General features: G+C 37.5%; 1 long non-coding RNA gene across 1 annotated transcript; it reads left to right on the top strand.

Moving 5' to 3' along the window:
- The first annotated feature begins 8,576 nt into the window (after nucleotides 1-8,576).
- LOC107312779 lies at nucleotides 8,577-17,297 on the top strand. Its single transcript, XR_001554623.2, has 3 exons — nucleotides 8,577-8,706; nucleotides 9,225-9,353; nucleotides 17,135-17,297. It is a non-coding gene; the product is annotated as an uncharacterized LOC107312779 (long non-coding RNA).
- The last annotated feature ends 43,651 nt before the right edge of the window (nucleotides 17,298-60,948 follow it).

The following is a 60,948-nucleotide window of genomic DNA, read 5'->3' as shown; positions in this document are numbered from 1 at the left end:
TCATTTCCAGGCAATGCCAAAATAGGATGCTAGGAGTAAGAGAGGATATCTCCTGCAAACTAAGATATATGCTTTCTGATTACTATACATGAATATATGCAAATTGTTATTTCTCTGAGCTTTGCTTTCTCCAGGAAATGGAGGGAAATTGTAGCCAGATGAAATATGCCATATCAATTATTTTTCTTTCTTATGAAAGATCCTTCCTCTTTATCCACACCCTGCAATATGTGCCATGCTTTGCATGCTGTTTCTGACCCTCTGACTTGCTGACCTGTTGTGGGAAAATAAATGTCTGATGTAACTTCCCACGAGTCCCATCTGATACCACCCTCCTGATCCCATCAAAACTGTTTTATGATGGAGGGGTTGCTGCAGAGCTCTCAAAGTTCAGTTTCTTGTCTGACCATCACAGACCCTGACTGTCTGGAAAATCAAAACTGTGTCTGGAGAGAGTCTTTTTGCCTGTCAGAAAGTAGCAGAGAATGACAGTTATATTTAAGCTTTAATATATGTCTTTTGTGCAGTACTGGGTGTTTATGGAGTATCTGTAATAGTACATGGTATTAAAGTAGAGGTTAACATTATTAATTCTGTTTTCAAGTAAGGAGGAAGATTCTGTTATTTTTAATGAAGTGCTTATGGTTTTGATGGTTTCAGGAGTGTCCAGCTCTCTCTGCTAAGAGCTGCTGCGAGACTGCAGAGCTCCCAAAGAGATGGGGTTCAGGATAAGTCTGTGCATTCAGTTCTGTCTGGCTGAGACAGATTACTGACTGCTGAAACCTTGCCTACAGATCTTGCATGATTTGAGTGGAAGGTGGCAGAAAGGATCCCCTTCACAAATGATTTTGTTGTTTTGGGATAAAATTTGTTCAGACTAAGGTCTCTGGGCTCAGATCTGCTTGTCTTCTGAAAAAATATGCGGATAAATTAAGAACAAAGAGCAGGGTACTTATTTTTGATACTTTAAATTCAGTCTGTTCATCCCATTGTCCTGAAGAAGTTCAGTTCTGAGGGTCAGGAAAGTTTCATTTGGGGAGTGACTGTTTAAAGTATTGAAAGAGCCCTAGAAACCAGAATTCTTTGTTCATAAGTCATACGTAGTGCAGAAAACAGCATGAATTGCAAACAAGCTTAACCCCAAATTGGAAAGTCCGTACTCTGGAGAGGTAAAAGGAAATTCAATATCTGAGCTAAGTGTGTTCTGACTTCCTTGGAAGAGAGACTACCAGCCGTACAAGGTTATGATGATGATGTGGTGAGGACCCACTGTCCACTGAGGCCTTCATGAGCCAATGGCATTCATGGAGGACTGCAAAATATGTGGTCCCACAGGGTGGGAGGTATGGAGGTAGGCAGTAGACCTTTGTTATACTTACCATGAAATACTTGGATGTCTTGGAGAGCTTCAAGGTAAAACTTTTGATGTCCCTTTTATGATGATCTGTTTCTTTATGTATTTTGAAATATCTAGTTCCAATGGTACTAAAAAATTGCTGGGACTGACTACTTTTCCAATGCAAAGTACTTGTTAAAATATAACATGTGTCCAGACCAGACTAGCCCAGACTTGAATAAAGATTGTATAATTCTCCAAATTATATTGAAAGTTTGGCAGTATTCTTGAGTTTACAAAGTAACTTTCCATTGAAGTACAATTATAGGCTTAAAAGCAGAAAGTCTTTCCTATTTAATAAAGAATAATAGTGACCTTTACCAAGTCTGTCCCTATTTTAAGTCTGATGTTCAGAGATGTGTTGCTACTCGGTGCTTTTTTCCTCCTTTTTTTTCATCAAGTCTAAAAGATAGTGTCATCTTTTCCAACCTATTTTCTGAGCAGTGTTGTTTCTGTTTGTCAGCCCAAGTTTCATCACAGTCTGATAAATGTTCGGACTGGATTATTTGTCACCTTTCTGTGTGCTGCATTTTTGTCTTCCTCTGTGTGTATCTTTTTCATTCTTACAGCATGATATTTGGCATCAGCTTATGTTTGTCTTGCCCAGCTGAAGGTGGATGCTGCATAATACTACTACTTTTGAATTTGATTTTTTCTGCATGAAGGAATTTTGCTGCAGTAATGAGCAGGTGGCATTTTTTGATCAAGTGAGGGTACTTCGTATTCCTTTGCTAATATAGTTTTCACAGCCAGGCATTTGGAGAGTGGAAAGTTGCTTTTCATTTGCCTGTTTTTAATAGTCCTAATACAGCTACTTGTGCTGTCAGTCTCTTTCATTCAGTGAAAGCTCTGAATCACAAGTGTTGTGTTTGAAATCACTTATGTCAACTATCCTGCACCTCAGTTTATCCATTATGCTAATGGTTGTAATGCTACCTGAATAATAGCAGCATCACTGGGGAGAAGAACATACATTTGCAATATATTCTTAGTGTCTGGAAGTTTTCTGTTGGAAGACCATAAGATTAAATTGAACTGTTGCAGGTGGGAATTGTTTGTGTTTCTGCTTTATTCATTTTTTTTTTCCACATATCATCCTGATTGTTTTTTACTCAGGAGCTGGCTGATTTAATTTTTCAAGGGATTATTTTCACTCTGTAGTTTGTGGAATACAGGTGTGATGCTGAAAAAGTGATGAATGCATTTCTTGAGCAGCTCTGTTTACTTCAACTTGTTGCAGGAGTGGGCCTATGGTTTTATGAGTGATAATGCAGATTCACTGCCTCCTGAGTCCCTCCTTGTAGGAGTTACTCTGGAAAAAACTTCCTTTTGATTCTGAAGATCTTGACGAAATACTTTTTGTTTAAATTTAGTTTATCATTGTAAGATTTATCCTGTATAATATTGCCAAATCAAGACAAGAGCTCAAAGCCTTTAGTACAAAGTATTTTCTACAAGTGTTTAATACACCTGGTAAATTCCATGAAAAATGTCTACTTAAGTTTTCCTGTAGCAAATACCAGACAGGTTTTTTTGTTTGTTGTTGTTTTTTTTCATGGACAACTTGTGTATGTGCTTCATTCTCACTTTTAATCATGATTTGTCTATTTCTGTCTTTAATACAGAAGGTCAGAAATTGTACTTTTATAGATACCTTAGAAAGATAGAATCATTTGAGATGGAAGGGACCTTTAAAGGTCATCTGGTCCAATTCCCTTGCAGTGAGCAGAGATACCTACAGCTCCAACAGGTTGTTCAGATTCTGGTCCATCCTGACCTTGAATATCTCCAGAGATGAGGCACCTACCTCCCCTCTGGGTAATCCATTCCTGTGCCTCACCACCCTTACTGTAAAAACAAACAAAAACCTTCTTTCTTGTATCCAGTCTAAGTCTCCTCTCTCAGTCTGAAACCATTTTGCCTTGTCCTATCACAACAGATCCTGATAATGACTCTGTCCCCTTCTTTCCTTACAGATTTCTCTTTTTGATCCACACGTTCTGAGCAGCTCTGAAAAACTGAAAACGAAATTCTTCATTGTATTTATAGGAACTTAATTATTAAAGGCTTTTTATTTTTTTTCCTTTCTCACATATTATATCTAGGCAGGTACTTTTTCACTTGGTAACCTTAGATTCAGGTCTGGAATCCGTTATTCTGGTAAATGAACTACTTTCTGGTAGGGCTGTAAGGTTTTTCCATCATTTTCAGGGGGGAAAAAAACAGGGGCAAAAAGGCAAGTGAGGATGATAGAAAAATAATACTGTAATATTTTCTTCTTTGGGAATTTGTAAATGCTGGTACAAGTATTACCAGACCTGAGGTATGTAAAACATTGGAGATGTTCCTTCTCTACCAAATTCCATTTGCTTTAATAGTCTAGATGAAATTCTCTATCCTAAATGTAGTCATGACTTGGAAAAACTCAAATCTTCGGAATCTCTGCTGAGCTACTTATTGCAAGATAAGTATACAGTTGGATTTTCAAAACAGAGGGTGTCAGATCAGTATTAGAATCATGAAACTGTGAGGTTTAGTCATAATCTCTCTTTTCTCATATCTTTTAATGCATGTGTGTTGCTTTATGAAAAAAAAAAAGAGCTAACACCAGAAAGTAGTGCCTTCCCTTTATTTATGAGCTGTTACCATGATTTATTGTTCATATTGCAGTGATGCTGAGAGTACAGGCATTCCACATGTTGGGCACTGTGCAGACAAAGAGTGAAGTTTGCTTCTCTAGTTGGGGGCTTACTGCTTTCCTCAGCTCTCACAGGAGGAGGTGGCCTTACTACTGAAGTTTCACAAAAGATTATTGTCACTGTTCTTAATGCTGTCTGGTCATATTCCTTACTTGCTAGTCACGTGTCAGGTAAACCTAACTAAATGGACTAAGCCATGGACATGCTGAGCGTGGCTGTTAGAGTACATGGGGGTGTTAGTGGCCATTAATCCTAAGATGGTGCTGAGAGAAATGGTGTTATAGAGTATGTTCAGTTGTGTCCTTCCACTGGTGGTACTCATGTCTGATTTTGATTTGAGCAGGTGAATGACTTGATAGCCCATTAGCAAGCATTTGACCTACTGTGTTCCCCATTTCCCTTTCCAGCTTTGACACTCCATGTAATTTATGTTGCAATTACACTTTAGCTGTAACTCAGTTCCTGGTTTTGTTCTTTTTACAGAAATTAGTACTGAAAGGCAATGCACTGATAGAGAACTTGGAATTACCACCAAGCTATTTGTCTGTTTAACATGCAGTTTTTCAAAGATAGTATTTTAATGACTGGGAGAACACAATAGGACTAACTGTGTTTCAGAAATTCAGCACTGGTTTTCAGACTCTTTGAATTCCGGGCTGTAACATCCATGCTGAGTGATACTAGTAAAGAACTGTGAAATGGAGAGCTGTTCTTTCCTCCATGTCCCCCCCTTTAAAATAAAAAGCAGGGGAGAAAAACAATGCTTCCCTGACTTATTTATCTTTATGTAGTTCCTCTGTCAGTAATGGGATGAAGTGAAAAACTCAGAACAAAGTAACTTTAAAAAAAAAAAAAATCAAAGGATTAAAACCCTATGTATGTGATCCTGATGAATTGGATGATTCAGAAGATATTAACCAGAGCAACAGCTGTAATGGAAGGAGAGCCTGTAACAAACAGGTTTTCTGATTTATCGAGGTAATCAAGCATAGAAGTGGGCAGGCACTGGGTGGTACAGAATACCAACTTTTTTTTTTGCTGCCTGGAAGATATATTCGAGCCTCTAGGGAAGACACCCCCTCCCCACTTTAATTCCACTGAAGTTTTTTTTTTTTCTTTTCCTGAAAATGAAGTGCACAAGCATTTCTTTGAGTCTCATTTTAAATCTCCCTAAGTTTAAAATGGTTTTTGCTTGTTTATTACTGTTAGTGATGTAGCTAGGCTGGCTTCTTGAGGATATCATTCCCTAACATAAGGGAGGTGATATGTGAGGTCAAACACAAATCAAGAGATGTTGGGCTGTGTAGAGAAATGCAGCAAATCCTCTGTGCGTTTTCACTATGGTTTGGTTCAGTAGTAACTGACCATCTTTGGGTTCAGTTCTTTTTCTAATAAGTCCCTATAACATCTTCTGAAACTGTTTGGTGTGCCGTTTTCCTTGCTTGCTAATGCAATGTCCCAACCTCTCTTTTTTATGTCTAAAATGAATGAGAACATGATGCAGCCTTTTTTTTTTGTCCCATGTAGGACAGATTACATTTTAACATGCCTTGTAAGTTTCACACAGGGAGCATTCCCTGCAGTGCAGGTTTTATAATGATACTCCCTGAAATCCTTCTAGCAATGAACTGCTGAAAAAATATCAAATTTTGGTATTTATCAGTCTGGGATTTTTAATTTTTTTTTCATAGAGAACCAATTTCTTCTTGAGGTCAAATTCCTGAAGAGGAGTCCTGTCTAATTCTTGGAAGAGCATTCCAGTGATTTTTGAGCTTATAGATGTATGGTTGCATCACTTATTTCTTCCTTTTTACTACTTCTGGGTTCTCCCAGCAGCATGAAGTCTTCATTTGTTTCCTGTGTACTGATAGCAGTTTCTCACAAAGATGTATAGCCTACTTCTGTGCACCAGCTATAAGTAATCAGCATATGTAATGCCTAGCTGCCTATGTCTGTAAGGAGGAAAGCACTGTATTGCCTCTCCTTAACTTTTGTTTTCACCTGTATCACAATCTTTTTTTTAGTTTTATGATTGCTCTCAGTAGCACTTTTGTCTATAGTATGTTTGTTAAGAAAATATATGTATTTTTTTGGCTTGCTGGATGAGGTTCAGTGCATGCATGAGATATTTGTTTGGTTTCCTGAAGCCAGAGTGCAAAAATGTTGATACAGCCTCTTGTGATGGTTATCATAGGGAAGTAGTCTCTTCTATTGTGTGTGCATACAGTTGGCCAGGTTTTACTTCATTATTACTCTGGGCACTTTAGAACAGGGTCTTGGTGACAGTATTATTTGTGTTTTGTTCTTTTGCTTTGTTTTTAAACAAGATGCATGATGTTGTTTTAAGTGATTTCTCTCCAAGTATTTCAGTGAAGTTGTTCCCAATTCATGAATTTGCTTGGTGAGTCGAATATTGTTTCTGCTCCTGGACTGGCTACAAGCTCAAAACCCTTGTCTGCTCCAACCTTTTGTCACTTGCTGTTTCTGCTACTGAGTTTGCTGCAGTTACTGGTGTGGGATTAATATTTCTGTGCTTGGGAAGCCCACAGGCTGAGAATCCATTTCATTAGGCAGAATTCAGTGTCTTCTAAATGAGAAACCTCTTAAAAATAATTTTGGAATAATATCACAGGGCATTCAAACAAGAAAAAGAAATTAAAAACGAATGAAGAAATCAGACTGCCTTTTGTGCCCTCAGGTGAAGCCAATCTGGGTTTTCATAAATATTTTCCCTGAGTTTGTGATTTCATAGCCGAGTGACTCCCAACAGAACCACCTCTGCCAGTTTTTTTTTTTCTAGCCCCAAGCTACTGCTTTCTCCCCTTGCCCTACCTAAAATTGTCCTGCTTCCAGCACCCCCAAGTAAAAGCCCCTGATACTGCTGTGATTGCTCACCTGCATGCAGCTGCTATGTCTTCTCATGCCTTCTGTGCTGATGGTAGCACCATTTTTTACCCCCTCCTTGGCTATTTTGGTCAATCGAGTCCACCTGTTTATTCACATTTCACTGCAGAAAGCAACTCCCCATCTTTTGGGGCATTGCTCTGGTAGCAATTTAAGAAAACCAGGGTGCCAGCTGGGACTTCCAAGGAAGAAAAATAAGATGTGTCTGAGAGAAAACAGGTGCACAACAGCTCTGCGTTGGGTGAGCTGTAAAAATATGTTCGATGAAGCAGAAAAAGTATTTTGGGTAACCTCAAGAAAAGCTGTCTCCTGCACTACATTATCATTACTAATGGCACATTCCTGGTTTCAGTAAGTATATCGAGGATGTTTATTTTAAGGAGAAAGGGCACAGTTTATTTTTGCACAGATTGTGTTTGGGAATGTTTGTCATGACGTGTCAGTGGCAATTCAAAAGACCTGGTGTTACTCTCTTTGTGAATCACTGTCTGACTCCCTTGGCTCCCATTACTTCACGTTCTTGGCATTGAAGACCTCTCCCCTAATGAAATGTTGATAATATTTTTAACAAAAGGAACTTTCATGTAATTGATATCTCCAATAAATTGAGATCCAAAAGCGTGTTTTAACCAGTATATTTTGTAAACACAACATGAAAAATTCACAGAGAATTTCTGTTACATCCCGAGGCACCTGTGAGTCTTTTCCAAAGTGAAGGCAAGGGAACTATATGGTGTATGAGGAGTAGGGAGTGAACAAAGAGGAACCCAGATGGGAATGTACAAGTAACTGAACTGGCAATTAGTAGGTCTTGTGTACTTGGCAAAAAGTATTTATTCTGCTGTGGCTACAAGACAGTGCCTGATGGAAGCACAGTATATGCTGTCACGGGGTTTTATACAGGTTGAGGGACTTCACCTTCCTAAACAGCACAAGTATGCTGACACTGACTCTGTTACTAGCACAGATTTATCAGTCCCCGAAGTCCCACCAATGTAGCAGAGTCAGCTACAGGATGTGCGTTTTCCATGACCTGAGCTGACCTTGGGTGTGCAAAACTTTGGCGGAGCTTTACAGCGTAGACATAGCCTAAGGCAGATAGAATTTGCCAAATGTAGTGTTTAATGAGACAGCCAAGTGAGCAAAATACACAGCAAGTTCAGTAAAACCCCTAAGGGCTGGGGTCCTTGGAATGTGCTGTGCTGTAGCAAAATAAGCTAGTGATCGTTTTCATCTACCTGGCTGATTAGGCAGAGCCTGTCTTCTCTGAGGACGCATCAGGGAGAGGCTCACAGCACAGGGAAGCTACATGACTTGTTTTCCTCTCTAGACTTTTAACTGTAATGATCCAGCATGGTCCTTATCTGAGTGTTTATGGTGCACACAGGACAGCCATATTTTTGGTCCACAATTATAGCAATTTTTGTTTTAAACACAGGTGTTCTGAAAGAAGTATTTACCTGCTTAAACAGGCTTCATCTCACGTACTCTATGTATAGGGCTGGAATAAGTTACATATTACTGTGTTCCCCTAAAATGTTATATCACTGTTGCAAATTTCTGTATTTCAGAATTAATCTCTGTTAACCTGCATGCCTGGGCACAAAGGAATATGTCATGTCATACAGGCTCACTGTTCAACCACACTTATTGCCTTGTAATTCTGAATATTTCTGTGATTTGAGAAGACTCTGATCAGTAAGAAGGGTAAGATATTTTTTTATGTTTTGCACCTGCTGGCACCTTTTAAACATTTCAGAAAACGAGAGTGGATGGAATTTTCTCTCATTTCTAAATGAAGTTCTCTCCCAGAGCTTTTTGCTTTTTAAAAATTGCTTAAATTCATTCAATTGTAGGCTTAAAACAACTAAAAATGCATTATTTGAGACACCTTCTGGACAGGCAGAGGACCACACCCAGTAGGTTTTTGTCTTTTGCTGGCAGAGGTTTAAATTGCAAGCAGATCCAAATGGGAATGCTAAGAGTTGCAGTTCTAAAAATGGACTTCTGTGAGGAAAATCTTGAGCTTAAGAGAAATTAGTTATACTTCATTGAGGGGATAAGAAAACAAACATTATTCTTGCTAGGCCCTGAAATGCTTTTAGTTGGCAAAGTGATCTCTGCCTAGAATGATATTTACACCTCACCTGCTTGACAGTAATTTGCTGTCTGGCACTTGTCTTTATATTGTAAGATGTAATAAGCTACTGCTGTTTGTTTTGTAGAATTTGGAAATGTGTTGACACATTTGTGTGATGGCACTCACAATGTTGAGATGACACTATGATACAAACATAAGTTCAAGCCAGACGGAAGCCCTGGAGGATGCTAATGCAGCACTGCAATATGCTAAGGTAAACACCGAGGGGGGAGGGAAGAAAAGACTGAAGTGCTGCTTGCTTGTCTCCCCCTTCTCCCATTTCTGCTCTGTGAGCACAACCTAAAACAGATCCCCTGCTGATATGGAGGTCACACAGTTTATTTCTGTCACACTCACGTGGTCTTGTCAGTAACAGGGGAGCATGAATCAGAAGCTTATTTTAAAACCAAAATATATGGTGTCACTTTGTATTATGGTAGCATCCAAAGACCTCTTAGGATCAGGGCTTCATCTATTACAAATTGAAACTGTTATGAGATGAATGTGTTTTGCTGATCCAATGAAAAAATATAAACCTAAGATGCAACAGAGGAGTATAGTGAGCTGTAAGAGAGGAAGGGAGGGGAAGGGAGCTGATGTGATGGGAGCTCTGTACAATGGGCAAAATAACTTTTTTGCTTCACTAACTACTAAAGACATATGAAAGATCTTGAGGTGATGTAGGGCTGGGGTGAGAGGAGGTAGGACTGGTAGGTGAGCAAGTTGATGGCATTGTTGCAGCTTGTCCATATAATATTTTGTTGGTTTTTTTTTTTTCCCCTTCAATTGCATTTATTTGGTAGAGCTCTGTTTATACAAGCTCGGTCTAGAAAAATAGAATCAATTCATTTGAAAAGGACCATGTTTGAGATATATATGATAATGTGTGCCTCCACTGTTTTTCGGGGCTGGTGACCTGTATGTGAAAGTCTGAAAGACAAGAAGGCAAGCACAAAAATAAATTGGAGGAGAAATGAAGAAACACCTCTTGCTGAGAAAGTGGTATCAAGAAGAGAGTAAATCAAACTAGATTATTTCATTGTGCTAAAGTACTCAACTTTGTCACACTAATTAATGGCAAGAGCAATAGAATTCTTTGCAGGAACTTAAATAAAAAAGTCAGAGTTAAAAGCCAGAAAGTCAATGAAGTTATCTGTGGATTGTTGCTACTGCCATTTCCTGAAGAAAAAATTGAATGCTCATAACTGGAATTACAAAATTGTAAGACTCTGGGTAGCTGTGCTCTTTTTTTGTCTGAGCGCTTCTACTGGTAGAGAAGAATGACATTCAGAATCTTTGTCTGCTGGAAAATGTAGAGGCAGAAGCAGTATTAGTTACGTAGTATTCAAGAACTGCACAGATGAGTTTCCAGGAAACATTCACAGCTTTTGCAATAAAAATAGCATTCATATAGGACTTTGTTTATGGTGGGGCCCTACGGTGAGTTGTTTGGGTTTTGTCTGTAAAATTTCTAGCCAGTTGCAAAGAACAAGTGTAAGTTGGAGCCCTGTAGTAACATTTACACCCTACAAGAAGGAAATATTATTTTAAGGGAAACCATATTTTCGGCCCAGCAAGTTTTGACATTGGCTACTGCTGCCAGAGTTCCAAATATTGAGTTCAACAGACTTTTCCATCAGATTCCAAAACGATCTGGAGCATTCCCTTTTAATGTGAAAAAAATAAAAATGCTTATAAGCTGCCAGGTGATTTAACAATGTTTGCCGAGATGTGAACAATGAAGGGTGCCTCAGGAGACTTTGCTTTGTTTTGCTACTGTAATTTCCAGTAAAGATTTGGTCAAGACTTGAAAGTGTCTCAAATGATGTATTTTGAAGCTTTAAGTTAAATTTCAGGCCTGCCAAAAGTTTCATGATTGCTAGTTTTTCTGGCTGAAACCACCTAATTTTTCCATTGTGGTTTGTACATCTAGTTATGGATGACCATTTTATCTCTCTGGCTTCAGAAAAGACAAACACTGTATCACTTAAGAAGTGTGAGGGGGGGAAAAAAGGAGCCACCTAGTAAAATAGTAGTATGCTTTTTCAAAGGATTACAAATTAATCAGATTTTGTACAAATAAACACCGAGAGTCTAGTCTGTAGCAAAAAGATATACATTCTAACAGAAACAAGCCATTGGTTACATTTAAAGGATAGAGTAGATGTGGAGAAATTAATGGTTTTAAGAAGGAAACTAAATTGGGAGGACATTTGGCAAGCAAAATGAAAGACTAAGCAAGTATAATGCGCAGCAAGAACTCAGTCACAAAATAAACATAAAACCCCAGAAAACTTCAGCAGGAAGAAACTGTAAGACTATAGAAAATTAAAGTGGAAATATAAACAAGAATGCCTGGAACCACTAAGGGTTGTAAGAAGTACTGATAGCTAGTAGAGTCATGTTGATAGCAGTTTATTGCAGTTGCAAGATACTGTTGCCAAATGAATAAGCGTTATTTTCAAATGGCAATGCACATGTAATGGCAATACAGCTCCTGTCAATCCGTTGATGAAAGGGGATGCATAGGTAGGACTGAGCATTTTTAACTATGCCTCTCTCACCATTCTGATTTATATGGTTCCCGAGAAATGGCAGTGGTTCAATGGACACAATCAACAGCTGTTCTTTTTTTTTTTAGTTGGTTGTGTACAGGGTCCACTGAGTACCTGAGATACACTGCAGTGGAACTAATTTGATTTCAGTGTTGATTATACCATGCATCCAAAATCACTTTGAAAAGCTTCTGATTAGAGGCATGTTCTACTTTTGTGAAATACATTTGAATAGGAAGCAGGGAGAAACCTCAGTCCTTGTAAATGTTGCAGGAGGGTGAACTGCAATAGTCTTTGTTTCACTGCCCCTGGGCCATGGTATGCCTGAGAAATATCTGTGTGTGAGTGTGCGTGTATATCTATGTTTACAGATTTGTAGTGGAACTCTCATGGAAATGACATAAATATGGTAACTAATGACTAGCATATTATACAGTCCTGTTCCAGGTAAGGAACAGTAATTTTTGCATCTTCATTGTGCACATGGTATATATTCCTTATATCTGTGTAATATATTACATAGAATGATTTTTATTTTTATTATGATGGTAGACGTTCCTTTCAAGTTCTTACATATTTTAGTACAGCGTAGTCACAAAACAGAGGGAATTTTGCTTTCTTGGAAGGGAACTTAGAATTTTTTTCCCTTCAATATGTGCTTATTTCTTTTTTTACATTATAAAAACCCGCACAAATAGTCTTGCAAAGTGTGAGCCGAAATGGCTCTGTAGGTTTCCATGAGAAAAAGAATATGAGCAAACAAAAAACTTTGCTCTGGTAGCATGTTTTTTATTAGATATGATTTTTAAAAATGTGGAAAATACACCAATATTCAGATTTTCAATAAGCAAGGTAGTCAAATTAATTAAATATGTAGTTGTTTCTACCTTTACATAGCTCAAACCAGTTAAATGTATTTAAGCATTATTTGCAGAAAATAAACGAATTTGGCATGAAAAGTCATCAGATGCATTTTAACATTGCTGCATTGTAAGCCTTGTAAATGCAGGTTTATGAAGTAAATGATGATTGACACTGGCAATTTCAAGTAGCTTTTCTTTCATGTATTGCCCTTCTGCTGGAGACAATATTATTTTTCATTCTTTTTCTAGTTATAGCATGGTTTTGTCTTTTAACCGTATGAGTTACATTGCCCTAACTGAACTGTGTGTACATTATGCAACACTGGCACAAGATATGCACATTTGCGTATCAGTTGTGCACTGTTAGGGATGATTCTTTGGAGTAATGTTAAGACAGTCAATCCAAGACTGCAAAGAAATGGTTTGTTTCACTGCAGCAGCAAACTGTGGAGAAAGGTGAGAAGGCAGCACAAAGTTTTATAGTCTTTCTTTTGGATATTTCCCACACAAAACTGCTAATAACTGCATGAAACTTCCTGGGTTGAAAGGCTGTAGATAGAAACAGTAAAAAGTACACTGTATTAGACTTACTATAACTGAACTCCTGACTACTTGGAGAACCTTAAGAGTGACATTGGAAAGTCCAAAGTTTGCTTGAAAAATAGTGGTGATGTGAATTAGGAAAGGTTAAACTGAAGTGCTTTAATGCCCAATAACCTCCCGGAACACTCATAGGCAGCATCCAAAGGGATGTGAAAATCAGATCAATGAAAGAATTATTTCAGAAGAATCCTCCATTGGAGAAACCAGTTTAGTTTTCCAAGTCAGCTTAGAATATTAAAGCTCTTGACAGACTTCATTACATAACTTGTGCAACTGACACTATAGTCATTTGGGCCTGAGCCTGCTTGGGGGTGAACTCTGTGGTAATCTTGCACTGGCAGGAGTAGGAGGAGATGCACTGATTGACCTAGTAGGCATTTCCCCTACTCATCAAAAAGCAGTAGGCATGGACAAGCCACTGGGAGCACTGTGCCACTGTGTCTCCTGTCTATTTAGTGTCTCACCTTCTATTTTTAAACACCTCATGGAAGTGCTGAGGGAAAGCAAGGGAAGACAGAAAGAATAGAAATGTTATGGCTTAGGGATATCAGCCCTTGTCCCAGTGCAAGTAACTGCCTTTCACTGAAAGCTTTGAGGTGCTTCCAATGAAAAGGATTTCATAGATGTGAAGATTCAGTTATGCACACAACTTCCTTGTCTAACTGCTCACTGGTGGCAGATAAACTAAAATAAGAAAGAACATCCCTTCTAATCAGTTCTTGGGACAGAATATTAGCCTGGGATAATGTGCATGATAATGTAATTTGGAAGAAATTCAGTTTTAAGCTTTATTTTAAAGGGTTTTTTTTCCTCTTTGTGAATGTAGCAATTTTACTGTGGCTTCATCTTTCTTGATTAAAGGACTTCTGACAGATTCCTTAGGATTGAAACGTGGGGCAGCCTTTGCTTTTTGTTCTGCTTTTTACAGAGTTTGTTGTGAGTGGAGGCATCTGTGGGATGGAAAATATATCCACCAGACCAGTGTAACCTGCATATTTGATTTAAACTTGAACTTGCTGTGTTCTGTGTCAGAGTTATCAAAAACAAATAACAAAAAAGTGGACTTAGTATGAACAGGAAGTGAAGCAGAAAACAAAGCAAGATCATGATTATAGAAAGTGATTGCATAAAATGGCTTATTCACAGTTTTTATTGTCAAGGATTTGCCTCTGAAAATCCACTGTTAGCTACAGTGGCATGTTATGTATCTATACATTAGGGAGCTCTGGTACTAGTGCATAGTAGCAAGGGGAAGGACTATGAAAAGAATTGGCATGAATACTTATTAACAGACGTGTGTTTTGTTTTTATATCTTAGCCAGGGCTTTGTCAGAGCGGAGGAGCTGAGATGGGTTAATGCTCAGACAGGCTGCTGAAATTCCAGTCTGGTTTTCTAATTCAGAGCTACTGGATTACAGGAATAGTAGGTATAATTGTAAACTCTATGTGAAAAGCAAACTGAATGCTTGCCATTCAGTTCCAATCAAGGAAATAATAATAAAAAAGCATTCTACACACAGTTGAAAACAAAGTAGGTTCTGTACTGCTTTCCTTAGATAATGCAGTATTTTAAATTCCTCTAACCATTCCTTCGTTTGGCATACAACTCTTCCTCTGTTTTCCCTTTCCCTAAAAATTTGGGGTATGTAAAAATTTCAGATTTGACAAGTTGCCTAGGTCCTATCCAATGGCCATGCTGTATGATCTGCTGGGTGTCTTCATCTGTCTCTGCTTGTTCTTTGGTATTCTTCAGGAACCCCTATGTACATTTGACACTGAAAACTTTAGCCTGTGATAGCTTGCACAGCTCCTCAAGCAGAACGGTATTGCCCTTTTGTTCCCCATGGTGCATGAGATGAATATTTTACTGGCAAGGACTACCATGTTCACTCATTTTAGCTTGTTTCTATCCTGAAAGACAGTTGAAAGGACAGATATTTGATCTACAGCAAAAGAATCTTTGGTCTTTCAGACTTCTCATCTCACAGAGGCCTTCTTGGGGAAAAAATGTGAAGATAACAACAGTGCAGGCTTGGAGAAAATATTAGCCCTAACGTGTTCCTCTCCTCTCCACTCTGCATCCTTTTTCCCCTCTGCAGTTCAAATAAAGAGGAACATGATAGACATAAAAGTAAATCTGTAGCAAGAATGCTCTACTTCCTCACCACTGACTCATAGAGGAGATTCTTTATCCTTATTCCTAAAAGTAAAGGTGATCATATGTAATCTTGTTTCTCAGCTAACATCTTGCAGAAGGCTATCTGTATTTGAAAAGAGATGAGTTCATTTGAAAAATATTAAATCTTGGAAAGGATTAAACTGGAAGAGGGGCTAACTGGGCTGGAAATGGATGGGTGCATGCTCCACAGACTCTTAAAGGACAGAAAGAGAAGAAGATAGGTACAAAAGGAAAAAGCTTTCCTACCTACTTAAATGCCACATACCTAGAACTGGTCCTACGTAAACTATCAGAGCTCTCAAGTACTGGCATTTATACTCTGTTTAAAGTGAGACCAAAGAATGGAAAACTGGTTGTCTGAGTTATTTTGGGGTTTTTATTATGTTCAGGGATTAATTTGGATGACAACAATGGTGTTTTTAGTGCAACAAATAGAATTCTAAAAAGCAATCTGGCAGAAGATCTAAGAAGCAGAAGGTGAAAATAAATAAAATGGAGCAGTGAAGAATGCAGAAAGAAACAGAAAGTGTTCAAAGGCTTGTAAATGTTAGGAAGGCTTGAGCCAAATTCATGTGCAAACATCTAAAGTAGAAATCCTCTTCCCTCCTTTTTCCTTTTCCCTTATGATATGCATATTACAGCCCCTGCTCCCTCCTGCATTTACTCTTATGATAGAACAGAAGAAAAAAAAGAGGCAGATGTGACTATGTGGGAAGTTACTTTGCCACTCACTTGTGGATGGGAACCACATCATCTTGTGTAGCTTGTGGGAGGGGGATTTATTCTCTCAGAGTTTTGAGTAAGACTTATGATTCCAGCTGGATTTATGTACAATGGCTTTCCTGTCTGTACTCTTTAACTTTCTATGAGAGCTCTCTGACTAAGTTATTTTCCTCCTGGGATGTATAAAGTATACTCTCACCTTCACTAGGATAAGATACTCTTGAATACAAAGGCCTCTGCTGAAGACCTTCTGCAAATATTGTCTGTTCTCATGAAATTTCACCTGGAGCTCATCTGTAGGGTCTTACTTAGGGTGGGTCATATGGTGGGCCATTATAAACTCAAAATGGCATTACCGTGTGCTGAGATCCTTGTTCTAGGAACTTTACACTGAAGATAGCAAACTACTTATGCTTGTGTTTAATTGAACTCTTTTTTAAGTCATCTCACTGAAGTCAGTGATACAATGCCTAAGCTTAAAGATGAAATCATGCTGAAGTGCTTTGTTGGCTTAATGCCCAAGCTGGCTTTCAGTGTATTATAGGCAGCCTTTCCTGTGATGATGGTGAATTAGAATTATTCTAAAGTGTTTCTAGCAAGATGAAAAATCACCTCCAATCTAAAGGCTTTATTGCTTTTTCCGCTTTCTATGAACCTAAAAATGAGGCCATTTGTATGAAAAATGGCACTTGAGAATATGAAATTTCCAGAAGAAATGGGGATTCTTTTCCTCACAGAAGTTTGAAAGTATGATGCATTATTTTTATTTTTTATTATTTTTATTTTTAAATGAAATTGATGCAACAAAAAACAACGTATGATACTGTCTCTGCAAATGGTGGTCCTATGGGAAGTTTTGGACATGCAAAATCATCTAAATGCTGTGAACAACTTCTAAATTAAATTTACCTTAGTGCTCTAATCCTGTGGTAATGGCTGTCCAGAACGACTGTGTTGGGGCTTCAGGGAAACCTGTGGGTCTCCATGTTTGTTGGCTGCTGATGGATGCATATGTACAAGGAGTTATGCTGTATGTATTGTTCTCACTGCCTGCTAATTGTTTTCTTCTCAGTTTCAGGAGAGCTGCTTAGTGAGTCCATTGAAAATCTCACTCCTGATGAAGAGAGGATTTGTGTTTACAGAACAGAAAGTAAGTCACGACCAGTAGTTAAAAAGTATCTGATAGTTTTGCCCTTCTTGATTACTGCAGACACATTTGCCCTACAATAGGCAGGGTACTCTTGAACAGGTGTATTCTTCTGTAGTTTTTCATTGCATGTTTAGTAATTTGAAACTATGTAATTTGTTTAGTGCCATTTCACCACTTAGCTTGCAGAATCTCTGTGGGAAATACTCTGGGTCCCTTGACCTTGCTTTTTCAATTTTTTATTTTTAAATAGCATGTCTGGAATGTGCTTCGTGTGTTATGTTTCCTCTGTGGATGCATCTTTGATGTCCAACATGTGAGCTCTCCTTATAACTAGTTATGATCTGTAGAGCTATTTCAAGTAGCTAGTAGGTAGGTTAGCTCATGTTTTCTCACTGGTAGTTGTGGAACACTTCCATCGCTGTTTCTGAATGTGAAGGGGTGGAATTCTGCCCCTGACTGACTTTTTTCTGAAATCAGAGGATGCTATTGCACAATCATCCACACACTGCAGGACAAGTCTGTGATCAAGTATTTAGCGAATTGCATTCAACACACGAATTTCTACAGATTCCTGGTTTTGTATATCAGTTAGTTAAATTTATGCCCCAACTGGATGAGGTTTTATTCTTTGATTTGATGAGAACTTTCTTTATAAACATCTGTAAATTTAGTAATACTTTTGCCAGTTGGATTTGATTGTTTCAAGTGGCGACCTTAGAGGGAAACAGGAAGGGTGCAGATTCATTGCAAATCTAATATTCATAATTTTTGTGTATTACTTGCTTGATTTTTAGAAGTAGATTTTTGAGGGGAGGGGGGAACATCATTAATTAGTAAAGGGGAAAAAATACAAAGCAGCAAGTGCAAGAACCCAGACTATTTTGGAAATGGTAAGATTTTTTCTTTGCCTTTGACTACATGTCTTGCCTGTACTTCATTGCTAACAATTGCGGAAGTCTTGCCTGTTTTCAGGGAGTGATATGAAGGCACTGGAGAAATGTTGACTGTTATTTATGATCATAATCATTGCATTAAATAATGCACCATACTGTCTACACTGGTATCTTATTACTTTTGTGCCATTGAGTCCAAGGCTGGAAACATCAGGAAGGGTAGAGAACATGGGCTGCATTTTGGAAATAGCTTTAGCCAGGCAACCTGCTACACATGGGTTTGGAGTCTCTTCCCTGTGCACCCCACAGCTCCTGGTGCTGCCCTCGTGCCGGGCACACCCTCTGTGTACATTCTGCACATTCCACAAGTGACTTTGCTTATATAACCCTCACTGCACTACCTTCCTCTCCCTGCATAGGTGAACTGCCAGCTGCCCTTGCTTAAACAGCACTTCTGTCCCTGCCCACCATCTAGGCTTACTACACAGAAGGCCATCTTTATTTCTGGTTCTATTTCTCCAAGTTTATCAGTCTTAGGGAACTGCTTTTCAGGGCAGAGCTAAGGCTGTTGTCTACCAGCTTCAGGTACAAATATACCTATATAAGTTTTAAGTAGTGCAATCAAAATAGATTCATCCAGGACATGAGTTCAGGTTTCAACTTTTCTTGCCAGGTTCTGGTGATTTCATAAGTATTTTCATACTTGGATTTTTTGTCAGGAATAATAATAATTTGTCAGGAATCATTGATAATAAATGATTGTAATAGCATCAGTAAATACAGTATCTGCCACAGAGAGGCAGGTTGTGTGTAGTAAAGAGTGTAGTAGTCTCAAAAGACTATGTTCTAAGAGAAACTTTTTGTTTTACTGGTTTAGGACTTTTAAAATGCAGTTTCCATTTACGTTAAGTCCCCTTTACCTTTCATCAGATTCACGTGTAGATATTTCTGCTTAAACGCTATAGGACAGTTTTTGTTTTCAGTACTGCAGAACATTTCTGGCTCTTGCTGCAGTCAGTTGAAATTGTGGGCATGCAGGAACTTTAGGAATGAATTGTTAGTTGTTGTTATTAATTTCTTTGGGAAACACAAACTATATGACTCACAGTTAACTCATGTATTGAAAAATGCTATGCTCTTTCTTCACAATAAGCAGAGTACTTCAAAGCACTACCTTCCAACATTAAGTATGATTTGAGCTGCAGAATTGTGAATGGGGACATACTTTACTAATCTGTAAAGCCCTGGAAAGCTGATACTGTGCATCAGAGACAAAAATACAATTTCAAAATTCTATGCTTTGTATCTTTGGTGAAACCACCAGAATATGTCTAAATGACATACGACATACATAAGTATGATGTCACCAGCTTAAAAGCATGTCTTTCTAATTTTTTTTGCATTGGTTCCTGGTCTGGAGTTTTAATTTGATGTCATATATTTGATCATTATATCCTGTTTCTTTTAAAATTCTTGGCTAATTTACTTTCTTTTGCTGTAATTTCCATTTTCAAATTCTTTGATAAGTGTCAGCCAGTGCTTTTTCAGACATTTCCTCTGTATATAACCCAGAGTGCTGTTTAATCATAAGTCATATGTGCAGCAATATGGTTTTATTATTATTCATGTCTTTTTAAAAGTGAAAGCCAAATCTTAATTTGGGAGCACAATAGCTGAGTCTTTGAAAAAAGAGAGTACAGTAAGTCACTGTGGACCCAAAGATTTCCTTAGCAACCTTTCACAACAAAGGGCTTTGTAAAATAATTTGCACTCTCAGATTGTCACCTTTGTCTTTGCACCTGCCCTTTTGCTCTTCTGAGTCTTTGCTGAGGGGATCTCTGTCTTAGAATTGCAGGGCTGTTTTAAAGAAGGCTACGCTGTGTAGAAAATCTCTTTCCCAATTCTTCTGTGCTGGATTTCTTATTTGAAAGAGTAGTCTTCCTCTGGGAGGGACTCACATGCGACTGAGTCCTTAGTTTACAGTGTCTTCTTTGGAGGTGGCAACATTCCCAGTATCTATCATCACTGAGTGTCATGAGCACTGAACTTCACATCTATCTCCTTAGCAAGGAATATAAATAGAAATCAAAACCAGTTGTGCAAATGCGTTCTGTAAGTAAGCTGAAAAGAAATGCCTCCTGCCTATATACTTCCATTGATACATTCTATTTGCTCGTTGTAAATCTAAATTGCTATGTCTGAATACATTTGCAACTAGATCATCTAGGATAAAGCTACTGAGAGAGAAAGAGAGAGATCATGTAGCACAGGAAATATTTTCTTGGAATGGAGAAAAAATGGAGAAATGAACTGAAAATGCATTACGTTTTGCACCGTTAAGCATTCTAAAAATAAGCTGGGAACATAAAAGTATCTGATACATACTACTTTTTTTTTCTTCTTTTCTTTTCCTCTCTTCTTCTCAGACATGTGTACTCATAAAATTTAATGGAGTGGAGTTGCCTGAAAGAACTGGACCATTTTTAATATACCTTTCTGTAGCTCCTTGGTACATATGTGAACAATTTTAATTAAAAAAAAAAAATAGAAAGATTCGTAGTGATTCTCAGACGTCTTGCGGTTGATCATCTGCATTGGACAGATGGATTCGGTCACTGTAAGCCAAATAAATAAATTAGCGCTATCTTTGAAATGTATAGCCACACTTGGCATCTGGAGTTACCATACACCCTCCCCTCAGTTCAGATGCCTTCACCTATACTGCTGAACTGGCCTAACTTTATATTCTGTTTGGCCTTGAGTTAGAACAGAGGACCACCTGCATGAAAGAGATGTGAAATGTTATGCGTGCCTTTGTAATGGGATAGAGTACCAGAGTACCCAGTCTGCAAATATTTTACTGAGCAGGTCATGTATTAAGTAAAGCACTGAAAGGTAAAATGATAAATGATGAAGTCATCATTTTAGAACTGGTGTCCAGGTGGTGAAAAGCCAGAGGGCTAAGATTCAGAAAAAAGCAACTTCCTTTAAGCTTCACTGACTTGGTGCATTGCCTCCATTGTGCAGGATGAAGCTGTAGCGTCTGGGTTAGCTTTTTGTCTGTTTGTCTTGACTGTTAAATGAGAAGCTTGTGAAGGAAGGATATGGATGTGCATTTGACTGTCATGATTTATCTTTTCATGTGTTTCATAGGCTGCAAAAATGCCTACTGCCTAATGCTGGGATTTTACTTAATCTAAGGTAAATATTTGCTAAATGCTTTAATTAATTCTGCCTTACAGGAACCACAGCCACTGCATTTAGGCATTCACCTTCTTCTCATCCTTTTCTGTTTTTTAACCCATGAGCAGCAGGTAGTGTTTGCTTTTGCCCAACTAATTCAAGGTTCCAAACTCACTGGAAAGAAACTCAGGGGAAAACTTTCTGTCCTGTCCTGCTTTTTCTGGGTTAGCTTTTTACCAGATCACTGTTTGCGAAAGAATCTACTCACTGCAGAGATAGAGTGAAGGATACCTGGTAGTATCAGGGCATTTCATGCAACTTTGCTGTCACTTTCATTGTACAGTGTTGTTAGTGCAACTCAGAAGGAAATTTGGTTTGATTTGAAATTGCATCTCTCATTTGCAACTGTTCCTTTAGTTCAGTGTGTGATCTAGGTGCCCGGGTATGAACGCGTGCATTTGGACTGATGTGGGTAGCACAAAGGTATGGGGTGGAGGGCCTATCAGTCATTTTTCAAAGCACTCCAGCTTTGTGAACTATGCAGCAAACTACTTTATTCTCTTTCTTCTGCCTACGGCAGTGGAACATCAGTCAAGTATTTTCAGAGAGAAAGTCAGTTGTTTCCTGGTGGTCTACAGGGCTGTATGTGCTCAATAAAGGGATAGCTCAAAACCAGAACTGGTAGAAAGGGAGAAGTCAGATGAAGAGGGCAGACTAGAGGGGGAAAGCTGATCTTTTGTGGCAGCAGGTCATAAGCAGTTAGAGAAGACAGTCTTGCAAACTGGCATCATTTAAAGAGACAGCTTCAAGGAAAGAATTCAAGTTTGGCTAATATGCATATGTAATTGCCACCCTTAGGCTCTAATCTTAGAAAACAGATTGCACCGATCATCAAGTGCAGTAGCTTCCTTATTTCTCAGGGACTGCATCTAACAGAGAATTCATCTCTTTATATTGTCTGTCAATACACTTATGGGATTCCCATTTCAGCAATGTAAGAGCCTCCTTTTGCAAAATGAAAGCTCATCACAAATTAAGAGGCACAAGTAGTGGCCTACTGCCATTTTATCGGCTGTATTACCTGGAAGCCACCAACTTGTTTTGTGAAAGGTCTTGTGATGGAAATAAATGCTTTGGTTCCCCTGGCTAGAGCATGGCATTGAGAAAGAGAGTTCTGTGTCCAGCTCAGCTCTGCACTTTCTGCTGGGTCTTGAACCCTGCATTCCTTTATTCTGTTTTGTAAGAGGTAAGTGCGTACCTTTACTAGATACCTGAGAAAATTAGCCTTTGGGCAATAGAATCTCACAATTAACCAAGTGAATTATTTTCTTTCATGCTATGTGCATCAAATAATACTTGAAAAGCACACAAGCACTCATGCCTCAGTTCTGAGTGAGGCAACTTCGAAGCACAAAGTAGGTGAATCTGGAATTGTTTGGAGACTTCAGACCTTCTTATTACCTAATTTGTGCATTTACTGATTACTGTGAGCGCATGTATCAAGAGTTCCTGAGGTTTGGATGCTGGCAGCTGTTGGAGGGACAGGCCTACCTGCAATGCATGCACTGTACCACCAGTGTAGGAGTCCTGGTAAACTTGGGGCTGGGCTGGTACACAAACAGCATGGATGCCATGCAGCATGTCTGCTAACAAACACTTAACACAAAGCAAAAGCTCTGATGTATGAAGACATTCAGAAAAAGCAGATTGCTCTCTGCCTGGGAGAGAGTCCTTATGGCAGCAATTCTTTCCTAGAGAGATGAGCCATCTGTCAGATCAGCATCTTTAGCTCTCTGTTAAGAATGGCAGGGGAAGGGTGATCTGAATATATCAGTAATAGACAATATGTGTTGATAGTCTCGGTGAATGTGTGTGGCCAGAACAGGCATTCATACGTGGAATGGATGATACACTCATTTAACGTGGCAAGGCAGAAGTTTGAGAAAGACTTATGTACGTTAAGGATAAAAATGTCCCTGAAAACCAGGGAGCCTTTACGACTACCAGTCACATATGAGCTTTTCAAAATGGTAGCGTCTCTGAACTACTCAGAAGGATCTTTCAGCTAGCAAAACTGCTTAAGAAGATATTTACTCTTCACACAGAGATAACTGAAGTAGTGGGGTCCTGAATGCCTTATGTTGGTACTTAGAAGTGTGGGTTGCTCCCTGGTCTCTAAAGTGGTTTCGGAAGCTGAGTATCTGACAGGGTTATCTCGGTTGTGACTGTTTGCCTGAAAGTTCATGAAATCAGCATAGGTTTCTCATACATGTGTCATAAGCCCAGTTATAGCTAATAAGAGTGAGAGGCTGGTTAATAAGGTTTGGGGTTCTTTGTCTGTCATTTATCAGAATAAATTATGTAAGTATGGAACTGTGGGCTGGTTATATCTCCAGTCTGAGGCACTGCTTTCTCCTAACGAGTATGACTAAAACAGTGAAGCAACAGGATGCAACCAGGTGAGGAAATGAAACCACAATAATGGAGTAATTCTTTTTTTTTTTTTTTTTTTTATGAATTAAAAAAATAAAAATGAAAACCTTATGTAAAAAATATAAAGAGAAATCAATCCTTTCTGTCTTTCTTTTTTGTCTTTCTTGGAATCCACCCTGAACCAGATGTTGGGAGTCTGTAGTTTAGTGTTTTTGGATCACTGCCCAGACTTTTACCTATCTTTTCAGCTATTTACACGGGTTTTATTTCTCCAGCTGTGCTTTCACTGATACTGTACAGTCACAGACCTGCTAAGTTGTGAGTCACTATTAGAGGGAGTTACTGTATTTTCATTTAGATGAACAGTGATGCTAAGCATCAAATGGAAATAATTTTGTCTTTGCTCAAAGAGCAAGAGGATCAAGCTTAATTAAGGGTGTGAAGAAATCTGCTGTGGACAATGATAACACAGAAGAAGGGAAGGGAGTGTCATGGGAATTTTCTTTCCAATACCATCACAGAGAAGGTGCAGACAGCTGCTTCTGTGCATGGGAAAAGGTGCAGGGGAGTATCTTTTGTCTAAAACGGAGTAAATTTCCTTTGTGTTGCTTGGCTTGAAGTCTTTCTTAGTTTGGATGGTTTCTGCCCTTATTAAATTTTTATTTCCTTGACATTTTCTTTTTATTTGTTTATTCATTATTATGACCTCTGCAGTTGCATTTTTAATCCGTAAATATAATATTATTTGTATAATTGTATATGTGTTCTTTGTTGTGAGCGCGGAGAAGTTCTGTCATTTCTGTTTTTATAACATATACTGACAGCAAACTCACAAGTCTATAATTCAGTCCTTGGAAAGACAACTAAATCTAGTCTGTGGAGATGCTCATACAGTTGCACTAAAAAAACCACACCTTTTTGCACATTTCTAAATTATAGATTTCCTGCCTGTAGTAGTCTCACTTGTAAGCTTTAGACTGTAGAGAGGAGAGAGTTTCTCAGCAGAAAGCTGGTAAGGGCTCTCCTGAGTGTAGGGGTATAATTTTTAAAGGTGTCATGTGGCAGCCTGCCTAAGAGACTGATGGTTCAAGTTTGGTCCTGACTATGGATTTAGGCCAGTACCCTAGAGGTTAAATATTCCATAGCCTGTTACCAATCCCTTGAGCTAGCTAGTGTCTCCAGGTGCTAGTCTTTTACACAGGCTCTTTAACAAAAGCAATTTCACTGGCAGTAAGAGTAAGCTAGTTCAGTTCAAGTGGAATTTTTTAATGAAGTCTCATGCCAGTCAGGCTGAGGATCATCTATTGGAAGGAGAAGCAAATGAAGAAAGGCTAGGGGAAATAGAGGTATTCTGAAAGGCTGTTTTACAGTGCTGCGTCTATCTAGGAAGGAGTGGCAGAGGGGTGTGCCTCAGCAAGGATATTTGAGCTAGTTGTGAACAACCATTTTTCTTACTAAGCTTTCCAAGTGATGTGCACTCCTTGCTGTTTCGTAAAACAGCATTAGCTGTACACCTAACCATTGGAGAAAATCCCCTCAGACATACTCTTTCAGAAGAGTTGACAGTGGTGACTATTCTCTAAGTGGAATGTTCACAACTGTCATGTTTGTTCAGTTTTGGGGATACACTAGAAAACTGAACACAGAACGGTTGGTTTTGAATGCTAGTGCAATACTAGCAGCTTTCTTTTAAGACAGTATTTCTGAAGAGAAACTAAGGATATTTAATATGAGGGGTTTTCTATTTTTAAAATTTTACTAACTCCATTGTCTAGAATTAGAAGGAGGTGTTTACTAAAGACATTGTCTGCAAGTGCAACAATTTAGTGAGTGAAACCTATGCCAGAGCTTTTCTAACATGTGAATTTGATTCCTTTTATGATCCTTATCGTAACAATTTATGAACTTTTCCAGTTATCATATTTGAACTTAAATACACTTCTTATTCCTTTCCTTAATTTTCCATTTCAAATATATTATTGGGAATCTGGAAGTTTTTAAAAGACTGAAAAATTGCACAGGTTATGTAAAAGGCACATCCTTATATGACCTAAGTATTCAGGTTAATACATCTTAGCTACAGAAACACGGGTTTGTTAAGATGTGTTTGGTTGCATCAGCCATGTGACTGTTCAAATAACACTATTTGTGCTTGTAATTTATGCACTTTGTTAATGCTTTGGTGCATTTTGAGGGCCTCTTGAGTCCCTCAAGTTTATCATCTGGGTAGCTGTTACCTTGCTAACATGGCTCCTGTTAAAATCCAAAGGCTCTGGTTCTCTACTTACATTTTGACTGTGATTCAATCCTTATTTCTACAACTCGTATTTCACTGTTTTCTTCTCTTTTTTTTTTCTTTTTTTCTTTTCTTTTCTTTTTTTTTCTTTTCTTTTTCCCCCATCCCAGCAGCCATCTGGTACTTTTTTCTGTCAGCCAAGTTTCTGTTCTTTACCTGGACCTTTTCAAACAGAGACTCTAGAAGAGAGTAGATTAGCAGTTGTCACTGGAAAATGAGTTTATTTCCAGCTGGAGAAGCTGTGAAATATAACTATTCATTGGTATGTTATACGTTTCTTCTTGGACACACTTATTTGAAGGCAAATACCTAGGAATGGTTTTCCTTACAGTTAAAAATCTTTGAGAAGATCCTCAGTATCTTTAAAGAGTGTTGGCTGATTTCAATTGGTCATATGCATGAGGTCTCAACATAATAAATGTGTTCTTTTGAAGGTGAGTATTTGTTATTAGCCAAAGGTGAGAGTCTTGTGGTGGGAGGCTTTCCTATGGGTCAGATTTAGTCCAATTGAAAGAGATTTTTGCCTATCCTATACTTACCCTTCTTTTTCCTCTGTCTTTTCAGCATTATTCTCCAAAATATTCCCCCAAACTGCCCTGCGTTATCTTTGTCCTTTTTATAATAAAAGTAGAAGCACATAAATCACTTGAGAAGCAACCTATCCTCTTTTCTGTCCATGTCTTATTATAAGCGTCCCAAGAATAGAATTTACTTGTGTACTCTTAATTATTTCAAGAACTGAAATGTCTAGGCTAGTAGTAAAAGTGTCATGAAATTACTGTAAGGTTGCATGAGTTTTGGCTGTAAATCTTATTCACCTTGACGAGATCTCATACTTTAATTCACTGGGGTATAAAATACCATTTACGCTAGTTCTTAGTTCACTTAATCATAATTAAATGACTTCAGAGGGCAATAATTCCTAGACACTCTTTCTTTGATGTGACACAAATAACAAACTGTGTTTGTAATGTAAAGGTGTTCTACTTCACTTTTACATTTGCCCTGGTCTTATGCAGCATATAATGTTCTCTTTAGGTATAGGCATATGCTCTTATTACATGCACCATATGGGTCACAGATGTGGCTGACATGGGTACATGACATCTATTTTAATTCCCTTGCACTATACTGAAGCTGCACTTACACCTTTTCATGACGGTTAGAAAGGGATTTCTGCTCACAATTTCCAGTTTTTTCTTTTTTTCTTTTTTTTTTCTTTCCCCACCAAATGATGACCAAGGGAGGCTTCTTTTTCTGCTATCAAGTTATATTGTGTTAATAAAAGCCCTTAAGGAAATAATATTTCATTGTTGCTGAATTAATTCAGCGAAGCGTGGATTCACTGCAGTGTACCAGTGGTTTATTTTTTAATTTTGGTTTATAACTAATACTTAGCTTCGCCTTGTTTTAGAGTTTGAAATCCACTTTTAAGTTTTGCAACTACATATTGATTTTATCATAACTTAAGAAATACTTTCACTTTAGAAAACAAGTTTGGAGGTACAGGTTTGTTGCTATTCTGTTTTGTCATGTAAGTTTACTGATCTGGTATACTATATGTTAGCAAATACCAGCTCACTTTACTTGTGTATTCTGAAGCAGGATGGCAATATTCTGCTCTCGTGTAACATGTTCTACTCAAGCAGAGTAACCTGTGAACACTGCTACCGTGGTAACCATGAAACTTAGGATTTTCATCTAAAGAATGCAGACCTCTAGCTGTAAACGGAACATGTGAGTATCATCTCAGTGAAAATTAACTAAAGACTTAGTGTACTGACAGTTTTTTGTGCCAGGTTCGAGGAAGAGAAGTTATGTTATTAATAGTGCTTTCTGCAATGTGAATAAATATAATTTCCAGATCAATACATATAACATGTTAAAGGCTTTTTTAAATTGTAAGTGATTTTATTTGTTGCTTCCAGTGGAAGCTGGATCAGTTCCAAGAGGATGCAGAGTTTTATCATTTTGAAATTGAACAGGAGGCTCTCTGTGTTCTTCCAGTAGCAGCAAATATACCCATAGATGCCTGAATTACTGAGTACATTGTGTGACCTAGCATAATGACACAGGGACTGAGCTAGCACAAAGCCACACAAGATGAGGGCAGGAGGAGCCATGATGTAGGCACGTATCAGACATTGAATTTGTCTTTACTGCCCTTTGAAGTTCTTCTGTGTGGCCTGCAAACAGCTTAACACTTTGCAAATTTGCACTGCTTGGAGTAGAAAAAATGCAGTTATGTCAGGAGTTATTCATTGGAGTATTTTATAGATGGGAAAAAGTATTTCTTCTTTCCCAAAGTGTGAAAGAACTCCATGAGATGTGCTAGCATTGTGTTTCTTTTTTGCAAATTGACTACCTCTGAAAGGAGGGGAACTAACATGAAAGGGTTTCAAGAACTCTTGTGACCCAGACAGTTAGTCTTGTTCTTTTCTCTGGGGTACAGAATCAGGGGTGAGTCATGCTTTGAGATTTCCAGTGGAAATTCAGTTGTCATTCTGAAACTTCTTAACTCTGCCTTATAGGAGGACAAAACAAGGAAAAAACTTAAAATATGTCTTTTATTTCTTCTAGTCTCTGGTCATTTCATGTCATTAAACTATTACTGCTTCTGAAATGGTATTTTCCATCATTTATTACCTGTTGGTTTTAATGAAACAAATAGAATGATCTATCTCTTGTACCATGTTTGTTAGTAATATCCCATCTTCTGCCTCAAGGCACTGGAAATGTAGACTCAGAACTGTAGATTCTATACATATTCCTGCTACCTGTTTTCTCAATGGACATACAGCAGCTACATAAACTTTAAAAATTTGTGCTACGTTACATACATTTTCAAACTTTAAAGTATGTTACTAGGCAATTTTAACAAGAACACAGTTTTCTTTGGATAAACTTGCTGCACTTAATTGACACACTTTCTTACTGGGTTTTCTGACTTTACATGGCAATCTTTTAATGCAGTTCCTCTCAGTCTCATGTAACATCTTTATATGACATGTCTAGCAGAATATTGCATTCTCTCTTCCAGCTTACCTGCAGCTCCTGGAAGAATCTGTGGAGGATCTCAGGAGATCCCAGTTATCTGAGTCTTGGTGCACAGTGAGTTCCCAAGGCACAGGGATGGCTTTTCATCACTAATACAGTCTGTAAGATCATTTTACTAAATCTGAAAAGTTATCATTTCAACTATGACGTATTATTTGAATGTATCTTAGTTTAAATTTACAGAGCAGAAGTAAAATGCAATTCAATGGAACACATGTTTAAAATGTTTTTGTAAGGATATAAAGACAATTTTGGCTTTGTTTTAATGAGAAATTTGCCCAATTTGTTCCCATGGATTCCATTCTGCTGCAACTGCAGAGTTGTCTAACCCCTTCCTAGCCTAATCAGCTCTTCTTGATAAACTTCAGAAAGATCTTTCTTTCTTTATATCCCTGATATTGCTAGAAATTAGGTACGAGTTATAATGTGGAAAGAAGCAATTTAAAAATAAGCTGAACTGCCATTCACCAGTGCTGGAAGATGTAACTAGGATAGTGGTACTGGCAATACCTACTTATGCTGCAATCCAAACAGGAGGGGTTTTGTGGTTAGAAAAATCTCTGTCCTAAACCTCTTGATCGTAGTTTCTCCATTTAGTGTATATGAAGTATCTATGTTCAAGATCCTTGTTAACACTTTAAAGCTCTTAAGGAATTGTTTCAGGTAACTGCTTTGCATTTTCATCAAGCTTCTTTTGTTAAAGATTTTGCAACAGTGAGTAGCTGTATTTCTACAGAATAATCATCATTAAAGGTCATGGCCTTTCTTCCTCCTGAAACCTTAGAAGAGCTAGAGACTTTGTATCTCCTCTAGACATTAAGGGGTCCATTTCAAAGCAGAGAATGTGGGAGCTGTACACACAAATCTTTCTAACAAATAACAGAATTTGTGTTTTGACTTGACCCTTTTGAGCATGGCTTTGAAAACTTACCCAAGAACATCTATCTGAAAAGTCTTCAGTCACCACTCTCTAGTAGAGAATTTATGGGCGTGCATGATTTGGGCTCTACTTAACCTTATCTGTATATGGCTGCAAGTAAAGGGGAAAAAAATCAATTGGGGCAACTGTTGTCTGAATTGACCATGATAGGACACTGTTATTCTGGACACTACTTTTATCTGTGTTAGAAGGGGTGCACGCAGCCTTGCAGTAATGCAAGGAATATCTACTCTCATTTCCCAGTCATGTTGCTAGCCTGTAAAAACTTGACATGCTGCTAAACTGACATGTCATTCTGTTTATTGCTTCTGCAGCTCTGCAATCTGAACTGTACCTGATGAAAAGATTATTATATAAGGCTCAGACAACTGAATTTCAGCTTTAAACTATGGATGTTCTCAGTGGAGAAGTTTCTAATACATAGGAGGAAGGGTCAGTTGAGAAGACTGATGGCTGCACTAGATACCTGAGGGAGGGGGTGTATTCTTTATGGAGATCAGTTAATAAGTATGGATAGGGCTGTGATAGTACTGGGTGGGAGGTCATCAAGATGGAACAGACACTGAAGCATATGCCACAGCGATTAGTGTTAATTGTTTAAAGGGCACATTGAAAAAATAATCTGCACATCCTTTCCTGACTTTTCTTTTTTGAGGAATCATTGATTTGAAGAAAAAACATAGCAGAAAAACATGAAATTGTGTATTTACTTCCTAGATAACTCCTCTCTGAGCAGTCTGTGACGTCCATAGTAGGTTTCTTAGTGCACTACAATGTTGTCAAACTCAGATATTTGGCATGTCTTATAGAACAAAATGTTGTGAGCTTGGCATAAGCAAGGCAGAGAGAAAACTTGTGCTAAAGGTGGAAGATTCTTTTTTTGTATTCGGGAGAGGTGCTGTAGAAAGGCAGCTGAGGCCTCATGGGACCATTTCCTAAATCACATGCAAACTGTCTGTGCCCCTAAAAGTTCTGAACAGGACAGAACTGGTGCTGAGTTAGAAGCAAGCCAAGGAAATATGGATGAATTAGATGGGAGCAAGTCATGCAACTATGGAACTTAGAGATAATTTCAGCAGGTTGTTTGTTTGTTTGTTTCTTACTGTGTGTACCAGACATCAGATCTCAAGTATCATGGCAGTCTAAATACTAATTGTCAACTCAGAACAAATCAGGTGAAAAACTTGATTGATTATGCATTAAGGAAAAATGGTGTTTGTTTTTTTTTACTGTGTAAAGAGCAAAAAATTGCATTATCTCCTGCATGTAGCTGTAGACAAAGTATTTCTTTAGAAGTGTATTGCTTCTGATACGTGACCTCTAGAAGGTATATCCCATCTGAATGAATGATTCATTCAGATCAATTACTTATCCAATTCTGATATCTGTAGTAGAAAAGCAAGCAATTAACCTTTCCTAATAAGAGCAAGAGGTAGGTCTTGAATTTAAAATGCAGTGAGTAGATGGTGTTTATTTTCCAGAGCAAATTTTAACACCAGCAGATGGTGCTAAAATGTTCATTAAAAGAAAAACAAACAATCAAAACCAAACAACAACAAATAAAAAACTGATCTCAAATTTTCTTAAATCCATAAACTATCAGGGAAAGATAAATCAAGATGTTTTAGCTAACTGCTGTGGGAAGCTGAATCAAGGATGATGTTAGTCATCTTTTTACTCAGGCCAGTATAACATGAAGATGTCTATGGCCCTTGTTTTCTAGTTTGCTTTCACAGTGGACTGATTTTCCCCGAGTCAGACTTTTACCTTGAATAAGGCAACACAAGTGTTTCAGTAATTTTCACTCAAACTGAGGTTTAAAAACATTGTGGTAGACTTTTACTGATAATGAAAGGAAACTTTTAAAATTTTCAGACTCATTTTCACTTTGGATCCATCCCTAAAACAATTGCCAATTGATTCTGTAAGGGTACTGCTACATGATTTTACTAGTTGCTGAAGGGAATCTATTTACTTTTTAATGTGGTGAGGCCCCTGATACTGCATTGAATAATAATTTAGAAGGTATATTACTGATGAGTTACATAGATAACTCAGGAAATTTGGTATAGGAGTTCAGAATTTTTCAGTTCTGGTTCAAGTGGTCACATCAGTCTGAAGCTGATAACTACTGAAGGTTGTACTCACTATGAAGCTATTTTATGTCACATCAATTTGGGTGAAGAAATGCACTGATACTGTGGTTCTACAGAATCTGCAACACCAATCCTGCACAATTAGACCTAGAAGTTGTTCCTTGCAAGACAGTGAACATAAAATTCCATCTAGCAGAATAATTTTATCTGAGTTAGAGTGGTGAGCCACATCCTGATGTTTCCTCCCTGCACTTGTGGCAGACTTGTCTAAATTAAGACCAAGAACACCTTCAAAGTTATTGCCAGCCAAAGTAATTTAATATATCTTCCAGATATTAACTAATAGTGTAACCACTTGGGACTGTGCTATATAGTTCTCTGCTGCTCATTTTATGAATACTCCTTTGCAAAAATCATCTGGGTGACAGAGTAATGCAAGGCACAGGTATCCATAATGACTTATAATATCCTATTATTTTATTTACTTTTTATTTTATTTTGCATTGCTGATATGTAATTATTTACTGACCTATCAAATTGGTCACTGAATTACCATGAAATTCAGATTCTAAGAGGCACTGTCATTTTGATAATTAGAGGTTGTGTCTTACAAGAATGTGGGCTTGTTAAGTTGTAATTTGCTTAAAAAAATAATTAAAGACAGAGGTTATTTAGGAAGGAAGGCTTAAGACCAAGATTATGTTTAAAGGAAATTAAATACAGGAAGCCCCAGGGTATTCCAGCCCTGCCATGCAGCTCCTATTAAAGAAAATGAAGTCTTACAAGAGGCACAAATAGTGATGTCTGGCATAAAGCTGCCCAACAGTTTCCATTATAAGATCCTGCTTTCTATTGCTTATAGCTTTGCCAAACTTACTATTTGGGCCAAAATTTTCCATGCTTTCTGCCTTGGGCAAATATTTTGGAAAGTTTAAAATGCTTCAAATATTTCTTCAGCTAGAAATGGGGGGAAAAAAGGTATTGTTGTGTTTGTGTTTAAAAACATATACATAGGAGGATGTACAAATAAGGAACTGCCTTTTCATTCTGTAGTGAGAATTTGAAATTTTACCAACTATTTTAAAATCAGGGGAAAAAAAAGTAATTAAGAATCTCAGGGGAGTCATTTGAATTTGTCTGCTGTGTTTTGGGAAAAGCCACCAGAGAGCTCCATTGTGGGAACAATGTATATGCAACTGAGATAGAGGGGAAACTGAGAGGAGTTTGAAGAGAACATAGCAAGCAATTGCACTCTCTATTTGCAGTGTGTCTGTAGTAAGATCAGATCTCAGGAATTACCTCCTACCCTGAGCTCTCTGTGCTCCTCTTTACTAGTGATAAGGCAGTGGAGAAGAGGAAGAGCAGAGTGCCTTAGTGTACTGCAGAATGTAAAGGCCAGTAGAAGAAGGGAAGGATGGCAAGGCAATAGGATGGAAATAAGAGTAATGAGAACATGGAAAGATAAGGAATTAAAAACACGGTAGTGAAAAATTGGAAAGGGGGCTGTCTGTAGAGATACAGAGAAGTGCTTTGTAAGTAGTAAGCGCTTTATATCCTCTGTACTTTAAACTATCCATTCTGAGTTTTGCTTTTTCTTTTTTGTTAACAAGTATCTTTGAAACCCACTAGCACTTCCTCTTTCTCCAACTCTAGTGGAAAAGAGTAACTCAGGCAACAAAAATCTTCTGTAGCTCCTCCTAAATTGAGCAGAATACGTTGTGTATCCTAGGTAGACTGACTGCCTGGTGTGGTTGAATTCTACATGTTGACATTTGATTTTCAGTATGAGCGTTTTAAAGAATTTAGTCAAATAAATAAATACCCTCTTCCCTCCACAAGCTATTAAAATAATGTTTACATTTTGAAGTCAAAGGTCTTACGAGGGTTAATTTAGAATCTAAACATTATTTTTATAGCCTATGGGGTAAAAATTGTTTGCTTACTATATCCATTTCCCATGCACCTGCAGCTTTTATCATGTGCTTCTACATCATGTACTCTCATCTTCTCATCATTTCCCTCTTCAGTGAATTTCTTTACTATTCTCTTCATATGATCTTATTCTGCATGTTCCTTTTACTTTTCAGCTCATATCCCTCACATCTCAGCCCCTACGTTTGCACTTTCTTTTTTTCATTTACTACTGCAATAGCATTCTCCCACTACCAAAGGCTGTATTTTAATTTCATTTTTGGCCAGGCCTTCTTTTCTTTAGACTTCCATGTGCTGCCTGTGGGCAGATCTTTCTGCTTCTTTCAGAATGACTTGCAGAGAACCTCTACCTTATGTAAAAATGTATCTTCACATACAAAGGCTTTTCTTGGTTCCTTTTAGTTTGTGTTTTACTAGATCAGTGTTCTCCTCTCTAGTCATGGTTTTCCATGATCTTACCATTGCTAGATTGATTAAAAAAACCCTGCTACTCAGATCATTTTCTCGGAGCTTCATCCTAACTGTTTTACACACTGCTATCATGTTCTCATCTCTCCCACTTTCATGTTGTTTCAATACTATCGCAGATAGTATTGCATCATTATTTACAGCTGTCTTAACATCTCAGCAATGCAAGCTTTTGCCACCTGATGGTCTACTCCTGTAATCACTTCCAAGCTTTCTGTTATGTGTGGTGTCTAAAAAAGTCTATAAGTCTAAAAACTTTATCATTACTTGAACCTTTTCACAAAATAGCTTAAACTGTGATGTTTACTGAACAATGCTGATTGATTAGGCAGTGTTCTGCCAGACTACAGGAGCATCTGTGCTCAGATGGCTACCACCTCATTTTTCCATTCATATCACCATCCTTTTTCCCTCTTGTTTCCTAAATTTAACCCAGATTATAATATGTAACCTGTCTGTTATACCTCATGTACTATAACTTGCAAGGCACATCCTTCTCCAGTCACAAGCAGCAGTGTGATATAAGTAATTTTTAAAATAAATGATACAACTTTAAGGACCTAGTCTGTTTCACCACAGAGGGGCTATTGAAGCAGTAGCACACTCATCTTTGTGTAATTGGAAATTGTCCTACGTTATAGTTGAGCACTGGAAGTATTTTTGGAGTTTTTTAAATCTTACATTGTGTGTTGTCTTTGCAACAATACTTTTTTGCTATGGTAACCACTTTTTCTTTATTGGAATCAGAGGATAAATGCGTAATACTGCATTGACCCTATTACTCCTGAGAGAAATGAATGTTTGGAAGTATTTTTGGACAAACTTTCAAGGAGGAGACCAAGTGTAAGAATCTGCATTAACTGAAAAAAGACTTACTCTTAAGTGGTATTTCCCATTATTATGTGCCATTGTTTTTTTGGTACTGCATTATGTTTGAAGACATTAGACACTCCAGTTTTGGGGTTCTGCTCACATTACTTTATCCTCATCATTCTTTACATTAGATAGCAAATGGTTTCTTTATTGAGTCAAATGAGCAAAAGCTGGATCTTCCTGTACTCCCTACCTTTCTTCCAGCTGAGGATCAGCAATCAGCTGTGGCCTTCTGCAGAGGCACAGTGTGGGATCAGAATGGTAATCTAGCATCTCATTCAGTTGATATGAGCATGTAATTATAATTAGGAGCTCTGGGGTCCATCAGCACATGCATGAGCCTGGAATTTAAGTTGTATTTGGATGTGTTATAAGACTAAATTCTCAGTTGGGTAATAAACCCACAAGCCAAAAAAAGCCAGAGGCGAGAACTTTGTCTGGAGGTACTTCAGGACTTCCCTGGAGGTCCTTCAAACGGTGAATCATCAATGCTGAAATGCTCACAGCTGACTTCCAAGCTGAGACTCAACTGCAGTGGGAGAAGAAAGCTACATGCAAATTGAGTAATTGAATTTCTGCTCAGAGTACCTGGTATATAGGGCCTTAAACTTCCTGAAAACAGGATTATCAGTCATTAATGAGGGCAACAGTATCTAAATGATTCTAATTCTGCTGGATGGTAAGGACTTCTTAAGTTGTTCCACATCATCTTTCCCATCTAAGGTCAATAGGAAAACTTGTTTAGGGATCAAGAAAAGACAACAGTGTCTGGGGTTGTCGGTCCGGCACCAGTCTTATAAACTGTTCTTTCCAGTGGCAGAATCTTGTAGATTATGCTAGTAGACACAGTTTCAATATACGTGTGCTCTCAGATAATTTGCAACAGAAAGGTTCTAGTTGCTACTATTAAAGCTCTTCTCAACTTTGGAGATGTTGTGCTCTTGTACTAGAGGAAAGGATTTTCTAAAAGTGGAGGGTTTTCTAAATCAAATTCAGTGTATTCTTTACATTTCTCTATGAATTAATACTTATTAGAACTTTTTATTTCAATACCATTTGTTCTCATTACATATTAATACAAATATCACAGAAAGAGACTAAAATTGTTGTTTCACTTGCATAAAAGTCTAGAGATGTCAGTGGGTTCATTCACATAAGTACAGCTATGATACAAAAATATTTTTGTTGTTGTTTTTTAACTATACCACGAGTTTTAGCTGATCAAAGATCAGGTTCTGCAGCAGGTTTTCTGCAGAAAATGTAGATGTAACTAGGTCCTGCTGTATCTTCTCTGCCTCAAGTAAAAATATGAAAAAGCTATTTGAATGTCAGATGATTCAAAAGTCAGAAAATCTGTAAAGACCTTAGCAGTCCTTCAGGACAAAAATGTCATGTAAGTGTAATATATAGTTTTAATATTAAGGGTGAGGAGAAAGTAATTTCATTCTGATTAAAAAAATACCTCTTGGCTCTTTTGAATCACAAAATTTTCCAAACTTAAGATTGGAATTGAAAGAGTAACTGTATAAGATCATCTGAGTCAAACAATGTTATTCTAAACTTATTTTCAACTTGCTTCTCAGTAGTTTTTCTTTTTTTTTTTTTCTTTTTTTTTTTTTTTTAAGTCAACTGGACAGATGTTTACTGGACAGAATCTAAAATCATGCAAGATGCTGTAGTTGAACTTAAGTCTGTGTATTTGACCTCTCTTTGGAAAAACTTATAAAGGAAAAAAACAAAAAAGTTTAAAGGTTAATTTAGAATTGATTTCTACTTTCTATTACGTGTGAGGATGTGATCTTTTTTTAGTTTTTAATTTCATTTTTTTACTGAAACAACAAACTCCTACAACTTATCCTTCCATGAGAGGGTCTATCTGCAGTTAAATGTCAACACTAGATCCTCAGAGGGACCAGAAATCTCTGTCCTACTGGAGATATGCTGATTGGCTAGAGAGAAAACTTCAGGTGAACTTGCAGCAAGTCTTCTCACTGTAGCTGTGATTGACTCACCTTGTGTTCTAATGTCCAGAAGAACAAAAATCTTTTGATCACCTTTATTTTGTGAAGAATTCTTTAGTTTGTAAGCTGTCCTCATGCAGCATTGCTGAAAATACCATTCTTCTGGTCGCTCTGTAATGTTAAAACAGGTGGGATGAAATTGGTCCTTCATTTGATATGAATGGCAACCAGGGCTTAGAGGACAAGTGACCCTTCACAGATTCAGAGATAGTCTTTCTGCTGGAGCCCCTTTGATCTAGTGACCATGGTGAGCGACAACTTCCTCACATGAGACTTATCTACCTGTGGGAATTATTAAGGGAATAATCTTTCATATCCACTTGAAGAAAGGAATTTCACAAATGAAAAAAAAAAAAAAGTATAAATGAGTGTGTGCTAATGGGAGCTGTCATCAAGGGAATCTTGTGCAAGCAGTTCCTGAATGGATACAAGATATTGTGGATGATTAAGACTGTCCAGGTCTGGAAGTAAACTTAAAGCACCCAGAATGGAAAAAGTATGTTTAATAGCAAGAAATATCTTCAGGGTCATATATGACCAAATGAATAAGTCTCTTTCTGTTGAGATACATAGGCAACCTGTAGGGTAGAAAAGTTTGAAATGACCTCCAGATACTGTAATAAAATGTGCTGAAACGTAGAATGCTACAACTTCAAGCAAGTGCTGCATGATAAAAATACTACTTCATGTTTAAAGAAAAAAGAAGAGGAAGTTGACAGTCCATTGAGATTTATGCTAGTCTTTTGCATCTAGCAGGCTTAATTTCTTTTCACTTAGTTGGGTTAAAAGCTACTTCAGATATTTATGTGAATACTTTAACCACTTTGACCAGATATTTAGAATGCACTAAGGCTTAAGATAACAGTGGTTCGTTAATATACAGTGAAGATATCAAGTGAAATAAAGACCTTTGGAAAGGTCCTGAAAGACATGAGTTCCAGTAGTTTAATTCTTCTAATCTTATTCATCTGAATAATAAAGAGTGTCCCCCTCTTAAATGAGGCCCAGAGTAGAAATTTCAGTGGGTGCTGCAGGGTTCCTTGCAGTGTGCTGGAAGACCACCCATGGCTGAAATAGCTGGCAGGTACTGAAGGTCAGGAGTGGAATGTGTTCGTGGAAGGCTGTGAGTGCTCGGAACTATGTAGTGTTCCTTACATGGCCTATCAAGGGGACTTGTGGGATTAGTTAAAGACTGTAGAGATTTTTTTGGGCAGAGAGAACGTGGCTCACGAGCACAGCTATCTGCCAGAATGGTGCATGACACTGGCAGCCCTGTCGTGGGCAATTGATGTCAGCAGAACTATGGTGCTGACTCTGATGGATGCTGCATGAAACCTTAGGTCAAAATCCTCTCGCTTTCTCCTCTTCAAGTAAGGAGACTCATCCTGCAGTAGCAATGAATTTTTTAAGAAGAAAAAGCCCCCTTTAAGACAGTAGCTAAACCTGTGAATTGAGAAAAGCTTTAAGGACTGGGTTGGGATTGCCTATAAAAAGGCAAAGATTTTGCTCCTGAGTACAGAAATGTGAATTTTGCAGCTTAGGCTCCTAGATGTAGAAGCTCTGACTTTGAAAAACTTTAATTTTGGAGGCTCTCCTAGGTGGGTGTAGATTGTCCACTTCTGAGAGTTGTGGTGCTTACTGTTGCAGTTACTTGAGAAAACAAGTCTACTTACAGATACCTGGCAACTCATATTTTCTTGCTTCTCTATTACTTTCTATCCAGGTTTTATTTAATTGTTGGGTATTTTAAAAAAACTTTGCTGTAATTGCCTAGATCCATGCATTATATAGAGAGATGTTGAGATATACGAATATAATATCCAGACTGTTGTGTGCTGACATTTATGGCTGTCTCTATCAGAACTAGCAAGAGTAAATGCTAAATTTTCTTAAGCTAAAGAGTAGCTGGAAGATTTCTGGTAAAAAGTAATTTACATTTTTGGATAACAGAAAAAAAAAGGGCAGATACAATTTTCCAACACCTGCTCTGCTTTTTAACTTCTTCCTCTGAATCTCTGTAAGACTTAGAACTGAATTTTTGCCTTTCACTGAAAAGCCTAAAATTGGCTTCTGTCAGGAATGAAATGTTAGAATATTTGGAGTCCGTCCTTTTCCATTATGTCATTTTCTGTTTCCTTTAAAGTTAAATTCATAGAAAAGATGTTTCTAACATTTTCTGAAAAAGGTCTTTCAACACAATCTTTTTCTATCTGCTTTTGGAAAGCAAGGATATTTTATGATTATACAATCATCTCTCTCAGGTTAATCCTTTTTATTTAGCCATTTTAAATTTTAGGAGCATCATTTAAGAAAGGTGAAGAAAAATTTAAAGTTTTAGTTGACCTTTCTGCCTAAATGTTGCTGATTGGAAAAGATAACCAAGCAGACTTTTTTTTTTTTTTTGAGAATAATAATATTTCCCTCTAGACAGACATTTCTATTAACCCATGCTTCAGTTACAACATCCATCTTAAATACTGAGTAATAGAAGACCCTGATAACTGTTCTGTAAATCTGGTTTATAGGATAAACTCTTCATTGGTTTCACAAAACTAGTCTTCCAGCTACAAGCTGCTACAGTGGAAATAAATTTGGACTGTTATATGAGAAGTTGGCACAAGTAAAAGTTGGGTTGAAATAAAATGAAAAACTGACCAGTATTTTAATTGGTAACATTTTAACATAGTTCATGGTGAGATAGGTCTTACGGAGATTAACTCAATCTAACTGCGTTTTCCACTTTTAACTTCTGCTGGAGTTAAAAATTAGGAAGGAGTGAGTAAAGCCATAGCAAGCAAACAAACAAACAAAAAATCTAATTTGAGACTTGTCAGAAATAATTCCAACATTGCCGTTGTCAGTTTTATTTGTATTCTTTCATGTTTCTGCTTAGCGTCATGATACACACATAAAAATTGCAAGCATAGTAGAACACTGAAAGGATGAGATCTGTTCTCATCAAGGATATGCTGGATAAGCTTTTAGAACAGGGCCTGAATTCCCCTAATTGTGGTCCCTGCGCAGGCGGTGCGGCAGGTGGCGTGCAGGAGTCTCCATGCAGTCCAGCAGGGTGCACTGCACTAACATTGCTGAAACCCCAGTAGTGAAACTCCTTAGTAACTGCAGCTCTTTCCCAAGGGGCTTTGACTAAGAGTGCAGCTGCATGATGAACGTGCTTACAGTAGGGCACTGGCAGGTTAAGAAAACACTGACTTATGTCTGAAAATGGTTCTGGGGTCAACTGCTACCAAGACGTGAAAAACTTGATCTGAAGAAGTGGCTGTGTCTGAAGGAAAATCCTGCAGTATGATGCCAGGGATTCTGTGAATTATTAGGTTTGCAGTATGTAAACAATATATTTTAACTCAGTTTATGTGTGTATGGCTCAGTCTTGGAAGAAGACATGACTCCCACTGGCTGCAGTGAATGTTAGAAGTGTACAGAGCAAACGTGGATGTGGTTTGTAAATACTTTGTTCAAGGAATAATGAAGTAGTAGATTAACCCTTCCAAAATCAGACCCGGAAAAGCACTTCTGGATCTTCTAGGGTTTTTTCACATAGGAATTTACTTTGGTGTAGTAAATCTTTGCATCACTCCAAAAGAGTTTTCAATGCAAACAAGTGCAGACAAGTCCTTACTTGCATGCCATATGTGCACGTGCAAGGAAGGTTCAGTCCTACATTATATTTGATTGTGCATGCATGCAAATGCTCTGCTTGTCCAAGAAGTTCTGTGAACAAGGAAAAAATTCATGTATTACACACAAAAAAGTTGGGTAATGGAATGTGCAATTGTGTAATGGCAACAAAAGTGTGTTTGATAATTAGACTGGATGAGATTCCTGTATTCTAGTGTTGGAAACATGTTTGAATGAAAACAACTAGGGTTTGGTTCTAAGAATAGGCAAGTAGCCTTTTTGTGAAGCCCATAAAATCAGCAGATAGTGACTTACGATTCTCTTGACATTAAAGTTGAATTAAAGGAAAATGAGCATGCCCATCCTTACACATCTTAGCATGGAAAGAGGCAAATGGACAGGTCCATCTTTTGTGTGAGGAAGGAGATTTTGGCAAATACAACGTTTTGTTTTTGCATACCTTCTTTTATTGTGGAACATTTCGAGGGACAATGATGTTCTGTTGTAGAGAGTCACATCAAATAATTAGGGTTCCTATCAATAAAACAGACACAAGATTGTAAGTGATGATGGAAAAGGACAGTTCTGTGACTTTATCTCAAAGCAGTTAATATTACTTTTAATATTTGGTGTCCAGACCTGACCACTGCTGCCTACTATCTTTTTTCCTCAGCTGTATTTGTAAAGGTAGCAGAGAAAATGATATTCTGAGGGTATACAGTGTCTAAAATTAGCTGATTGGGCTGGGATATTTAATTGCTTGTTTAGTACCAGTTGACGATCTATATAGTTTATTTAGATATTGTGTATATGAGTTATTCAGATGCTGGGGGAGATTTGAAGTTCGTATTGCAGTTTTGGTACAAAACATCTCCAAATTTGAAGTTCTTCAATTCTAATTGGCCTGTTAACTTACATAAAGTGTAGAGGAGAACGAAGAAAGAACTGCAGTTCAATCCATGGGACTGAAACAGGTAGTTTCTAAGAGGGTTGGCTCCAGCCACTGCTTGCATTGATGGAAAAGGCTGTACACCACATAGCAGCTCCCCTGCACACGGTTAGATGTTCAGCCCACTGATGACAAAGGTAAATTTATCTTGGATTCCTAGGTTAAGTTTTAAGGTAGGGGAAGGGTAGGAAGCCAAATAGTAACGATGGAATGATCAGATGTTTAAAGGGAAGACAAGAAAACAAGTATCTAAAGAGGCAAGTGTGAATTGAAGCACACATACTGAAGAAATTCTTCCATAGGAAAAAAAAGGGGGGGGGCAATACTGGTTTATATCTAAAAGATGATTAAAAAACCAGAGATGTTCATGGGACATGGGTAGTGTGTCTATTTCCTGGAACCAAGACAAGGGAGCGTTACTACTTAGGTTTTATTTTCTGGACTATCAGAATATATTTAAAACTGAAATTGGAGGAAAGGTAATGAGGAGAAACTTGTGTTGAAGTGGCATGGATTGTGTTTATAAGGACTAAATAAAAATACAGTAAAAGCAATGGAGACAGAAAGATTCTCTAATGCTCTTTCACCTCAACTATATCCATACTTGTCAGGGAAGGTAAGGCTTAAAAAAGAAACACTCTGGAAAAGTTTGAGGGCTGCTACCTTAATCTTCACCTTCTGAGAAGTTTCAAATAACAAGAACAAAGAAAGAGAGGCAGAAAGATTGAATCTCTAATTAGTGAAGGAGGCAGGTAGGACATTAATTGATTTGTCATGCTACTTCTTTGACCAGTGCTGTAGTGAAAACAATAGCAGAGCTCTAATGTTCAGCAAGAGAGCAGAGGTTTTCTGAATATCAAGTTAGAAACCTTTGGTCATAAACTGTTCATGTAAACCTTTAATTTTTATAATAATGCATTTTGATACTTAATTTCATTCATTTATTCTTTGTTTATTCAATTTCACAGAACTTGGGATTATTTCAGTTTTTGATGGTGTTTGAAAAGTCCTGGAATCAGTTTTTTCTCTTCTAATAGTAGCGTAGTACAAATCCAGTAACATTTGGGAAGAGGTAGAATAATTTTATGTTATTTTTTTTAGTGTATGATATGAGTCATTATAAACCTCAAAAATAAGCAAAAGGAGGAAAGAAATTGGGAAAAAAAAAAAAAAGAGAGAGGGAACTTATTTTTATAATTGCAATTTAGGGTCAAACTCACTTACTAAGTAACTTTGTTGATCATGGCTCCACAGTCGCAGATTTCACAGTGAAACATTATACTGCCACTGCATAGTCCTTTGAAAGTTGGTTTCAGTTAAGGTGTTCAGTGGGGCTAAGAGCTTAACTGATGACTGAGAACAAGAGTCTTTTACTTTCAAGACATGACATAAAAAGAATGGTAAAAAACTCAGTGTATGTATCATGACAAAAAACATTGGCTTGCAAAAAATGTGTGGGCTTGTGTGTAATTTAGGCACTCAGTCAATTGTTTGGTGGGAAGGAGACCAAGAGAACAAAAAGTGTATCTGAACAATAACTTCTGTATGGCCCCAGAAGCAGAATATACCAAGACTAAGAATTTAACAAAAATCTGTAACATAATCTGTATATACTGAAGGTACTGAAAGAGCCAAAAGTTTTTAGTTACACACGAAAGTTCTCTGGCACTTTGAATGTAATTTCTGTTGATCATTTGAAACTTTTTTTCATAGAAGGGGCTGCTTTCCCTTATATCCCACAGCTAGTTTAAAATGTGATGAGATAAATAGCATGTTAAAAAGCATATATATATATATATACACATATAATACATACACACACATATATATGCTTATATATATATATAATTTATAGACATGATTTTATGTTATCTATAGGCAAATTTTATGTTATATGTGTATATCTATCTATCTATCTATATATAATGTTTTATATATATATATAATGTTATATATAACTTAAAATTTGCCTAGGTTCCATGTTTAGAAAAAGAGGAAAGATGGATACAGTCACACAGTGAGGGAGGTGTCTGACATACAGTGTCTCGGTAAGATGAAATGTCCTTTGCAAGTGCCTGTCTGACATCAGAGTCCAATGGCAACAGAATGATCTTGAATCTCACTTTATTTTGACTAGACTGGGGATGTAAAACAGTGTAATTGGTAAAATTAATCAAGTAAACACTGTTATCTGGGCATATTTCTTTGGAATGGATTTCACCTGAAACAAAGAAAACCCTTTTGATCTGGCAGAAGAATGCCAGATAGGGAAATGGGATTGTTTATTTATATTGATTCAGCTCAACTTCTGCGTAACGAATAAAATGTTCCTGTGGGACAAGTCCATATATCAAAGCAAAGTGTTGCTTTTCCTGAAAGGCTATGCCTCTCATCTCTGGCCAGATGCTTCAGTGTGCTTAAGAGCATCAAGTAAGTACTTCTTGTAATGGCTGTATTTTTCTTAGTTGTGTTTGTGATTATTTATTTTTTGACAAAACATTACCTGTTTTTTTCCACCAACACTGAACTGTTCTTGTGCCTGTCACTATGAAAGATATCTGATTATGTCAATAAGAAGTTTATGTAAATGGAGAGCTACATGTATTATTGCTAACATGGTTTTGATACATGAAGGTACAAATTGAAAACTGACATTCAAGCCTTTTTTAGAGAATTCCTTGTATATTTGTATATTAAGCATCATTCTCTTTCATTTTGTGGGCCGCTGTGTGTTAGAATGGAAAACAGTATGTGGAAGGAGAAAAAAGAATATCCAGTTGTCATCTTCTGGAAAAAAAATCTCCAGCCAAAAGACAGATTTGACTGTTTTGAAAGGTTATGTCTAGTGTGATGCAATATCAGGCAGCTGGTGCAGCCTCATCATGACCGATTTCAGCTTTTCTTCATGACAAACGAAAATTAGGCAACATATATACCTCCTCCCATCCCTTCCCCCCAAAAAAGACCTGCAGGCCAAATGGTTTTTGAGAACCAAATAAAGTGAGAGGTGAAGTAAGCATTTGACAAGACTGCACAGGGAGAAGATTAATCATCACTTCATGTTCTCTGTCTAAAACAATTGTGTCTTTGCTTGTCTGTAATGCCTGACTTTAAATTAGACAAGAGGCATTCCTTTTAAGAGGTGCTCAAACTGTTGCTCTGGAAGCTAATATTGTACAGATGTAAACAGAACACAGAAGGATTTATATAGCTGGGTCACATTACCATGTCGGTATGAAAATTAACTGATACGTTGTCTAAAGTGCAGAACATCATAAGCTTAAATACCAAAGAATATTGGTCATCTCATCTCAAATGTCCTGGTGGCTATTTGTGTTAATTTGTTTTCAATAGGATTAACAGGAATACCTTGGAGGCACATAGGAAATTTGCAAAAATTATCAAGGCTAGACCTTGCAGATAGCAGGCCACACCTTGGTTCTGCAGCTAATTGCTCTGTTTTACCTGTATGAGCGAAATGACTTAAGTTTGATGTGTGTATGTAACCATCAGCATTTAAGTTTTCACATATACTTACATTAAATCCATGCAGAGATGTGTATGCCTGTGCTAAACACACAGGACATGGTGTTTGTAAGAGTACTCATGTACTAATTTTTTTCCCTGTGAACTGTGCTCACTCAGCTGATTCTTCCTGTACTGTTGCTGCTGCTGCTGATCTCCAAGTCATGGCTGATGGCTTTCGGTGCAATTGCTTTGAGCCATGACCTTACTTACTTTGTGGAGCTATTGGTAATAGGTGAAGGGTTGGACTGGATGATCTTTTAGGTCTTTTCCATCCTTGGTGATTCTACGATTCTATACTGCTAAGGGAAACATGCACACTGCTTCTAACTCTTCCAGCTCCTACTGCTTTCATGGAATTCAGAGGGTCATATTGGTTGTCTCAGCCTTTTATTAAAGGGAACTTGGGTTTGTTTCCTTTGCTCTGTTTTCTGGATTAAACCAGGTCTGCAATTGTTTAGTAACTGAGTTTCCTTTCTGCTGCTCAAATAATTTTGACATATACAAACTTACAAATGCTCTCTAGATACAAGCATGTTACAGGTAAATATGAGTTCTGGCACAGTCATATGAATTCCCTTTGTTTATCTAGGCTAGCGTTCTGACTCTGATGCCGGGAAAAAAGGCACAAGAAATATGGCAGTGACTAGATTTAGAAAACTTCCCCTGAAAGAAATGTCCCTTCTAATAACTGTTAATCAAAAATCCACGTCTGAGGACTTATTTTTACATTAAGTCTTCTTTCATAGTTTAAAAATATGATTTTATTTCTTAGTAATGTAGCATTCGATGTTGTTGTTGATGAAGTATTTGGATCTTTTTATATATAGCCATGCTCTCGGTGTTGATTGTGTCATCAGGCATTAGGTGAAGTAATAGACTGCAGTACTCGAGCCAGCAATGGCAGCACATGCTCACTGTGCTATCCAGCCAACATTCTTAACTCTGACCTGAGGACCACCTCTGGAGATAAGAGCTCCTTCTTATCAGCGAGTCTCAGTTTCTCTGCCAAGACTGTTAGCAAAAACCATATTCAGAGCCAACAGTACAGTTTTGTACAGCAGAGGCTTGTTAACCAGAAACTTTTCTGAGATCACTAGAGTGATTTCATATAGACCACCAGAAACTATGTACTGTAGCATGTTTACGTTCCCATTTCACCTAGGGCTTGAACCCTGAAAAACTGCCATATTATCAATTCTGTAACTCATTTGTTTCCTCAAGACCTGGCATGCACTTAACTGTTTCTATCTGAATTGCATGTATACTAGCAGTGTGGTAAATCAGTGGATGTTATTTGTGCTGTAAATATGATATTGTTTGATATTTTCAAAAAATCAAACCACATGTTGTCACTACTGTACCCTTCGCTGGGGTTGTCAAGTTATAAAACCAAAAGTATTCTTCTTGTAGCTAATTATGTACCCAAACCATAATTCTTTTTTCCCTTCAGAAATGTGGTTATTATTGGGTTTTGATCACCAAAATCCTCTATCTTATAATCAGAGGAGTGGCTGAGAGACAGATGCCTTACAGAGTTAGGTCCTGTGAACTTGCTCATATATTTTTCAGTAGGAAAAGAAAAATAATGACAAATTATTCTGACTAACTCTGCAGACAGCTCTTTCTGTTATGTTCGTGAAAAGATTAAGAATTCGTTGATAATTCCTAAATGAATCAGTCTGTACTTTCCATTCATTTTTGCTACCACTTTCCCAGGGTGACCTTAAAACATTTTATAACTTTATTTCACGTATCTGTCTGAGTATAAAACTATGCTCACGCATCATTTAACACTCTTCAACTGAGAAGGTCACTGTTTTGGCAGGGCTGGGTGTTGATGTGATGGAAAATTTTGGTTTTACATTATATCAATAACTCTGAAAGATGTGATACTGGAACTTAGGGATCCAATCTTCTGGAAAATGATGAGCGAGATCCAACTCTTGTTAATCTTTGAAAGAAAGTCTGACTTCTGTGACATATGCAAGTGATATTTAGTTGTTTCCTTGAAAATGAAAAGCTGAAGAACAAGAAAATCAACACTTTTATCCTTAATCCAACATATGTGTTCATAAAATATACCAGTGATTTTTATGTTTTATTTTTAAAATAGGACTGAAATAAGACTAGACTTTGAAATTGTAATAGAATGGTATGGAATATTTTTCTCTAAACTCTGCATCAATAATCTCACAACACAGAGAAAATAAACCCTTCCAGTGTTAAATTTTTGGAGCAAAACTTTGACAATTTCACTTTTACAATAGGAAACCTAATGGTTTTTGTTTGTTTTCCCATTCTTCCCATCCGCTTTTGGATCCTTCCTTGGAAGTCATGTAAGAACTTCAGGTTTGTATTTCTCCATATGCCATCTGTCTGGATGTTTTACAGAACATGTTCATCATTTGCTTTCGCAATTATCTATACTTCTGCGTAAGTTAATGTTTCATTGTACGTTAACTAGAGATTAGTTGGTCAAAACAGTGGCCACTTTTCCACCATCTCTTGGTCAAAACACCATAAGGTCTATTTTCAAGATATATTGCCAGTGGCTCAAGGCAGGAGCTGGGCTATAACCCAGTTGTTCTGGGAGGACAGAACAGTCCACACAGTCTGAGGTCAAGCAGCTTGTTAATACTCCATGACACTTCGGTTCCAATAGCAGAGCAGTAAAAAGAATTTCTTCCCCTCTTGGGGATTACAAATGATGCCAGCACTAAGAAAGCTTCATTTTTATCTCTTTGTTCATAACTTTTTTTTTTTTAATTTTATTTTTTTAGTTTTATTTTATAACAGAAAAATCCAAACCCAAATCCTATTAAAAAGATTTAAAACAAAGTAAGCTGGCCTGAGTCATGCTATAGTAGGCAACATAAAGACCATTCCATCTTGAATAATTTCTGTTTTTAAAATTCTGTTCCCAGAATATGTATTTTTGACTTTTAATTGGTCTTTTTGAAAGCAACAGGCATCTGTTTTTGAATATGTTGTGATGAACAGGGAAAATCTTTCCTGCTAATTAGTATTAGCATCTATGTTGCATTCAGGATTTATTCCCCTAACCTGAGAGGTAAATAAGGAGAGAATTTCTCCTTATGCCTACAAAGAAAATCTATACACAGAAGAGCAAAGTAGAACCAGGTTTTGAAGTCACTAGTTCATTTCTTCTGCATTCAGGCCACTATGTCCATTTTGTTTGCAGATAGTGTTTCATTCAGCCTTCCAGAAATCTAATCACCTTAGGGTTTCCAGCGTCCAACTTCACAGTAACCCTACTTACCACACAGAAGTCTGGATATTTCAACACAATTAAGAGATAGGAAGAGAATTGGTGGAAGAGTGAATCAGAGGTCACAGTCTAGTTCGCTGTCCGGCCAACCAGCGCTCCTTCTGATAAATGAAAACAGAATGCAAAGTGTAACTAGAGCCAACAAAATCTTAATAAATAATTAGAGCTTGAATGTTTCAGAGAACCATGTTTTCTTGGCAACATTGGGCAGTAGTCATTTCTGAACAAACAAGATTGAAATTTACGTCTCAGTGAAGCAATTCTGGAAGCCTGTTTGCCGTGCCACACAAAAACCATTTCCGACACTCTCTGCCAGATGAATTTCCTTCGCGTGCTGGATGTGGGCAGAAGCATGGTGCATTCATACGAAAATGTGCCACAGAAGGAAGTTCAGTCTATTGCCCAGAAAGAGACAGGCCATGCTCTGAGGCATTACTTGTATTGATGAGTCCGTGGGGCCTTGCCAGGGGATATTTGATTTTTAACCATTTAGGAGCTGGCTCCAGTATTCAAAGGCTTTGAGCTTCTAGACACATTCAACTCAGCAGGGTTTGTGTATGCTCAGAAGTTGTAAAAAAAAATTGGGCCTGCAGGTTCATGCTTTCTGCAGGGGTTATTTACAGGTGTAAATGCAGTGGTCACGTAGCAGTTTGTCCCTGCGTGGGACACATGGATTTGTACAAAGGCTGACTTTGGGAAATGCCTCTGTAATCAGAAATACTTCAAGCCAGTTAAAGCCCTTTGCCACAGTGAAGTACTATTAGCTGCAAAACTGAGACACAGGAAGCTGAATTTTCAGGCAGCTAACTCCATGAGTGGTCCAACAGACTGTACTGCCTCTCAGATAATTTGTGCTAGTGTACATGGTGATGGGGATCACAGACTCCTCTTTTAAACCAAGCCAGGGAAAACTTCCCCTGTAGCCTTCCATGGAATGTTCAACCCATTTCTCTCTCTCTCTCTCTCTCTCTCTCTCTTTTTAAAAAATTGTTATTATTATTGTTATTATTTTACAGTGCTGTTGCAGCATCTGTTTCCTTCTTTGAGCTTCATGAAGATTGAGAACCTGGGGAATAAGTGACTGCCATTGCCATTTTACCTTTAAGGATCATTTCACTATGCTCACACATTAAAGGTTTGTTTGCTTTCAGAAAGCATTAGCCCTCATTAAATAGGAATGTATGAAATCTGGTGTAAATAAGCTTAATTGGTATGAAGGCTTGATTGGATTTGGGGAAGAGGTGTAGATATTGCCTTCTGATGTACTTTCTAAAGAAGCCTGGCAGGGTAGCCTCAGTGGAGAGAGCTCTTAAGCAGGAATCTGAGGTGTGTGAGTAAAATCCTTGGATGAGGGCTGTGAGGAAAAGTGCAATTAGTGGTGGTTTTCTACTGGGTTTGGTGGTAGTCAGCTCTGATACACAGACAAGATTTAATACTGAAACAGATACATTAGATGGAGAAAGTACAGTTGGTGGACCTGGGTGGAGAAGTTTTTGTTGTGAAAGAGGGGAGGTTTTCTGGACCTGGCATAATTTGGGATTTTTAGGGAGGGGCTTGTCAGCTAAAATGGAGAGTCTTGGTTCTTGCTGGTATGGTTCCACCTTCTTAGGAAGACACTTCAGTGTGCATTTGATTAAGATGAAAACAGGCAGAACAAGTGGAAAATAACAGTACATCTCAAAGAAAATGCCAGTGGGTAAGATCTGTTAGTTGGTTTCATATAGAATGTATGTTCTAAGTAATCTGCTTTTTAGGGGTTAGGAAAAGGGGTATAAATGTACACTTCAGGGTATAAAGAATTAAAGGGTAGCACAGCTGCTAAAAAATTAAAGTTGATGCATTTGTCTCCATAAATGCAGCATGTTTGCCAGAACTCTGCAGTTGGATTAAACTCAAAGCACATGTTTTCTGACTTTAGGATTATCCTGCACTGGGCGGCATCCATCAGTTCTGCTTTCTCCTCAGCAGAATAGCTGAAGTTCTGCAAAGCACCAGAATCATACATTTACAGTCTAGCCATCCTTGCACCTATTTCAGTTCATTCCTTAAACTACCTCTTTCTCTTTTTATCCTCTTCTTTCCCTTCTTAATTTCCTCCTTTTTCCTCCTAATGTCTTCATTTCTAATGTCTTGTCTTGATTATTTTGTCTCTGAGAAACAACTCCATCATATATTCAGTGTGTTTTCAGACATAGTTCTTTCCTTTGCTTACTTCACATTTTGGAGAGGCTCTTAAGAAGCACTGAAAAATAAATCTGATTTCCTTCTTAACTCACACAAAAAGTCAACAACAGGCTTCTGGTTTCCTGGGATTACTTTATTTTTACTTTTTAACAATGACGATCAATACCATTTCAGTGTTTCCACGATGCTTTCAATCATATCTAGATAACAAGGTGTCTGTCTATGTCAGACACAGTCTTTTTATTACAAGCATGTAAGTACCAGGACAATTAAATCTTGGTTTGTTTCTAAGGCTCCTGTTGAATCTTAAACTGTTGATAGCAAAACAATTCAGTGCAGTGAAATTCATGTTTGTTGTTGTTCTCAGAATGAAAAAGTCTAGGCTTTCCTCTTGAAAGTGATAGTAATTGCACTTAGACAATTGAAAAAATATTCAGTTTAAACATTTCTGCCATTTTTGTTTGAGTAAGTTCTGATAAGTGAAAATTTAAGATTTGAATTTTCCTTTTAATAAGTAAAATTTCTTTTTGTAATTTAGTAGAACTGTCTTGTAAATTCTAAATGAAGCTGGCACTACCAGAGCTGTTGTGGCCATAAGAGTATACTTCTTTTAATATAGAAACCTATTCCTGCCAATGACACAAACTGACAGTGACACATTTTATTCTCAGTTCTTTTCTTCTGTTGATATGCTCAAACTGACTTATCCCCATTGCCTGTTCATTTCTTCTTAAAATCTGCTTTAACATAACTGTCCCTTGTTCCAGCAGACCTGTGTCTTTTCACTTTGGGTAAGGCTGTTTCTACACTGTACTGACTTTGAAGATTGCAGTATTTTATCTACCAGCTTTCTGTACAGTGGATTTATTATTTCTATGAGTTTTCTAATTTCCCCACCCTCCCCCCCAAAAAAAGGCAGAAAACTGCAGCATAGCTTGAAGCTATTTCTATGTTACGACAGTGAGATATAGACTGCTATGCTAGGTAGTGTGTGACTACAGCTACAGTTGCATGTAGAAGGCATAATATTTTAATTGCCCTACCTGCCATGGTATTCATCATTTCTGATCCAGGGGAGGTTTCAAATCCAAGGGGGAAAAATGCATAACTAGAAATTATTCATTATAACTCAATTAATGGGGAAAAATAATTCTCAGTGAGTGTGAGTTGTTAATTCTAGGTAAAAAAAGAAGCTGAATGATCCAAACCTCACTTTACTGCTTGGTGGCTGGATTAAGGCAGGATCTAGAACTGAGTGCTGAGTAAGACAGCAATGTTAAGAACTGCAGAGTGAAGCTAGAAGGGAAGGATGAGTGATATCAGAAACCCAAGGGAAAAAATAGTGAAGGAGCCCTGGGAACTACAAGGAAAACCTGAAGTGCTGATCAGGTGAATAACTCAGAAGTCTTGTTGTATGAATAATGGTACCAGCAGCATGGCCAGTGTTCAATATCAAGTATTCTGCAATGTGGGCTTTCTTTATAGATTTAAATGAAATCTAATTGGTCTGGGAGCTGAGTATGCTGGAGACTGATTGCCAAGGGCAGGGTGTGGACTGCTGGAATATGTCTGCAGGAGGTGGAAAGAAACCAGAAAGCAGGAAAAAATTGGGAGGAGCAGGCATGAGGATGGCCCAAAAAGGGAATGGCAGAAGGGTTCTGTAAGAAGCAGAGCAGAAAGCAAGACTGGAAATTGTGCATGATTAATCTACGTGCTGTTTTCTCTTTGTGTTGTGGAAACTTGACTTTATAAGCTGACTTTCACCAAAGAAATATCTGGTTTGTATTATCAAACTTGTTTCCATATGGAGACAAGTTAGATCAAAGGTCAACATTGTTTTATTCTTTTAAGTGCCATCAAGTTATTATGCTTTATTTGATAACTCTCATAATCATTTTCCTTTTCTTTGTTATACAAGGTTTGATTGTAAAGTAATGCCTCTTATTTTATTCTGTTGGCGTGGGACACCAGAAGTGGATGTTGGAGGTACGACAGTAGAGGTTGGACCTTCCCACCAATATCCCGTCACACTTTGTTGCCATGTGACAGATGGCAGCAGAGGGGCAGTGTGACACAATGACATCTGGCATGGCGGTACATATGATGCAAAGCGGCAGGACTGAATTCCACTGTGTGGAGAAAATGGCACCCATCACCATTTATTGGCGCTTGCTGAATGTTTATGGAGGCCAAACACTGGGTGTGAGCACAGTGAGGAATGGGTGGTGCATTTCATCAATAATACCATCATAGCAGCTGTGAAACAATGGGTCATCCCCGCTGGTGCAGATTTTTATGAGCATAGCATGCAGGCACTCAATCATCAGTGGAAAAAATGCATAGCTAATGGTGGTGACTATGTTGGAAAACACTGTTTTGTAGCTGTGAATCTGCTGTATCAGATGGTGTTATTGTGCTCTTTTCATCTGTTGTAGTTTCCATGTAAATAAGCAGGAGGCATTAATTTTGGAATGACCAATGTAAATGATTAATTCAGCCTCTGAGAATTGCAGGGTTCTAACTTGTTTATTTTGCATATATATATATATATATGCAAATATATATATATATATATATATATATATATTTGCATATATATATGCAATATATATATATATATATATATTCGTTACTAGATCAGAAAAGCTTGCCTAGCTAGTAAGGGGGGGAATCCTTCCTAATAAATAGTCCTTCTGGGTAGACAGTGCCTCTGGAAATGAGAACATTTCTGAGGACTGTGTGAGCCAGAACTGCAAGAAGCATCTTGCACTTCCTGCTATGTGAATATATTCTAAATCACAGAAACAAATTTTGATCTAAAAGTTACTTCTGAAGTTTTGGATAGAGTAGTAAATTGGTAATGCACAGTATGATGGAGAAACTGACACTTCAAAACAGATGCTATACTAATTTTACAGCCTGCCTGATTTACCTCTGAAGTTTTGCTGGGCTGTCGTTTCTGAAACTGTCTAAAGGAAAGCAAAGACTTTTCTTTTGTCAGTTTCTCATCCATGTAATTACATGGTTCTCAAGGGATTTGCTCTTATTTTCTCCAATCAGGAAAGAAGAAATAGACCCATAATATGCAACAAATCAATTCTGCTTCCTTCCTTCAGTTCTCTTAGTCAGACAGATTAAGAAAGATAATGGAAAAGAGCACTCAAACAAAAGAGTGAAAGTCATGTTCCATCTTTTGGGAGAAAATGAGTGGAGCTTCTCTGATAGGAGCTGTAATAAGAGATGTTTCATGGAGGGTGGGCGGCAGAAGGTGGGACGTTCACTCTGCCAGATTTTGATTTACATGAGAACACAATGGCGAGGCACCTGTTGAGAGCTGAAAGCTTTTCTAGAGATTTTGGTGCTAATTGTCACCTCGCAGCTGGAGGATTATGTGTAACCTGAGCACTTAGCACTGAAGTTCTTACAGCAGCCTTGACAAGTATTGAAGGGGAAAGTTCCTTTTTTGTTGTTGCTTGATTTTTTGTTTTTCTTTTTTCCTGCAGTTAGTGCCACAAAATGGTGTTTTGTAAAGTTTGTCTTTAATTACTGAGATAACTTTTCAAGAACGAGGGCTCCTGTCTGCAAATATAGCCACTGCAAATGCACAGAGATTGTTTTCACTTCAAATGGAACCGTAATTCTACTAAATACTGCATAACGTCAGCAGCAGTCAAATCTGTTGTTTTCTTGCAATACATGTGTCCATGTGCCTTTTTTTTGTTTTTCTTTTTGTATTCTTGAAATACTTTCTGTTGTATGAATGTACTTAATCTAAATTGATCATCCATTACCTGGAATTAAATATAAGTTGTAGAACGGGTAAGTGTGTTTTATGTCTGCATAAAACTCCATTCACTTCACTAAGCTGTAGTGGGATCAGTGCAGTTTAATACTGTGTGAATTCATCCTTTTTTCTCGTCATGAGAATGGCATTTTAATGGAAAGTTATAGTACCAGCCTTTTATGTTACCTACAGACAAGCAATTGGAAGCATCACTAAAGTCATCGTATGTGGCTGATGTAGAAATAGCTGTAAGTCATGGAATTGTACTCCTGAAACCTGCTTCTCCTTCTTTTAATCAGAACTAACTGTGGGGATTTCTTAAAGTTAATATTAAAAATAATAATAATAATGAAGTCATAAATGACAAATTAATTCTGTGTATATCTAGGTTTTTCAATTTACTTTCTTGCAAGTAAAACAAAAAAGGATTTGAGTTGCATACGTAACTCTCACTCCTACCTTGAACACCCAGCAATCTTTCTCCTCCCTTTTCAGGATTTCAAAGGGGAAATTATCCCACAGCATTTACTTATATTCAATTCTCTTATCTAGGTTCACACATAGAAGAGGTGATTTTTATGGTGAAGAACTGGATGTTTTCTTCACCGATGTGCAGATGGAGAAAATAGTAACACCTGAAGGTATAGAAGGCAGAACAAGAAACTTCTGTGTGCTTCAGCTACAGCTTCTGCAAAGGTAAGAGTCAAAAATTTTGTCAGAATTGAAAAAAACAAAGATCTTGTCTTGAATATTGCATCAAAAGAACCATAATTTCTAGAGCCGAGCAACATTTGCTGTTTTTGGTTTACAGTATTCAGTTGTGGAATTCATTATCTGTAATGGCCACCCAGTAAGCTTTAAACAGCTTTCTTGAAAATGCAACTTAGTGGTTTTGTTCTGTAATTTCTAATGGATTATGTGCAGCTTATGACACACTTTCACTGTTCATGTAACATGGAGTGTTCTTTGGTGAGATGGTGATGACTCAAAATGAAAAAAATCCTTTCTGTACACTAATTGCACCAGCTTCTGTGTTATTTTACCTTATCTCTGTTGCTACTAATAATGATATGTACAAATGCAACATTTTTAAAAGACATTATTAGAAGCTGCTAATCAATAGGATTTGGAATACTTGAACTTTCCCATTTCTGAACAATTGACTCATTTTGAAAAATAAAAATACAAACCAACAAGAAGTGTAGTGGTGAAAGGAAATCATCTTATTGGAGAAATGTAAAAGTAACTATTTTGGCAGACCACTTCGGTGATGTCATCCTACAGGATGTGCTAAAGTCTGTTACTTTACAGCAGGAACTGATTTCTCAAGGCAGACAGAGTCTATGGGCACTTAGTGTTGCTCTCAACTTTAGCCAGCCAAGATCTGTGCTTTTTTACACCTCGCTTGATGGTAATAAACTATGCACTCTTTCAAATACAGGACTCGGAGGCTTTTTTCATATACAAATTCATATACAACTCAGATTTCAATTGTGTGTGTGTGTGCGTGTGTGTGTTTGAAATCTTTTGCATGCTATTCATTGTGTGGGTTTATCTCTTGGCAGAGGATGTCCTCCTTACTGGTGTTCAATATTCGTTACCTTCTGGAGTTGGTTCTGGCAGAAAAGAAAACTAATGGTAGCATTACATTTGGGAAAGCAGAGAGTACTGTTTTTTTTCCAGTACTGCCAATTCCTTGTGAGGTGACAATTCTTTATTGTCTCTCTCAAGAGGCTTGCTGATATTTAGTCAATACAGTGTCTGAGTAGCTGCACTTTGGTGTATATTTGCTTCTTCATGAGTGAAAATAGGTCTCAGCTCCAAACTATACAATTTACTGAAGGTAACACACTTAAGGTTACAAAGAACTTTCCTGCATTAAATAGCAAAAAATTAGGTTATGTTGAAATCATCCAAGAGGGCACACGAATTAGAATCTTGTTGGAGGGTTTAAGGATTGCCCAGTTTAAGAGCAAGTAAATGGATCTCATCAGTGCGCTAAGGTAAGATAGTCTTTTTATTTGTTACATTTTATGTAACTACCTTTATTATAACATTTGCTGTATCCAATTTATTTGGACTGTTGACCCTAACTGTGTAGCATAGATACTTCAAAATAAACTTGTAAACAATACAGCAGGTAACAGAGAATTCTCAGGGCCTCATCCTGTCCTTTAGTACATTGTAGGAATTTTGTGGGCTGTGGATGGAATAATATATCTCTTGTGATAAATTAGACACTATTAGTGTCAATTATACACTATTAGACTCTATTGCATCTGAAAAAAAAATGCTGCATGTATTTCATGTACATTATTTTCCCTTTGTATTTTAATTCCAGCAAGAAAAAACACTGTAATAGTCGAAGTTAAATTATTGTTTCTAGGAGTATATTAAATTAACATTTAATTACTCGAGATCCCAAGGTTTTCTGTCTTCTCACTGAGTTTATTTCTCATTCTTGCATGGAAGTATGGCTTTGGAAATCAGCAGGGACTTTGCTACATCCACTAAAGAAAATCTGTTTGAATAATATTCAGAGTAGTCCACGACAGCTTCTTAAGTTCTGTTAAGTTTTTGTTAACAGAATGAATGTAGTTTTTCCAAGCTCAGTGAATGCTTTTTTACTATAAAAAATACACAATATGTCGGTGTCTGCTGTGGCAGTTTGCCAGAGTCATCCCATTGGAAGATAGTTGCTTTTGGTTGCTTAAAATTTTGTCAAAGTGAACTGTTTAGGTTGAAGTATTCTATGCTAACTACCCATCCAATCGGATTATTTATTTATTTATTAAGTTTAAGCCAAAACCTTTCTGCCAGTTGTGGGAAGAAGGTTAAGGAAAAATGTTATTTTTCAGTGCTACAAAATTAGAGCTCCCTTTTTTTTTTTTTTTTTTTTTTTTTTTCCCTTTCCTTTGGTATTGTTTGTTTTTAAGTTGTGGTGGTTTTTTGTTTGGTGTAGAAAGCTCATGTTTGCTTTTGTGTTAATAATGCATCTTTTCCTACACAGTAAAAATCTACTGACGCTTGGCCAATTTACAAGACATTGGAAAAATCTCTTGTTTAACACATGCCCAGTAGGGACTCTCTAGACTTTATGGCTTGAAATCACTTTACATACCTCCATAACTTCATAATGCAAAAATAATTTGGCAATAATGAAAGTTTCAGGCTTTATCAAATGCAATGCAAACTTTATCTGGTTCTATTTCAAAGTAGTTATCAATGATCTTTATTGGTACCAGTAGTGATCTTTACTGGCTCTGTAATATTTAAAATCCTTTTCAGTTGATGAAGGTTTCATCTCTTAAGAAAGTCACTGCCAGCAGGCTGAGTTTCCACCATCATTATACTACTAGTTGGCTATTATTATCAAAATAGAAGTTTAGGGCTCTGTGCTTTGTGTTGCCCAAATACATTCACTTTTAGATGTGATTAATTTTAGCTAGCCCTAGTTAACAGAATACAAATGCATTGTTTACACTTTGACTGGGCTTTTCTAAGTAAAAATAATAATAATAATAATAAATCCATATATATTTGAAATAAGTATTTAGTACCTAGCTGCAGCACATCAGCTAAAGCAGTAAGCCTAATGGATCTTCCTGTTATTGTTTTTTGTTGGGGTGTGTGTGTGTATGGTGATGTACATGTACAGCAGTGTTTGGATGTTTCTTGAAATACACTCTACCTTCTGTAAATTATCTGAGTAAGCAGCTACTGTCTGCTGTGCAAGCCAGGCATTGTGGAGTAGAGTAAATTTCTTCCCATTTCTCCACGAGTCATAATTTTATTAGGCTCTACTGTAATTCATGCCTGCTGAGTATGCTCTGCTGTTATGATTTTTGGCTTATTGCAGCACAGAAGTAGGATTATTTCTTTTTTTGTCTTTAAAATCAAAGCTTTCAAAACTCAACTGTAATGAGTTTTTATGTGCATACTGGTAGAAAAAAGAGGTACTAGCACTGATTATTTGGAAGTACCTAGTGGTAGCTCTCTTACAAAGCTAACAAGGAGTCAGTTAAATACATGTGTCCTAAGACAACCTCATGGATGTAATAAGTAGTTGTGATAAAAGCAGGAAAACTAAAACTCCTTTTTCTATGTGGAAAACTGTTGTCTACTGCTCAGAGAAATGTGAATAGCGTGGAAATGTCTGAGCAGAATTAGCAAATAAGGTAATTCACAGCTACTGTGGGGAGAAGATATGCACAGAGACTATTACTCTAGTGTGGCTTATGCAATCTAAGTTACACTCTTCTTCCCATGCAGAAGAGTATCTGTGCTTTATAGTACAGTGTTGCTCATGTTCTTCCCCTAACCTGAAGAAAAAACTACAGGTTTTCTTCTTTCTGGAGGCCTTACAGTTTTACAGTGTGAGATATTTCAGGGGCAGATACCATATCTCATTACTTTTATGAGTCATTTAGCCCATTTTTTGGATGCTTGACAGATAATATTGTGTTTGATTGCATCATGTGATATACCAGGTCCATATGAAAACAGAATTTCAGCTCTGTAATGAGGTCTTAAGTTTGATTTACTGTTTACTCTTTTGACAGCAGATGCTAGCCAGAATACAGATCATTTGAATTCTCTGAACTGACTGAGCCAAAGGCAATAGAAAACCAAGTACCATCAGTGTGCATCTGATCGTTCATACAATGTAACGCTGTCTAGATTTTCATCATTAATGTTCCAGGGGTAAGCACAAAGTACTGGATAGAAGAAAATCTGGACAGATTTCTGATGGAAAATATTCATAGTATCTGGATGTTCTATGGAATAAAATGTCGATAGTCGTCCTTTTGCAATTGTTCTGCTACAATCCATATTTCCCAGTTGTTCAACTATATTGTAATTTGTAAAAACAGAACTTTTTTGTCTTTATTTTCTTTTTCCCTCTCTATGTAATTTGTTCTTGTGTGGGCTTTGGAAAGGTGTAGTTGTGGAAGCGCCACCAGATTAATTCCTAACAGGAAAAAAAAGAAAACTGAGCTGAGAACTAAAGAAACGTTCACTTTCTCACTTAAAAAAATAGAGTATTTGTTTTATTTTTATACTCTGTTATTAACTTACCCATTGAGGGGGGTTGAGTATGATTGTGAAAGTGAATGCATTGCTGGGATGGCATTAGCCAAATCTGGAGGCACAATGTTCAGTCTAAACAGTACAGGGAGGAGTACTGTGTTCTTTTTCCTCCTGAGGGACCTGTTGGTATAGAAAGGACATAGTTTTTTTGGCATGTATTAAGTCAAGTAAATATGTTCCATTGTTGCATATCATATGATCAACGAATCAAACAATTTTCATGGGTGTACAGTGTGAAAACCTAAGGTATAAAATGCCTTTGTTTAAACCTTTGTGAAGGACAGAACACAACATGTTTTCTCTCACTGTGATAGCAGGGCTGCTGTAGCTTAAACAATTTGAGTAAGTGCTTTGGAAATGAAGCCCGGTCATTAATATCAAACAGTAGAAGATAGTCTTTCTGTCTTTGGTTGTTTTTCTTTCAGAGGAAAAATGCTCCAGAGACAAAAGCTTGCACTCAGGTTGATACTAATCAACACCACTACTCCTTCCAGAAGATACTGCATGGACCGTTCTCCTCTATGATCAGGAATACAACTGAGTTTCTGTAGCTTATCAGCTTGCTGTCAGTTGGCTGAGCCATGGCAATGAAGGAAGGTACATGCTTGAAGGCTGTCCCAAATGGTTGTTGAAAGGTACAGATATGGCTTTCAGCAGCAGGTCTCTCTTAAGAAACTAAATACGAGAGAAGAACTTTAGAAGCCTTCCTTCCAAACACAGACCTGCAAAACAAAGGCATGTAGTATGTAAATATGGGTGGTGGAATGTTATTTTTTTAAGGCTTTTCAGACAGTGAAAGCAAGGCTAAAAGAATGGGAGGAGCATTAGAAAGGAATCAGTAGATGTAAAAAGTGTAAAAGCTGTGTTAGTAAGGGAAGACTGAGAATGAAGGAATACTCTGGAATGAGTGCTACCTAGAACAAGGCTGGTAAACAGGAAACTATTGTTTTGATTCCTGCATGTGGATCACTTGACTTTTAAATGAGGTGAGATGCAGTAAAAATACTTGGCTCTGTCATTCATTTATTGTCTTGATTCATTCAAATATCTAAGATCCTGAAGTCTGCTAACATATTCAGG

The sequence above is a fragment of the Coturnix japonica genome, chromosome 4 (assembly GCF_001577835.2).
Source record: "Coturnix japonica isolate 7356 chromosome 4, Coturnix japonica 2.1, whole genome shotgun sequence".
In the NCBI taxonomy this organism is placed as follows: Eukaryota; Metazoa; Chordata; class Aves; order Galliformes; family Phasianidae; genus Coturnix; species Coturnix japonica.
The sequence above is the reverse complement of the archived record's forward strand: the minus strand, read 5'-3'. Positions and strand labels throughout refer to the sequence as shown.